Here is a 72089-nt window from a genome sequence, read left to right on the forward strand (position 1 = left end):
GAACCTTGTTCTGGTGCTGGATGATGAAAGATTTTCTTGTGTTCTAGGCGTAAATGGCGGTCTGGAAATCTAGATTTTCCTACATACGCTATTCTGGCGGTACTCTCGTCCTCTACCTCTTCTGTAGGAGAGTCATTCTCTTTCTCGCTTACTGGTGCTGTTTTACGTTGTTCGTGTAACCTTATTATTTCCTTACGAATTTTCTTGTACATACTCTCTATACTACTGATAGTTCTGTGCTTACCCTCGGCTATATTATCACTCCACCTTGTTAGTGTTCTCATTTCGGCCGGATCTTTGGTCGGATAATCTTGTTCCCTTATTAAACAATTAATCAGAAACTTTAATATCATGAGCTGGATCTCAGCTTTCCTTTGAGACATGGCTTCGCCAATACTTTCTGGATCATCCCCTGTACGGATGAAACAATATATTCTGTCTAGATCTTCTTTCATATCCGGTAGGGTGTCCAAATACCCGGTCACCCGTCTTACACGTATGGAGTATATAACCGTACTATCATCGCCTGTGACTGGATCATAGCGGCATTCAGTAAGAGCTCGTCGGATGTCTGCAACGGACTTATATTTGGGCGTACGCTGTAACGCACGTTCATGTAACTCGACTAACGTTACACGTTGGTGTGGTGGCGGGGTACCAGGAGGACCTCCTCCTGCGGCCCCTAAACTAGAATCGTCGACTGATACTCTTCGTGCTGGTAGAGTGGCTGATGTGGCGGGAAGTTGTACTATGGGCTGGACCGGGGGTACCGTAGCAGGTACTGCAAAAGGTGCCACGGTGTCTGGAGGAGCAGGAATTGCATTATTTACAGGAACTGGCGGAACAGGATTTGCATATTCCGGGACTGTGTCGTCCAAATAGGACGAAATAAAAATATCTGCTGCGGTCGGTTTGTGACGTAACTTGATCGGAACTAAGGGTGGCGGAAAATTACTGGATGCCTCCGGGGTTGCTTCTGGCAAGCCCTCAGCAAGAAGAGGATACATACCCTTAATGAGGGCATTCCTCTGTCTGTCTGACTGTTCGGTTTTAACTCGTTCACCTATCTCGATTAATTCCCTTTCTTGGGCTCGGTCTAAGGATTCTCTACTTAATTCTGACTTTCTGATTTCTTTTTCGGTTCTTCTATGAGATTCTTTGCGCCATAACTCGATGGCGTCTTTCTGTGACTGTCTGGCTTTCTTTTTCCATAATGCTTCTTCTACTCGCATGATGCACTCGGCATCCCACGTACCTGATACGGGCCATCTATACTTTTCTTCTAACTCTTTGGTGTACTCTACCCATAAATCTAGATACAATATGGCACTTATGCCATGCTTCTGATACATAAAATGACCTGGACTGTCCCTAGGTGGGACAGGAACTGCTGCTTCTAACAGACCTTTTCTGGTTTTTAACTGACGTAGTTTGGAAAACAAAGGCATAACTGAACTGTAATCTAGACACAATACAATACACAATGAACACGATAATTACACCACTTTCATACCACGACATTAAAATACATGAAGAACATTTAAAATAACAGTTCGAACAGAATACTACCTGGAATACTGAAAACAGAATACATGAATTTTTCCGAGAACAGAACTGACTAGAACAGAGACTAGATGCACTGCTGAAACAGTACGAAACTTACCGGTCTCATAAAGAGACACGTCAGGACCCGCATCCACCGGAGTGGACACTTCGTGTTGGGTCTGTGTACCACCAAACCCACGGACCAGAGTCAATTAGATTGACCCTGTCTAGATACTACCCCAGCAACGGTACTCACCGGGCAGCAAGAACGGAAGGCCTCGGACTGGACTGGACTGCTTCGACACCGGACGGACACGGACTTCGGACTTCTGTTACGGGTGGGCCTCCGGATACCTCGGACCTTGGACTCTCGGCTTGGGCTCTGGTCGGGACTCGCCGCGTTCCTCCACCGCCTCGTCTGGATGCTGGACCGCAACCTCCGTCTCCTCCGTGGGCCTGAGGGATACTTGAAGCAGAAATATCTGCACGTGCACGGTATGGTTCCGTCACGGCTGCAGAGGATCAGGGGGCATACGTGGCTTCACCGCCCCGTGGGGAAAGGGCAAGTCCCTATTCGGGCGCCATTATGTGGTATATAAATAAATAATACCGGATCTATTTTTGACTGGATTTAGTAATAACAGATAGCTCAATAAATAAGAGTCAAGATTCGAGGTAGTAGGAGTTTGCAGGTTTAATACAGCATAAAGGACAGGAACAGGACAACCTGCACAGGAATAGGATGGCAGCGCTGCCGGGGGCAGGATCGGAATCGGGGGCCACATTTAATAACAGTGCACAAGTATATATACTAAAACAAATGCATTACAATACATACAATAGGCGGAGCAGTGGGTGTGGTCAATAGCAGTCGCGAAAGATAAGGGTGAAAGTAGGTGTAACAGGAGGCGTATACATAGACATGTGATGTAAACGTAACAGAATATGTCATAAATGGGGCGGAAACATGGAGGGGGCTACCTGAGGAGCCGGGACCTCTAACCTAGTGGTGCGCGCAAACTGACAATGACGTGTTACTAGGAGAAGCTGGGGGCTATGACTTCTGCGCTAGGAGCAGAGACTGAAGTCTGGAGAGTCAGGGCGACATGTACCTAAACACTATCTAGTATCTGATGTTTAGAGAACATGTTGATAGAATCCAGAAGTTATCGGGGTAAAGGCTAACAGACTCTAAGACTGGTGCATGCATTATTCTACATGTAGTGCGTATTGAAGAATATTAAATGACCATTAGTACAGTATTTCTCTTACATGGAGACGTAAAGACTAGACCATCACGGAAACTATTGATGCGATTCAGTAGCTAAGGAATGCAGAGAAGGAGGGCTGGACTGATAACTAGAATCATAACATACTTTTGGCAGACTAGCAGGCAGAGCCAGGCTGGGCCGGGCACTGTGAGACAGGAAGTAAGTGAAGGGTCAGGAATACAGGTGGGGGCTGTATCGCTCCTCAGCGAGGGCTCAGGAGACAGGAGCTGAATCTGGTGTCCGGGCCCTTTTGAGGCCTAGAAACGGGGACTTTTCAATGAAATAACGTAACTTTACATAGGCCTAATACTCGTAGCTTTCACGAGAACTGGAAACTGGCATACTAGAGATGGACACAACTGTAATTGCGTCTTTAATCAAACATGGGGAATACATATGCATATTAATCATGCACACATAACATAAGATGGGGGACACGTAGGGACACAGAACATGGCAAAATTTACTTTTCCACACCTGTTTGAATTTGTTTGGTCACGATGCCGTGATAGCCCCGGACAGAGCTATCGACATCAAGGACCTGCTTTTAAAGCTATTTTGATAACTGTAGATTTTTAAGTACTGTTTTGTGGATACTTATTGTTTTTGGTCTTGTATATTAAAATATTGGCTATTTTTCTAAACTGGTGTGGAGTCCTTTTGTAGTGCTTACACTGTATTACTGTCAGTTATGTGGGAATGCTTTACACACTGCCTCTAAGATAAGCCTGACTGCTCGTGCCAAGCTACCAAGGGGGTGAGCAGATGTTATTTTAGGAGTGTAACTCCCTTATCCTGACTAGGAAGTAGGGTCCCTACTTGGACAAAGGTACAAGCCCTTGTCAACTAGAGACTCCCATTTCTAACCAATGAAGGTTACAAAGTGTAGGTGTCATATTTCATAAATACGATTAAAAACTTAATACAGCGGTTGGGGTTGTCAGTACTAATAAGACTTTAGTGCTAACCTGAACAAACTTTTCTTTTTTAAAGTAACAGTAGAATAGCAAGAGATTGATGAAAAAAAAAATAATTTCTTAACCTATGACACGCAGTTTTGCATGTGGCTCCTTGGTGCCAGTTGATAGCTCAAAGAACTATACTACAAGGGTTGTAACGTAGGAACTGCAAGTAACAAAATAATCTCTTTCAAAATAGCAGTAACACACAGAGCTAACTACATAGAATACAAATATGTTCGCTGCATGTTACAAGTTGTGCTTTGCAGCAGGCACATTAACCATCTATGATAAGACAAAACTGTGGCTAGAGAAAACACAAATCTCTCCAGCATGTACATTACTTTTTAATAATTCCTGAAAATATGCTGGGTACACAAATATCTCTGCAGCAGTTACCTTAACCCCATAAGAATTTTCTAAATACATCCAGTTTGAGTCCAGTTAAGTAAATCTGAACAGGTTTTATGTCACATTTGTCCTTGTTGCTAATTTCTTTATGGCAGAGTTAAAAAAAATGTATAAGTTAATAGAGAAAACTTTTCATGACTGCCTCTCCTAACCCTACCCTTTCTGCTTCCACACCCTGACCCCCAACTTTGGCGATATGGAGGAGTAATTTTGTTAGGTCTCACCTGAGACGGCGCATGTGCTGTTTTACAAGACATTTTGTCAACTCATTTCTATTTCATCACAGCACAGTTCTGACCTCTGCTTGGACAGCAAGATCCAGGTGAGGGTCTGTGCATACCAAGGATTCGCCCATAGCAAAGGTCTGCTGGGTGTGCTTTGCACAAGTAATAGACCATGTTTGTGAATAACTTTAAGTCAGATGCACAGCCTAGGCAGATGTCTTAGAAACGCACTTATTTTATTGATTTTTATTATTAGCTGTTTCTGTGTAGCTTGCGAGCCAGTATAGCACTTTACATAGTGACCCACACACAGAGTTACAAGGCTCACGTGTGGACACCTTCATGGCTCAGGTGAATTTTCATATTGTATAGGTGTATGAGGGCAATAGGAAGTGGACTTGGTCCATGAGAGGCAGGAAGATTGATGTGTGATGAGATTTTAAGTTGTTCCTGAGGTGCTGGAGAAGGAGTTAGTCTGAGGTACCGGGACAGCTCCTCGCACACACTTGGGCCATATGAGAACCTCTGTATCCTTAATCATCTATCAGATACTTTGGATCTACTGTCTTGCAAGGATGAGTCAGATGATAGTCATGGGGAGAGGATGTGGCCTAATGTCTAAGGTGGTCGACCAAGAAGGTGGGGATCCGTGTTTGAGACTTGGCAGGGACGCGCAACATTCTGTGATTCTGGGCAAATCACTTAATCTCCCAGTGCCTACCAAAAATGAATGAGACAATCTGTAACGCAACTGGTGCTCATGTAAAGCACTTGGATACCTTCTTGTCAAGTTTGCGCTACATAACACTCCCCCCAAAAAAAGTCAACTGCAAGAGATGTGTATGTTGCTTAGTAGTGCACTCACAAGGTAAATTGCCTCAGATCACAACACCACCGGCTGTAGTGGAAACAAGCATTTGCAATGCATTAAGTCTTGCATTTAAGCAAGTTTGAGCTATTGGCATTGTAAATGATATTGCTTTTTATTTGTGTTGATTTTAAAAACATAAATAAAAGGCATTGGGCCCGATTCACAGAATGAACTTAAGACTAAATCCTAAACTTACTACTATTTGGTATTCACAGAATGCACTTACTACTTTCGGGATTCACAGAGGGAACTTACTACTTTCGGGATTCTCAGAATAAACTTACTACTTTCGGTATTCACAGAATAGATTTAAGACTACTAACTCTAAGTCCGAAATCGGGGAGTAAATTCCGGCCCGGAGGCGGAGCTTACGGCCCGGAGGCGGAGCTTACGGCCCGGAGGTGGAGCTTACGGCCCGGAGGCGGAGCTTCCGGCTCGGAGGTGGGGATTTTTGCCATGCTGAAATCTCCAACTCTGGGCCGCAAGCTCCGCCTCCGGGCCGCAAGCTCCGCCTCCGGGCCGTAAGCTCCGCCTCCGGGCCGTAAGCTCCGCCTCCGGGCCGGAATTTACTCCCCGATTTCGGACTTAGAGTTAGTAGTCTTAAATCTATTCTGTGAATACCGAAAGTAGTAAGTTTATTCTGTGAATCCCGAAAGTAGTAAGTTCACTCTGTGAATCCCGAAAGTAGTAAGTGCATTCTGTGAATACCAAATAGTAGTAAGTTTAGGATTTAGTCTTAAGTTCATTCTGTGAATCGGGCCCATTGTCATTTACAATGCCAATAGTTTAAACTCTCGCAAATGCGAGATCTATTGCATTGCAAATGCTTGTTGCTGATTCTGGCCGTTCGGTGTTATATTTAGCAAAAAGCCCTGCAGGTAGATTGTCGGTAACAAACAATGTGTAGCTGTCCAAGCTTAACTTACTCCAGGGGAGAGCACCCCACTGACCCTGGCTCAGCTCCGTAGTCCTCGTCGCCACAAATGTAGTAAGGAATGTCCACACGTGGAGTTATTTCAGGAACTTTATTCGGTATCAATCATAACAAGATGCTCCCAGCTTGACAGGACCAAAAACCCTCAACATTCTAAGGCTGTCTCCAGAGACAGCCACGGGTCGCACCAAGTGGGCATGAGAGGGGAGGGGGGAAAGGAGGAGAGTGGAATATACCAAGTGCCAAGTTGCAACACAATGGCACACACAACTCCAACTCGGAGCTACGCAGCTTAGTCTCCTTGGCCACAAAGTCACCTCGCTTGCATCCCACGTAGTTAACACATAAGATTTCAAAGCTACTAGCCGCAGCAGAGAATTTTCACCAGAATGAACTCTAGGGTTGGAATTGCTTAATATACCATTAAAAGTACCTTGTGAAACAAGCAGCACCTTATGCTGGGTGGTGCCAAATCTATTGGTTACCATAGCACTGCATTGCAAAGTACTTGCAGTTTTCTCAGGCACTTTTGATATGTAAAATAGTCCCTAATGTTGTACAGTGCATCCTCTCCATAAATTGCTGAATTATACATTACGTAAACACTACCCTGTTCGAAGCAAACTCCCGCTTTGTGTATAATGTAATAATTATAAATACTAGGTCACACAGACAGCTGCACTTTAAGGTAGACGTGAAAAGGACACAGCAAGATCAAAAAAATGTAAAAGAAGAAAAACCACGTGACAAGAAGAACAAAAAAAGTACAAATGTTAAAAGCATGCAACATGGTACATGAAGAAAGATCCCAGGGGAGAAACATATGAGTGTAAGATGAACCCAGCAAGGTATTGTAGCAAAGAGTTTAAAGGAGGGCTTTGTTACAAAAAAACATAGCACATGTGACAAGAGGCCAAGTGTTAAATTCCAATAATGAAGCATAAATTCAGGATAGATGAAAGACGTTTAAATCTTCTGGAGCACAGTACTTCTTACAGTCAGGACCACAATCAGAATGATCTCAATACAGTTCCAAGTGATGTCATACACAACTGTAAGGCATGTGCCATAATTAAAGATATACAAAATGCATAAAAAGGGAAACACATTTAAAAGGGAAATACAAAGAATGAAGAATATAACACATCTCATCCCTTACAAAAACTATTCAATCATAGAACACTTGGAGACACGTCTCACATTCCAAACTTGACCATTTTGGGTGACCACACTATTTTTGTTGAACTTGACTATTCTCAAAGGTCTACTAAATCTTGCATCATCCTTGAGCAAAATTCCAGGCTTTCCAATTCTGACATAATCCCCAACACGAAAATCAGGTGTTTTAACTTTCATACGAGAGTCATAATAGATTTTGCTTCTAGCTTGTTTATCCTCCACAGTACGAGCAATATCATCCTTACTCAGTAGTGAATACCTTTTCTTAACAACCTTCTTAAACTACGAGGACACAGTTTAGAAACAGGATCTCTACCTTTAAGTAAACGGAAAGGCGAGAAATCAGTGGTGGCATGGGGGGTTATCCGATACAACCACAACTTCTCTCTTAATTTGTCTTTCCATTCAGCACCAAAATTACGCGCCCAAAGTATATCCCGCTTAAGAACTCTATTAAACCTTTCTACTTGGCCATTTCCCTGAGGCTCATACAAAGATGTAGTTATGTGACGAATATTTTGTGACTTCAGGAATTCTTGCATCTCACAGGACTTCAATTGCACCCCATTGTCGGAAATAATCACTTCAGGATTACCCTCCCTAGCAAAAACTTCCTTCAAAAACAAAATAACACTACTGGTTGTGACCCTCGGAACTAGTTTGACTTCCGGCCACTTTGAATGGTAATCTACCATTACAATGGCAAACCTACAGTCCTGTGGCAAAAATTTAAAAGGCCCTGCAATATCTATACCAACTTTCTGCCACGCAAACTCAGGCCACTTAACAGGAACAAGAGGAGCAGGACTGCATTTGAGAGATTTCTCGCTACTAACACACTCCGGGCACTTCCTAACCAACCTGTCAACAAACCTGTCTAATCCTGGCCACCAGAAAAATGTCCTAATAAGTCTTTTCATTGAGGACATTCCGACATGGCTCTCATGACTCAAATTCAAAATGGTCTCCCGTAAAGAAACAGGCGGAATGCACTTCCCCTGTCTGTAAATGAAATCACCCTCTATAAAAATCTCATCAGAGACTTTCCAAAATGGGAACACCTCCTCTGGAATTTCACTCTTAGAACGCCATCCTGCACGACAATACTCCATAATCATCTGTAAAATTCAGTCTTCTACCATACTCTTTCTCCACAATTCCTCTGAAATAATTCCAAATTTACCAGGCAAAACATCAGAAAAACTACCTACAATTTCAACTTTATCCAAATCTTCACTACTCTCACAAGGAAGACGCCATAAACAATCTGCTGTAACATTGACTTTTCCAGGAACATATTCTACCGTAAACGTGTATTCTTGTCAACGTGACATTAACCTGGCAATTCTTGCTGTGGCATTTAGACCACCCCCAGGAGACAAAATGGAAACCAAAGGATTATGATCAGTCTTGATAATAAATCTTGCTCCCCAAATGTAATTTCTAAAGTGTTCCACACCCCACACACACGCCAACAACTCTTTTTCAATCACTGCATAACGTCTCTCTGTTGAATTTAACGCACGTGAGGCAAACGCTACATTCCACTCCTCTTTTCCAGAGAACTGTGAGAGAACACAGCCTAGACCATAAAGACTAGCATCAACAGTAAGAACACATGTCTTTCCAACACAAAACGCTTTAAGAGACGGCGCTGCAACCATCTCAGCCTTAATCTTTTCAAACGCTTTTTGTTGACTATCTCCCCACTCAAATACAACATTCTTCCTTAATATCTCCCTCAAAGGCTCCATTTTTTACGCAAAATCCTTAATAAACTTACTGTAATATTCACAAAGCCCAGAAAACGAAAGAAGTTTCTCTTTAGAGTCAGGCGCTGGTGCTTTGAGAATGGCATCAACCAATGATTTTTTTGGAACCACTCCATTTTTAGAAAGGGTATGTCCTAAATATTCAACAGACTCTTTGATAAATTTACATTTGTTTCTTTTCAAAGTGAGACCATAGTCCTTGAGAATCCTACAGATACTCTCTAAATGTTTTGAATGACTTGCTACATCAGATGAAAAGATTAAAGTATCGTCTTGAAAACACTTCACACATGACTCCATTCGTCTAAAAAGGTGACACATTGATCTTTGAACAACTGACTCTGCAGAGGCAAGACCAAATGGCATTCTTTTAAATTGAAACAACCCCTGCGGCGTTATAAAGGCAGTCAGATGGCGAGATTCCTTGGCCAATTCTATTTGATGATAGGCCAATCTTAAGTCTAAAGTGGAGAAAATCGTGCCCCACCCAGTGTACTCACAACCTCATTAATGTTAGGCAAGGGATGGCAATCAATAAGAATGTTGGCATTTAGAGCACGAAGATCCACACACAGCCTCAGGGAATTATCCAATTTGCGTGCCAAAACAATTGGTGAAACCCACTCTGACGATTCCACTTCTTCAATCACCCCCTCACTCAACATTCCATCCAACAATTTTCGTAACTCTTCTCTCACATTAATGGGTACATTCCTAAGTTTTTGTTTGACAGGAGAAACCCCTGTTTTAAGTTTGATCTCGTGGCAAAAACCCTTAAGCTTACCTGAAATGTCAGTGACAACTTCAGGAAACAAATCCTCAACTAAAACAGGATTAGTATTCACCCCTCCACAGAAGTCCATGTCCTCCACTAACATTACAGGTTCTTTACATTGTGGATTAAGCTTGATTCCCAGTTTCCACTGATCTCTCCAACCCAACACGTTGATACCTTTCCTGGCAACATAGATTTTTATGTGTGCCAATCTCCTTTTAAACTCCAATTCTGATGCAACAAAACCAACAAAATCAATAGCAGATTCATTAAAACACTGGGCAACAATATCTGGACTAGATAAATCATTAAGAGACAAGATATCTCTAAACTTTTCCTGAAAATATTCTAAGGTTATAATGGTCCATGGTGAACCTGAGTCAGCCATAAGAACTAAAACTTCACCTAAAAATTTGACACAACATTTGGGAGAAGAAAGGTACTCCTCAACAGAACACACACCTTGAATAGAAACAACCATTCCTCTTGCCACACACAAATCCTCATCAAAAGAATTTAAATCCCTCACAACCGAAACATCCCTACTTCTAGGCCCTACATTCCTTTGAGGTTTAATAACTCTCTTGCGATCATCCTTACATGCCTTGGCAAAGTGCCCAATTCTACCACATTTAACACACTCTCTCCCAATAGCAGGACAAAACTTGAATGAAGCTACATTATTCGTACTTCCACACCTTAAACAGACAATATTTCTTGTATCCTTCAAATATTGTGGAGCAGATTTTTTTTATACTAAACACTTCATCCATACTTTTACTATTGTCCCCCTTGGCACTGACATCATCAATAGTTTTCCTCCATTTCTTCGATTGTTCAAAGGTTTTCGCTGTGGAAATGGTGTCATTAAGATTCGGATTTCCTAAAATCCATAACTGTTCTTGCATTTTTTTATTCTTCACATTAACAATAATTTGGTCTCTTATCATCTCATCTGCTAAGTTCCCAAAATTGCATGAAATCACAAGACTCCTGAGAGCAGTCAGAAAATCGTCAAACGTTTCTGATTCTCTCAGAGCTCTTGTGTAAAATTTGTACCTGTTAAGGGCAATACTAGTCGAGGGTTTGAAACGAGTTTCAATACGCATGAGTGCTTCATCAAATGTTCCCAAATCACCACTAGCAATAGGAAGAGTTCTGAAAATAGCTTGACCTTCCAAGCCAAGACAATGTAAGAAAATACTTTTTTTCTTTCATTACTGTTAGACCTGGCATCATTGGCATGAGTCTCTCCTCCATTTTTTCTGTTTGCCTCCTCTGTTTACGATGTTTTTGCTGGTATATGCTTTGGGCACTGTGCCACTGCTGATCAGTGCCACAGTGCAAGTGCTCCCTATGTGAAATTGCTGTATTGATTTACTTCCATGTTTGGCTTATTTGGTTTACTATCAGTCCCTAGTAGCGTGCACCAGGAGTGCCAGGGCTTGTAAATACAAATGCTGCTAGTGGGCTTGCAGCACATGTTGTGCCACCCACAAGAGCGGCCTAGCAAAAGAATGTCTGAAGGTCTACCATTGCTAGACCACGTGCAGTCTGACTGTCACGAGGACTGCGCAAGTACACCTACTTGCCAGTTACTAAACCTTCCCTTAACTTCATGTTAGTCACCCCTATGGTAGGCCCACGGGCAGGGTGCATTGTAAGCATAAGGTAGGACAAGCCTGACAAGGTTGGCATGTCCTAATAGTGAATTACAGCCATAGTCGTTTTTCACTATTGTAAGGTAACCTGCTCTCCATCAGTTAGAATGGGCTGCCAGGATTAATAATGCTATAATCCTAGCGGGCTCGGGGAGCATGGTGCAATGTCGAGTTTGGTATCCCTGAACTCAGGGTTTAATAACGCATCCGTTTGTGTGGATGGTTTTTGGACTCTGTGTTTGAAAATAGCACTTTTAGAAAGTAGCTATTTTCTTGTCTAACTGTCTACTGGTCTCTGCTGGTTCTGATGTGCGTGTGACAGGAGCTGGGTTGCTCCAGAGAGTCTGAATGAGTCAGTGTGGGATGAGTGGGGCATTTGCATTGAGAGTAGGGGAAGAGTAGCTCTTGATAGCCGGCCCTGCCTGATACAATGCTGGCTCCGCCCCCCTGCCAGGCGACTGATGACTCTGTGCTTGCCTGGGACTTTCCTGGCCCGCCTCCTGCCGGGCAGCTGATGGCCCTGCCCCTGCCAGTGACAATGCTGGCTCCGCTCCTGCTGAGCGGCTGAGGACTCTGCCCTGGCCAGTGAATAGGCCAGGTGCTTCGGCCTGGCAACACCCACAACAAACCCAAGATGGGGGGAAATTCCCCTGCCTGGACAAAGGGATCAAAGCCAAAAAGGGGTATAAGAGAAGGACCCCTGAACCAAGAATTCAGATCACTTCTGACAAGGAAACCTGAACCAAGGACAAGAAGCCTGCTGATCTAAGGACTGCCTACCCCTTCTACCAGAGTGCTGTTTGTTGGGGGAATCCTGCATTGCTTCTTTATTTTTGCCAAGGAACCAGGAGAGAGGGACTGTGTGTGTACTCTCACTCTTTGCTGAGAAAATCTCCAAGGGCTGGAAGAGTGCCAGTCTCCTGTTGAAGTCACAGGGCTAAAGGACTTCATCTGCTTAAAGTGCTATTTGCTGGAATTTGTGAATCCAGCACCTCTGAAAGAATCCAGCAATCTCGACGCCGACGGACGCCGCCGAATCCAGCTCGACATCGTGAGTAACGGCTCCAGTGTCCCGCTTCCTCGACGCCGGCCGCCGGGCCCGATCGACGCCAGCAGCAACGCCAGTGAGTAGTGAGTTCGGCTCCAGCTCCAAGTGACCTCGTGTCTGCACCGCCGCTGATCGCATCGACTCCGAGCCCTCTCGACGCCGTGAGCGCTGCTCACTCTTGCAACATCGACATCGACGACGTCGTATCCTGCTTCATCCCGTGAGCGCTGCTCCCGCCTGACTTCGGTCGACGCCGCTGCAGATCGCCCCGACTCCGAGGCCCGATCGACGCCGAAGACGCGACGCCGGACATCTCGACGCCGCTGATCATCGAGTGCTTCACTTTTCCAAGGTACTGTGTTGTTGGGGTCTGTGCGACTCCGGGCTCGACGTAGCGCTCCTCGCGGTCGACGCCGAAACTTTGGATTAACTTTGCCTCGACGTCGTGTGACTCCCGTGTGGGTCACATTGTTGCCAAGAACTGTGTTTTAGAGAAGAAGAGTTGCTTTTGATACTAAAGACTTTGTGCTAAGAAGAAACCGTGCTTGAACTATTATTTTTCCTTCCAAGAGTATTTATTAAGATTGTGGTATATTTTTGTCGTTATTTGGTCTTGTGCTAAGCCTTATATAAAAATACTTATTTTTATAATACTACTGTGTCGTGTCCATTTGTAGTGTATTCACTTTATTACTGTATGTGGTCATAAATGCTTAACGCACTGCCTCTGAGATAAGCCTGTCTGCTTTGCCAAGCTACCAAGGGGGTGAGCAGGGGTTATCTAAGTGTGTGATCTCCTTGCCCTGACTAGAAAAGGTGTGTCCCTATTTGTCAGAAGTGTATACCTCTGCCAACTAGAGACAGCCGCTTCTAACATTGGTGGGTCAGCGGTGGGATTTTGAACTTTGCATTTATGACCCATGTGCAGTGATTAGTGTGCGCTACATAGTGAAAGCAGACCATAGCGCAGCCACAATCTGTTTTGGTTGGATATTCTATTTTTGTTCTCCAATTTCCTGAAGCTTGATTTTTGAAACTGCCAGTTTTGACCATGAGTGACGCCGGAGTCACTGCCCCTGCTGTTGTTGTGGAGGAATTTGATAGAAGTAAGATGAACGACTATCCGCTAAAGAAGCTGAAAGCCTTTTGCAAACAGTTGAAAGTTCCTACCACAGGCATTTCAAGGAGACCAGATTATCTCAAAGCATTGGAGGCCTGGTTAGAGGCCAGAGGTCCCTCTGATCCGGTGGTGGTACCGACAGAGTAAGGGGAGGAGGAAGTGCCCGTGACTGGGCCTGTATCCCCTCCTGGCAGCAGTGTTTCCTCCAAAGGTCTTTCCCCTGAAGAAAGAGAAGAAAGGGCGAAGGAGCGAGCTTACAACATGGAAATGGCAAAACTTAAGATAAATGGGCAGTTGGAATTAGAGAATGCAAGAGGCAGGAGAGAAGCTGATTTGGAGATCAAAAGATTAGAGTTTGAAAGAGAGAAGTTAGCTGTTGAGCGTGATACCAAGTTGAGGGAGTTGGAGCTCCAAGCTAAAAAGTTAGAATTGAATCCCTCTGGTGGCAGCATCCCATCTGTGCCTGCAGAAAGTAGGTTTTATTTTCCCAAAGATGTGATCAAAGATTTTCAGAAGAATGAGGATATTGGTCAATGGTTTAAAGCATATGAGTTAGCATTGTTGGCCCACCGGGTCCCTGAGAAGGATTGGGGAGCGGGGTTGTGGGGTCGCTTTGTGAATGAGGGAAGAGATACCCTGTTAGACATGCCTGTTGAGGATAGGACGTCGTATGCTCATATGAAAGATGCTTTAATGTTAAGGTATGGCCTAACCCCAGAAAAGTACAGACAGGCCTTTAGAGAATGTAAGAAGTTGCCTGGTACTACGTGGGTGGAGTATGTGTCATATTTTTGCAGAGCCATGGATGGTTGGGTAAAGGGCAGCAAAGTGGAAAGTTATGATGCTCTTTATGATTTGTTTGCTTGGGAGCACTTGTCTAATAACTGTTTTCCAGAGCTGCGCCAGCACCTTATTGATAGCAAGATATCTAACCCTAGAAAACTTGCTGAAGAGGGGGACCGCTGGGTCAGTACCAGGGTCCACAAGGGTCCAGTGGGAGACTCAGCCAAAGGTGGGCAGGGTCCCCAGCAGAAGAGTGGGGGGGACAAGGGTAAACAGAAGGAGTTCCAGAAAGGGCCCCAAAGTAATCCCCAAGGGAACCAAGGGAAGGGTTCCCAGCCTCCCCCAGATAAGAAATCAGAGGCCCCGACAGGTAAACCTGTTCGTAGGGGCCCCATGACTTGCTTCGCTTGTAAGCAGGTGGGACACCGTTTTTATGATCCTCAGTGTCCCTTGAAGAACTCTACTGCACTACCACGTGCAGCACCCCGTCAGTTGGCGAGTGTAGCCCTGGGAGGGGAGGAGATGGTTGCCCATGGTGGGGAGGGTCCCGCAGAGATGTCCCTGGTCTCTCTAGGAGACATGGAATTGGTCCCTCCACCCCCTCTGCCTAGTAACACTAAGAAATATAGGCAGTGGGTGACCATTAATGGCCATAGAGTGGAAGCTCTCAGAGACACCGGAGCGAGTGTGACAGCTGTCAAGTGTCACTTGGTGTCCAGAGAGCAGGTTGTTCCCCACGCATTCTACCCTGTGATAGCTGCTGACAACTCCCAGAGAGAGTGTGAGGTAGCTCAAGTTTCCTTTGAATGGGGGGGAGTTGCAGGTACTCTTCAGGTTGCTGTGAGGCCCGCCATGCCTGTTGATTGTCTCCTGGGCAATGATTTAGAAGACTCCCCTTGGGCTAAGGTGGAGAGGGAGACACATTTGAAAATGTTGGGTGTGCCAGAGTGGGTGTGTGCAACCACTCGATCCATGACAGCAAGTAAGGGTGTTGATGGGGTTCTGGAGCCTGAAAGTATGGCCCAGGACCCAGCTTTGTAGAGAAGAGGCAGGGGGCGCGGGAAACCGTCCCCCGTAGTTCCCGTGGTCCAGGAGGAGGCAGACCTTGAGGGGTATGCCCTGGAACCCACAGGTGAACAAGTTGCTGAACTGGGAGACCTGCCCGAGCTGACCCACTGGCAGCAGGATGGTGGTCCCTCCAGGGAAGAATTCTGTGCAGAACAGAAAGTGTGCCCTTCTCTTGTGGGTATGAGGCAGCAGGCCTCAGCCCAAACCTCAGGTGATCAGTCAGGGTCACATTTTGTTTACTGGGAGAACGACCTCCTGTATAGCGAGCCTAAGGCTGCTGAGCCTGGGTCAGCCCGTGTGCTGGTGGTACCCCAGCGCTTCAGAGCCTTCCTACTGGGTTTGGCTCATGACGTTTCGTTAGCTGGACATCTGGGGCAGGACAAGACCTATGACAGGCTTGTCACCCATTTCTATTGGCCTCAGATGCGAAGGGATGTAGACATCCAGTGCAAGACCTGTCAAACTTGCCAGGCAAGTGGGAAAAGCGGGCGGAAGCAGAAGGCTCCCCTCCAACCTTTTCCCGTGGTCAGTACCCCCTTTGACCGGGTGGGGATTGACATTGTTGGGCCCCTGGACCCCAAGACAGCCCTGGGCAACAGGTTCATCCTGGTCTTGGTGGACCATGCCACACGGTACCCGGAAGCCATCCCTCTCAGAACAGTGACTGCCCCCGTGGTGGGACGGGCACTGATGGGTGTTTTCTCCCGAATGGGGTTCCCCAGAGAGGTGGTGTCAGACCGGGGCACCAACTTCATTTCCAACTATATGAAGTCTCTGTGGAAGGAGTGTGGGGTAACTTATAAGTTCACCACTCCTTACCACCCTCAAGGTAATGGGTTGGTTGAAAGATTCAACCGTACCCTTAAAGGCATGATTATGGGTCTTGAAGAACCAATGAGGCGTAAATGGGACGTCCTCTTGCCATGCCTGTTGTTTGCTTACCGTGAGGTGCCACAGAAGTCTCTAGGGTTCAGCCCCTTTGAGCTTTTGTATGGTCACCCGGTAAGAGGACCTTTGAGTCTGGTCAAAGAAGGCTGGGAGCAATCTCCCAGGAAACCTCCCCAGGATGTATACAGTTACATGCTGGCCTTTAGGAACCAGACTAGGCGCTTCAGAGATCTTGCTCAGGCAAATCTGGAGGCCAGCCAGGAGGAGATGAAGCGGTGGTACGACCAGAAGGCCACTCTGGTAGAGCTTCAGCCTGGACAGAAAGTTTGGGTCATGTCCCCTGTGGAACCTTGTGCGCTCAAGGACAGGTGGACTGGACCATTTGAGGTTGTGGAGAAAAAGAGCGATGTCACCTACATGGTGGACTTGAAGTCTCCCAGGAACCCCTTGCGGGTCCTGCATGTCAACCGTTTGAAGCCCCACTTAGAAAGGTCCGAAGTGGGCATGCTCCTAGCTACAGATGCTGGAATGGAGGAGGAGAGTGAGCCTCTTCCTGACCTCCTGTATGCAAAAGAGCAAGATGGGTCAGTGGATGGTGTTGTCCTCTCTGACACACTGACCCCTGAACAGCAGCAGGATTGTCGCCAATTGTTGGGACAATTCCCTGATCTGTTCTCCTTGATTCCTGGTGTCACTCAGTGGTGTGTCCATGATGTGGACTCCGGGGACAGCACTCCTGTCAAGCACAAGGCTTACAGAGTGACTGACAAGGTCAGAGCATACATCAAGGAGGAGGTCTCCAAGATGTTTGCCTTAGGGGTGGTTGAGTCCTCTAGCAGTCCTTGGGCCAGCCCAGTGGTCTTGGTCCCAAAGGCTGCAGCGCCTGGTGCTTCACCGGAACTTCGGTTCTGTGTGGATTACCGAGGACTCAATTCAGTCACCAAGACTGACGCGCACCCCATCCCCAGAGCTGATGAGCTCATAGATCGGTTAGGGGCTGCCCGGTACCTTAGTACGTTTGATCTAACGTCTGGGTACTGGCAGATCGCCTTGACTGATGGGGCAAAAGAGAGGTCAGCATTCTCCACACCCGATGGGCACTACCAGTTCCGGGTTATGCCCTTCGGGATGAAGAATGCCCCTGCCACCTTCCAGAGGTTGGTCAACCAGGTCTTGGCTGGACTGGAGGATTTCAGTGCCGCCTACCTGGACGACATCGCAGTGTTCAGCGCCAGCTGGGAGGAACACTTGCGCCACCTCCAGGAAGTGTTGTTGGCCCTGCGCAGAGCAGGCCTCACAATCAAAGCCAGTAAGTGCCAGATTGGGCAGGGTTCAGTGGTGTACTTGGGGCACCAAGTAGGGAGCGGCAAGGTGGCCCCCCTGCAACCCAAGATTGATACCATCCTGGCATGGGCACCGCCCAAAACCCAGACCCAGGTGAGAGCCTTCTTGGGTCTCACGGGTTATTACAGGAGGTTCGTCAAGGATTATGGTAACATTGTGCACCCCTTGACTTCGCTGACTTCCAGGAAGCAGCCACGACTTGTGAACTGGACTGACGCCTGTCAGACGGCCTTTGACACCCTGAAAACTGCAATGTGCACAGCACCCATACTCCAGGCACCCGACTTTTCTAAAGAATTTGTTGTCCAGACGGACGCTTCAGAGCATGGCGTGGGGGCTGTTCTAGCTCAGGTGAATGAAGAGGGCCGAGACTTACCTGTAGCCTTCATCAGCAGGAGGTTACTTCCCAGGGAACAGAGATGGAGTGCGATAGAAAGAGAAGCATTTGCTGTGGTCTGGGCGCTGAAGAAGCTAAGACCCTACCTGTTTGGGACTCACTTCCGGGTTCAGACAGACCACAGGCCCCTCAGATGGTTGATGCAGATGAGGGGTGAGAATCCAAACCTGTTGAGGTGGTCCATTTCCCTACAGGGGATGGACTTCACGGTGGAACACCGCCCTGGCACAGATCACGCCAATGCTGATGGTCTGTCCAGATTTTTCCGCCTTAGTGATGAGGACTCCCTAGGGTAAGGGTAGTTCTCCCCACATTTCAGCTGGAGGGGACACGTGTTAGACCTGGCATCATTGGCATGAGTCTCTCCTCCATTTTTTCTGTTTGCCTCCTCTGTTTACGATGTTTTTGCTGGTATATGCTTTGGGCACTGTGCCACTGCTGATCAGTGCCACAGTGCAAGTGCTCCCTATGTGAAATTGCTGTATTGATTTACTTCCATGTTTGGCTTATTTGGTTTACTATCAGTCCCTAGTAGCGTGCACCAGGAGTGCCAGGGCTTGTAAATACAAATGCTGCTAGTGGGCTTGCAGCACATGTTGTGCCACCCACAAGAGCGGCCTAGCAAAAGAATGTCTGAAGGTCTACCATTGCTAGACCACGTGCAGTCTGACTGTCACGAGGACTGCGCAAGTACACCTACTTGCCAGTTACTAAACCTTCCCTTAACTTCATGTTAGTCACCCCTATGGTAGGCCCACGGGCAGGGTGCATTGTAAGCATAAGGTAGGACAAGCCTGACAAGGTTGGCATGTCCTAATAGTGAATTACAGCCATAGTCGTTTTTCACTATTGTAAGGTAACCTGCTCTCCATCAGTTAGAATGGGCTGCCAGGATTAATAATGCTATAATCCTAGCGGGCTCGGGGAGCATGGTGCAATGTCGAGTTTGGTATCCCTGAACTCAGGGTTTAATAACGCATCCGTTTGTGTGGATGGTTTTTGGACTCTGTGTTTGAAAATAGCACTTTTAGAAAGTAGCTATTTTCTTGTCTAACTGTCTACTGGTCTCTGCTGGTTCTGATGTGCGTGTGACAGGAGCTGGGTTGCTCCAGAGAGTCTGAATGAGTCAGTGTGGGATGAGTGGGGCATTTGCATTGAGAGTAGGGGAAGAGTAGCTCTTGATAGCCGGCCCTGCCTGATACAATGCTGGCTCCGCCCCCCTGCCAGGCGACTGATGACTCTGTGCTTGCCTGGGACTTTCCTGGCCCGCCTCCTGCCGGGCAGCTGATGGCCCTGCCCCTGCCAGTGACAATGCTGGCTCCGCTCCTGCTGAGCGGCTGAGGACTCTGCCCTGGCCAGTGAATAGGCCAGGTGCTTCGGCCTGGCAACACCCACAACAAACCCAAGATGGGGGGAAATTCCCCTGCCTGGACAAAGGGATCAAAGCCAAAAAGGGGTATAAGAGAAGGACCCCTGAACCAAGAATTCAGATCACTTCTGACAAGGAAACCTGAACCAAGGACAAGAAGCCTGCTGATCTAAGGACTGCCTACCCCTTCTACCAGAGTGCTGTTTGTTGGGGGAATCCTGCATTGCTTCTTTATTTTTGCCAAGGAACCAGGAGAGAGGGACTGTGTGTGTACTCTCACTCTTTGCTGAGAAAATCTCCAAGGGCTGGAAGAGTGCCAGTCTCCTGTTGAAGTCACAGGGCTAAAGGACTTCATCTGCTTAAAGTGCTATTTGCTGGAATTTGTGAATCCAGCACCTCTGAAAGAATCCAGCAATCTCGACGCCGACGGACGCCGCCGAATCCAGCTCGACATCGTGAGTAACGGCTCCAGTGTCCCGCTTCCTCGACGCCGGCCGCCGGGCCCGATCGACGCCAGCAGCAACGCCAGTGAGTAGTGAGTTCGGCTCCAGCTCCAAGTGACCTCGTGTCTGCACCGCCGCTGATCGCATCGACTCCGAGCCCTCTCGACGCCGTGAGCGCTGCTCACTCTTGCAACATCGACATCGACGACGTCGTATCCTGCTTCATCCCGTGAGCGCTGCTCCCGCCTGACTTCGGTCGACGCCGCTGCAGATCGCCCCGACTCCGAGGCCCGATCGACGCCGAAGACGCGACGCCGGACATCTCGACGCCGCTGATCATCGAGTGCTTCACTTTTCCAAGGTACTGTGTTGTTGGGGTCTGTGCGACTCCGGGCTCGACGTAGCGCTCCTCGCGGTCGACGCCGAACCTTTGGATTAACTTTGCCTCGACGTCGTGTGACTCCCGTGTGGGTCACATTGTTGCCAAGAACTGTGTTTTAGAGAAGAAGAGTTGCTTTTGATACTAAAGACTTTGTGCTAAGAAGAAACCGTGCTTGAACTATTATTTTTCCTTCCAAGAGTATTTATTAAGATTGTGGTATATTTTTGTCGTTATTTGGTCTTGTGCTAAGCCTTATATAAAAATACTTATTTTTATAATACTACTGTGTCGTGTCCATTTGTAGTGTATTCACTTTATTACTGTATGTGGTCATAAATGCTTAACGCACTGCCTCTGAGATAAGCCTGACTGCTTTGCCAAGCTACCAAGGGGGTGAGCAGGGGTTATCTAAGTGTGTGATCTCCTTGCCCTGACTAGAAAAGGTGTGTCCCTATTTGTCAGAAGTGTATACCTCTGCCAACTAGAGACAGCTGCTTCTAACAATTACCCATTCTTTCCCCATCAATTGCTTTTAAATAGGTGAGAAATTCTTCTGTCCACCTAGACGAAGGAATTGGAGGATCTCCTTTAGTTTGCAAAAACTTAGTAGGTGGATCGAATTGCATTATAAAGAGAACAATAGTTGTACAAGTAAATCTATAAGTTAGGAAAATCTTGTAACATATGAAAATAACAATGTAATAGTCTTGGGTATATAAGAAGAGAATTTAGCACAAAAAAAAATGATGTTTAAAACAATGTTGAAAACACCTTGCAACTCACAGCAGAGCGTCTTTTTGAAAATAAGCAGTTTGGCAAACTCATCGCAGAATAGAACAGTTAACTTCTTTATGCAAATAAACAGGTTGCCATACTCATCGTAGAATAGAATAGTTAAGCATCTTGTCGTGTATATCAGCAAAGAGAAATGTTGTTGTGCCCAACGGCGTATTGAAATGTAGAATCCTCCAAGAAATAATAAAATAAAATCAATACACTGCCATGCACATCGGCGTTGTGATGTTGTTATGATGATTCAATGCACTCCCCAGCGCATCGGTGTTGTCAAGGAGATTCAAAATGGCCGCCGATATGGATGACGCTGACGTTATACGTGTTAACGTTACACGTTGCGTGATGTTCCTTGTTGTCAACGAGAAAGTCAGAAGAACCTTGGTGTCAAGAGCAACACGTGCGTGACAAATAGCGCGACTTTCGAAAGAAATTCAGGTAATCTGAAAGCTTCATAGGCGAATATCCTAAAACGCTCAAAATTGCATATTTAGTGTTGGGAAAACTCCAGAAATTCCCAAAAAGGACGTAGATACTCCTGTGATTTCGAGTAGATATAAACCAGCTTTTAATTCCAAAGGAATCCAAAGGAAAAAAAAACGAGTTCAAAATAAAATAAATCCCAAAGTATTTGTACCGCTCCTGTGCTCCCAATAGTAGCAGGTACTAGGTTCCCTCGTCGCCAATGTTAAATTCCAATAATGAAGCATAAATTCAGGATAGATGGAAGAAGTTTTACTCTTCTGGAGCACAGTACTTCTTACAGTCAGGACCACAATCAGAATGATCTCAATACATTTCCAAGTGATGTCATACACAACTGTAAGGCATGTGCCATAATTAAAGATATGCAAAATGCATACAAAGGGAAACACATTTAAAAGGGAAATACAAAGAATGAAGAATATAACACATCTCATCCCTTACAAAAACTATTCAATCATAGAACACTTGGAGACACGTCTCACATTCCAAACTTGACCATTTTGGGTGACCACACTATTTTTGTTGAACTTGACTATTCTCAAAGGAATAAACACATTTAAAAAGGAAATACAAAGAATGAAGAATATAACACCAAGATGTGAGAAGGGCACAGGGCTTGATAAAGGCAAAAATAGTTTCATGCAATAAGAAAAAATGACTTGTACCACATGTAGAGAGCACAGGCAAGAAAATGAAAACATGAGTCAAGAAGGTGTGGCACAGGTCTTGGAAGGGGGCATAGTTGGAAGGCAGAAACGGATGCAGGGCAAGAAGACATGACACTGAGAATGAATGCTGGACATGAAGTAGTAAAACGTATGCGGGACAAAAAGGGCATGGGGCAAGAAAAGGGCATGGGGCAGGGATACAACGATGTAAAAAGAAGAAAGGGTGTGGATCAAGTAGAATATGAAATGGCGTGAACATTGAGTGAATTGAAGTAGCATGGGGCAAAAGGAAATGTCCTGAACAAGAAGGAAGGAAATGCACTAAACTGAAATATGAGGGGGTGATAGAATTTCAATAAGGACAAGAAAAAAAACTGAGTATGGCAAGAAAAGCTGTGGGACACGGAGCAAACAGATATTGGACACGAAAATGTAAAAGTGAGAGAAATGGCTGAATTATGGCTCTACGGGGCAACCCCCAATGAGTACCAGAGGTGTGGAATTGAGCTAGTGGAAGCATGTTAAGCAGTGAGTGGCTGCTTGACTTCAAGGTTTGAGAGTATAGTAGTTTTTGTAACAGCTCCATAAACCCCTAGCTGTGACAGTGCTGCCCTTTATAAAGGCTGACTGGAAAAAAAAATCCAATAGACTAAAAAATGCTACAAAATCTACATATGATCCGTGAAACAGTTGAGTTTGTTATGTTGACTTTACTGCACTGAGGAATGACAGCTAAACCTCTGACTTGTCCTGAGAAAACCCACCGGCACATCTGCACTTTAAATAAAACATATGTGCAGGGGGAATGTAAGTATGAGTGACATCAGCAATTACTCATGAAAAAGGCAATCGGACTGCGTTACCAGAGGCCTCATTGATTCTCTTAAGCTGCAGGTCGCTGTCTCAGCGATAGCTGTCGGTTGGACAGATGCCATTTTCATCACTCAACACTTCCCGGAACTGGAAGACTGACAGAGATGGCAATTAGACAGCCTCCGATGCCAGCACGTATCACTCCCTAGAGACAAGTGTTGGCTAGCAGCCCCCCGACCGCTCAGCCAGGGTTGCGCTGTCACAGCTCCCTCAGATCCAGGTGTGGCTATGACGTGCCAAGCTTAGAAAAATTGCAAGTCAATCATCCACTCATTCACACCTTCCTGCGACCCACAGCTACCAAGACTTTGGGGTGGCTATGCAACCTTGATCATGGAATTACCACTATGATGTAGTCATTCATTCATCTCCACGCCGATTTAAGTGCGCAGAACAGTACTGACAAAGACTGTTTTAAAAAATACCTCAAACAAACACCCCAACAATATCTGGGCATGGCCGTGCAGATGAGGCCCACAAATTACCAAAGTAATAAACTTCATCAAACATTACCCACACTTCTGTCCTGTTGCATTTGGAGAGCGATAGAGAGAACACATTACACAAATAACAAGACGCGTTTCAAAAACATCCTGGACCAATGATTCACTTTTTGAATGTTTAGGGGAAACGTCTGAGCACAAAGGCTGCTGTTGAATGGCGCATCAATGAACCCTCAGCACTATGGGGGCTTTGTGCAGCTCGGTGGAGAGAAAACAAACTAAGCCAGCTTTTCAGCTTCTGTTCAGTAGTGTGGGGGATGGGGGTGCAAATAATCAAGAGCTCTTCTTGAAAGAGTTCCAGACGTTCAAAAAGCGCCTTCCTAATTCATACGCACTTACACTGACTTCTAGTGCGAAAGTGTTAGGAAATTCATGGCGGCTGCTGGACACATGCGTATGATAGCCGTCTGTATTGTGCATGTGTTCTGGACAGGTAAGGCAAAACAGAGTGCAATTCACCCAGCCAATCCCAGGACAAAACAAGCATTTAAAATGCAATAGGACTCGTATTTACATGAGACCTATTGCATTTAAAATGGAAGTGCGGGCATCGAAGAAGGCACGAACGGTAGGGGGGTGGTGGTGGCATGAGAAGTCATGGACTTCGGAAGGGAACAGGGGGAAGCACGGGAACAAAACAGTTTTTAAATTGAAGGGGCCGATAGCCATGGATGGACAAACATGACGACATGGCCGTCAGGAGGCAGGACTAACTTGCCAAAAACCAATCAGAATGCAGCATTCCGGATAATCAAAAAGATAGGCAGAAAGTGGGGGGAGCTTCCCCCGCTACACTGTATACAGCATCTCTCGACGAGACAGGGCATGCGCTAACTAGGTGACACCTAAAAAGGGACACAAGGGAGTTTCACATCCTGGGAAGCTGGTGTTTTTAAATCTCAGGCAACAGACATAAGTACCACACCAGTATATAGTGAATTAGATGGTGTGGCACTGTTAGAAGCTGGAGTCCCAGTCTTGCACTACTGTCACCAAGTGTGCGACCCGGGGCTCCCCACTGAACATTAGGCCAAGTAAGGACACCGTTTGAGATAGAACTGCTCAGCTCCTTAGAAGCTTGGAACGAGCAGTCAGGCCTATCCCCAAGGTACAAGTGTTCTATGTGTGCAACCATGACCACAGCAACCCCTGGTGACATCACAAATGGACTCCAGACAAGTTTGACAAAAACGAGTATACATTTTATACAAAAATATATATGATCAGACCACACGATACATAAGTCAACATAGAATAAAGGGCAATATTAATTCAGGCTGGCTGGTAGGTTCAAATCCCAACCACCGCTTTCAAAATGCTATGCTGGTCACAATGCTAGAATCACACATGTTGCAATAGACAAACAATAGTGCACTGTGTAATGATACAATCCTGTGCTGGGCAAAGGAGAAATAATACAATGCGTAACAATACACCCCGGCACCTGCAATGGGAGAAATAATGCAATGTGCACCGCTACATTCATGTACTGCGCAATGAAGGAATAATGCAATGCGTCACACCCCAATTAAGAAGTATTGCAATGCGGACCGCTAAAATCATGTGCTTTGCAATTAAGGAATAATGCAATGCGTAACTACAATCATGTACTTTGTAATGAAGAAATAATGTAATTCACGCTGATACACTACTGTACTTGGCAAGGGAGAAATAATGCAATGCGTAGCGCTACAATCGTGTACTTTGTTAGACAATAATAATGCCAGGCGTCCTAAGACAGTCTGGCAGTTTGTTAGCAGCAATTTTGGCAATGTGAATTACGACCATCAGCCTCTTCGATAACATTTGCCCCCCCCCACGGTTCATAGATGAGACAGAGTAGAGCTTCTTACTCTGTCCCCTGTACTGCCACTCCTTTCATCAGTATAGGCCCCACTCTGAGCCGAAGTAAAGGCTCGCGTCGTCAGAAGGACTGAGAGGCAGAGAGAGTGTCCCTCCGAGCCTGCACCCCGCCCAGGTAGTAATCCATGTTACCTGGGGGCGCAACCCCACTCTCCTCTCCTCCTTCAGCGAACTGGGCTTTCCATCCAGAACTCTCTCAACGGGCCTCAGCAGCTCGGCCTGGCAGCTCAGCTCCTCCAGGAGACTGTTAGGAAGGTCTCAGGCACCGCAGGGCATGTGTACCCCACGCCCCCTGGGATTATTTTTACTCCGGGTGCAAGTTCACCTCTGCACCCTCCGGGTCTCTTCTGTCGCCAAGCCACACACACAACGCCGATGGGACTCCACGTTGACTCCAACTGCACACTCACCAGGCACTCCTTCCTGCAGTCTCAGTTGGCACCAAGATGCACACACCACCTTGCAGAGACTCACTTTCTTCCGGTGCACACAATGATTAGCCGATCACCTCCACCGTCCCAGGTTGCACCAAAGCAAGCCCACAGTTTTACTGAGACTTACTCCAACTACGGTGCCCCGATATCCAGGCTCTCTTCACCAACGCCTTCAGCCGCACCACGACACCCTCACTGTGTCCGAGTTTCACTTCTCCTCCCATACACTCAATGACCAGGTGCTCCTCACCAATGCCTTCAATGCACCTCGACACGCACACTGGGTGTCCCAGACTCGCTCCACTTCCAATGCACATGATGGTCAGGCGCTCCTCACCAACACATTCTGTGCATCGTGACACGCACCCTGCGCGTCTGAGACTCACTCCACCTCTGGTGCACACGCCGACCAGGCGCTCCTCACCTGTGCCTGCGGTGCACCATGACATGTACCCTGCGCGTCTGAGTCTCACTTCAGCTTCGGTTGGCATGCTGACCAGGCGCTCTTCACTAAAACCTGAGGTGCACCACGATACGCACCCAGAGTGTCCGAGACACACTTCGCCTGCGATGCCCAAGTTGGCCAGGCGCTCTTCCCCTGTGCTTACTTTGCACCATGACAAGCACCAAGTGCATCTGAGTCTCAATCCTCCTTCTTGTGTCCAAGATCACAGGGCACACCTAACGAGGGTCTCAAACTGCCACAACACACACCCACCGCATTGCTTGAAACTTCTCCGGAAAGCACAGTCTCCGTCAAGAAGGGTGAACCAGTGCCTCCAGGCACAGTCCCAACATCCTCTTCCTTGGTTAGAACAGCAAACTGCAGACCAGCCCCAGATCACGAAGCAAGGGTTGGTCTTTCCCCAGCAGTCTCTTCAGTTGTTCCTTCTTTAACAGAGGTTTCTCATTACCACAAAAAGGGTTCAAGCCTTTTCAGTCTCAATCCATTTCTGTTTCATTCCCGCGTTCATGGGTTTCAGTTCTCCAACTCTCATAGTTATACCTCTTAATGTCTTTGAAGTTTGTTGTGCTCAGGGGTCCCTGACGCCTCCCTAAATCAATTATGGGTGTCTTCCAGTGCCACCTTTCTCCCTTTGATACTGGGGGTCTGGATTCTTAATCACTCAGCAGGAGATGGGTTAATTTGTTTATAGTACCAGCCCAGGCCTTTTAACTCCCGGACTTCTCCCCCCCCCCCTCACTCTCCAGATACAGGGCAGCCTGGTGACATCTCAACCCCTCCCTGGGTAAAGACCTCTCTGAGCTCCTCTCACCTCTCAGATACAGACAAGTCAATCCAGATTCAGCAAAGACACACAGAAATGCTTAAAGCACAAAACTTAGCCACGTTCTTAACGAGTGGTTTCTAAACACACAGTGACAAAACCACTTTCATGGAAAGATGTGTTATGACACTGTGAGTTCATACATACTAACCTCCACCTCTCCATTTTAAACTTTTAGGAAACTAGGCTTACAAACCCAACACCCAGCCTCCCCATTCTGTCCTATGGGCAGGATGGCCTTTAAGCAATGAAAAAACGAAATTGAGTTTTTTTCACTGTCAATACATAACATGCACCTTAGTATATGTTGTGCCTTTTACTTACACTGCACCCTGACCAGAGGTTACTCAGGGCCTACCACAGGGGTGCCTAATGTGTATGAAAAAGGGAAAGTAAGGCCTGATAAGTGGTTGCACTTGTCTGGACAACATGCTAACTTAGCAAACTTCACACAGGCCCTACACTGCAGGTCTGAGTTCCCTTCTCCGCACACCTTTGCATGACTAGCCCAGGGACACACAGTGCACATCACTAGGGACTTTACTAGTAAGGCAAACATACTAATCATGGCCAACCAATTACCATTACACTTTACATAGGAAACACTTGCACTTTGACACAGATCAGCAGTGGCAAATTACCCAAAGCATCTAAATTGGCTACTCTATATCATGAAAACGATCTAGGGGGAAAGCAAAAAGTTGAGGGAACTTTATCCAAAAAGGCCAAGTCCTACAGGCACTAACCAGTTCTCTTCACTGAGAGGTCGAAAGAGCCACATGCTGGCTCAGTTGAGATCTATAGACTACCAAAGGCCAAATAGGCCTTTTTAGGTGAATGCATGCCAACAGCGTTTATGTATACTTATGTTTGCTTTTCTGTATTTACATGGGTTAACGTGTCAACCGTCATACTTGATTGCTTTTCCAAATGCTTGTTTTTTCTTTTTTTGGTTTGGTAATTAACCATCATGGAGAGTTTCCACTTAAAGTTAGTTCAATTTTCAGAGCTTCTTGTACACATATGAGGAAAATGGAAAACGGGAGAGGGGAGGCAGGTAGGATGCAGTACATGAGTGCTGTGCAGAAGGGAACAGATTGGCCTTTAGAGAACGTCTGAAATGTTAGTCCAAAAATGTTGATTACTGTCCAAAAAAGGGACTCTTCCAGTGCTTTTGAATGGCCCCAAGACACTAATGTACATGCTGTCGGACTCAGTTTGAATCTTCGAGCGATCGAAGTTATTATCCATGTGCAGCCCCTAATGAAGTGTTCAGAGTCCTCTTGGCAGACGTGGGAGTACATACCATGTGCAGCAAAGGCAACGTTTCAAAATACAATTAAACACTTGAAACCAATTGTGAGCCCTCAGGCAAGTTCAAAATGACATACATATTTAGTAAATGCCCTCATACCACAGTGTGTCTTGTCCATGGCCCAGTTTTCCCTTCGCTGACTTATGGAGGATGGCAAAGCAATTACTACACGTTTATGCCATAGTCTGAATTCCATGAGATGGAGTAGAAAAGTCATGATTTATGTTGTTCAGAAATATAAAATTGGAACTTTGTAACTGCCCACGATGTCAGAAAACACAACCACAAGACGACTAACAAGCTTACCAGTGGCCAGGGAAAATAGAATATTTACATATAAACAAACCTTATGTTTCCTGGGTTTCGAAAAATGCTTCATAAACTTACATTTTTCGTGGCCTAGTCTGATGTAAATAATGTAAAATATGGATTATCAGTTAATGTATTCTTAACATACTTTACAAACAAAATAAACCACACATACATAATATCAAGCTGAATGTGCTTGGAGCCAGTTCTGTACAACCATGGGTTTCTTTCACAGAATGTTTGCATAGGCAGTTTAGATTGTATCGCAGGTGGGAATATTGTTCATTTTAAACTAAATGTGTTAATTCACACTGCTAGCTGCAGTGAGAATTAAGATGCCAGAAAAGGTCTCTCGTCGGAAAAACATAACATTTATCATGAAAGAGAACTCATTTGCCAAGTTTGCTTCCAGTATTCACTGTACACACTTAGTTTTTTCCATTATTAAACATAGTAGGAATTTCAGGTGTCGTGAATATTTTTTAAATATTCCCTTGAAATGCATACATAATCGTTGCATTTCAAGCATTTGTTTTTTGAATAATCAAATGTGTATTGCGTTAATTTGAATTTCGTATTGTTGTTTGAAGAGGTTCCCAGGTTTAATCTTTAATCTAATGTTTCTTCATTTATCAAATCTAGGCACTGTACTGTATTTCAAAGATATTTAGTAATATCATTGTGAAAGTTTATTTTTACAATATAATTTCATTATTGATTTCAGTAAAGTAAATCGGTATTTGAATAAATTAGTTATTTGCTTAAAATGGAAAAAGCACGTCTGGGTGGCAGGGGGATTTGTTCTCATTAATTGCCTATAATTAACCGTGTGTCTGTTACCTAATAAGCGCTAGAGTGTATAACAATGATTACTGAAGTACTACCTCCTATAAAGTTCAATCGCAAATGGTCCCTGGAATAGCAATTGACATGCAAATTACAGAGCTCAACTAGAGTCAGTGCTCAACTGAAGTTCAAAAATATTTGACATTAATTACGTTTTGAGCAATTAGGCCGGGTTCAGGTAGTTCTGTTGGGCAAACCTTTGGTTGATGAAGTTAAAAGTCTTTCAAGAGCATCTGCTTTTTTAGCGTTTTCATATTCTGAGGGAAGCTTTTGGGGGGGGCGGGGAGTAGGCAAGTGACTTCTGTTGTTCTTGAAATGTTTTCATTTTTCATTTTATAACTTTATTTCGGTCGTGGACCATAAAAGTGCAGATAAAATACATACAAGCACGATAACAAAATCCGTAAATAAGTAACAGTTACAAAATTATTAAACCACAAGTTTGTCCCAAGTTATCAGATTGTTATCAGAAAAGGGGAGTAAAAGAAATAGGAATACTAAAGGGGGATTACTCCAATTAGGTCCTTGTCAAAAAGGTAATCCTTCTGCGCCACATACCGAGTAAGAAGCGGGAGACAGCAAACACAATGGGGGGGGAGGTATCATATGTTAAAATTCTGCAAGCCTGAGCACATTGTCTAAGTCCCAGGTTTCTACACAGAGGGGCCAACCAGCATTTCCGTATTTTGCTATACGCCGAGCAGAAGAACAAGACGTGAACGATATCTTCTGTGGTATTGTTACATGCTGGGCAACTTCCCTCATTTGATATAGCCCATTTGGAAGTCAGCCCCCTGATGGGCAAACAGTCATGCCTTAGTTGAATATATAATTTTCTCGCAAGAGGAGGCTGTATTAGATCTAAAAAGTCCTCCTTCTTGGGCACAGCTTTTACTTGCAGGAATTCGATTGTTAGTCTGCCCTGGGATGGCGAGCTGAGTAGCGTGTTGAGGCTGTAGTTTCTCAAGATAGCCAACAGTTCTGACCTCTGGAGCCTAGGACAGCTCACCTCCGGGGACTCCCACAATTTTGGCAAGCCAATTTCATAAAGCAAGGCCTTAATGTGGGATAGCCAGGGTATATTTTTGTTCTTGAGCTGCCCCCAGACCATAGAAAATTCCAATCTGTAATCAATGAGTTCCAGTACAGTCCAGAGCCTTCTCCAATAGAGCAGGGGTCGTGCGGCAATCAAATCTTTTATGGACTCGAGGCCCATATCTAACCGCAATGGTGTGAGAGGGGTGCTTTGGGGTAAGCCTACCAGATTTCTCATGAAAGCTTGTTCCGCCGAAATGTTTTCGATACAAAAGTCAGTGGGTAGATTTTCTTTAAGAAATCCGAAAAGATTTTTACCACAGCTCAATGATATGTAACCTGAAAAAGAGAAGTGAAGTACTATTTTTAAATGAATCGTTTATCAACATTCTGCTTAAATGCCGATTGGGTCAGGGTATTTTTCGTTCATCAAAAATTGACATAGATTTGAATGTCTGTTTCAGGAGTTTGCTCCATTATTAATCGAGTTGTGTCAGACACTTCTTTGAAAACATACTAAAGATGGTGCTCTACATTTCAATTCACTTGAAATCATTGAGCCTGATTCACATAGGTAAACTTACGGCAAAGTCTGGCTGCCAACTGACATGCTTCCTTGGAGTGACGCTCCATTGGCCCTCGGGGAGACATTCCCCCTGATGCTTATACATAGCCATTACCCCAGGGGGCTCCCACCTGCGGTGTTGCGAGGACTATGATCTGTGACATTAAGGGTTGCAGAGTTCCTCTCCTGAAAGCCTGCGGCAGCCAAAGATAGAGCACGGCCTACTACAAATCCCAAAGCAGACCCCTTGATTGACTTGAAATAGCTGATTGTTTCTGAAGACTGCTGCCACCCGCTGGTGCCTGGGCAGACCGTGGTGGCCTGGGGGCATGTTACCTTGCTTCCCCCTCTCATACGGCCTATACTGCAATAGGGAAACACAGTGATAGCGCTGAATGTGCCGTCAACATGTCATGAATCCTTATTACCTACCCTGAATCGGGGAACTCTTGTTTCTCGCAGCTCCACCATGCTTGTAGCCTGACTGCATCCGTCTTCATTTCACTCACTGGTGGAGGAAGCCAGCTGATGTGGGCCTCTCCCTTCATGCCCCGGGAATGTGAGTGTTGCGGATGGTGAGGACTGAGTTGGGTGCCTCCCGTGCACACCTTCATCTTCCCAGATTCAACTGGATTGGAGTGCCTGGTCTCACGCCCTCTACTGGGGGCACTCTGTTTCACAGCGCTCATCACCCGCCTCCTCAGACACTCATAAGGTCCCCACCCTCAGTTATGCTGGACCCCTGTGGGACCTTCATTGGCCTACTAGGTGCTCTATGGATTGCCACCAAGTTCCTGGCTGTATGACCTGCATCTTCGATGCCCCAAGGAGGACTACCCCTATTTTTCTGCCTTTACTTAACATACAAAAGTAAAAAAAATGGTGGCTGGAATGCTAAACTTAGCCACTGGTAATTACTTGGGCCGCATCCCAGTCCATCATTATTTTGTAAACCATGCCACCTCAGTTTGGGATAGAGCGAGGTAACCCCTGAAGCCATACCCGCATACTGCTGTTGGCTGGAGACCTGTACTGTTGAGACAGACTGATGATAACCGATGAGAACATAACTGAAGGAATTTGTACATTCAGTTTATGTGTGCACTTTACACTCTCATTTTATTTTCCTTTTTTTAGCTGCATGATATGAATGCAGTGTGAGACGCCAGGTTCTACAATTGTGGCTGACTCTCCCCCCACTGTTGAGAGTGCTCCCTCCCACCTCTTACCTATTTCCATTGTCTACTCGCAGTAACCTCGTCAGGTCACCCCATATGGCCAATTAACTTCTCTTCCCCACCCTCTTGTCCCCAAACTCACACACTTTCTGAATCCCTTCTGCAGGGTGATCTTTTAACTTAAACGCCCCTCCCAGATCTGCGTCCAAACCTCTTTTGGACCAACTTCATTGGCTGTTGGTCCGACAAAGAATTAAGTTTAAGACATGCTGCCTAATCCATAAGAGCCTAAACGGATTGGGTCCTGCATACTTAAAAAACAAAGTCATCCCTTACTCTCCTGTGCGTTCCCTTAGATCCAGCAACCAGGGTCTACTCTATGTGCCCCGTGCAAAGAGGGCCAGACATGGAGGCAAAGCTCTATCTGTTGCTGGGCCTTCCTTATGGAATAGTCTCCCATTAGCACTCAGACAATGTCCAGAACATCTGGTGTTTAGGAAGCGGCTTAAAACTTTTCTGTTTCAATATTAATTCTTTTAAGTTCCCCCCTGACTGTGCTTGTGGCGCTCCTAGGGCGCAGAGATACTCCTTCGGGAGTCGATTCGAGCGCGATATAAACCCGCAAATAGAAATAGAAATAGAAGAGGCAGAGGTTTAGACTGACTGGTGAAAGATTTACATTGCCTGTTCCTAGGGCTCAGAGATACTCCTTCGGGAGTCGATTCGAGCGCGATATAAACCCGCAAATAGAAATAGAAATAGAAGAGGCAGAGGTTTAGACTGACTGGTGAAAGATTTACATTGCCTGTCACAGCCTTAATTTGTCAAACACCCAGAAGCCTGAGGCTAGTCTGTCATTATAGCCTAACCTCTACCCCTCCTTCTCTAAGGGGACCACTGCAACCAGCCGTTCATTTTGGGGTCAGGCTACTTCCCCCTTTCCCATCTCCTGCATTTCCCCAAATCTCCTGCTCATCATCCACCAATATTTGTAACACATAACTCACTCCAGTGATGACAGCCCAAGCTTTGCAGAATGTCTCTCTCCTGTTTAACCTCTAAAAGGGTAGATATAGCCCTCCTCCAGGATACACAGCTGACCTTACAGGAGGAGCTGCCTGAGTGCCGCAGCTCCTGACACCATGGGGTGGCCATACTGGTGCAGAAGTCACTCCCTTGTCAGGTCCTACACTTCTTGATTGCTGATTATAGCCACTTTGTGGTTTCCAAATTTAAGATTGGTTATGGTCCTAGAGGTGGGATCAATTCACCCCCCAATTGGACCAAAGAGCTTTTCTTTATCAGCCTCAAACCACACACTGACTGAACTGAGTACCACTCAAACACTTTTGGCAGGTGACTGGAACTTAGCCCCTTATGTGATCCTGGGTCAGACAGGTCCACTTCTCCTGTCCCACCTTGTTCATCTCTGGCTGACAAAAAAAGGTGTCCCTCTATGAGCCCACATTGAACAACAAATCATGAACTCCGTCCCATTTCTCCACATACTGGTGTACTATTGGCATTAAAATAATCCAATGCTTGTACCAGATATCCAGTATTAGATGACATGGCCTGCCCTGCAAAAAAACCCGATTGATCCATGTGAATTACTTCTTGGGCCAATGGGGTGATAGGCTGTGCCCAGATCTTCATCAGAATCTTATAGTCTGCATTTAAAAGACTGATGGGTCGATATGAATTCACGTTGTTAGGTTCCTTACCCTTTTTCGTAAAACTAACTATGATCACCATCTTGAACTCTGCAGGAACAACACCAACTGTCTTAACATAATTAAAGAGTTTCTTAAGAAAAGGAGTCAACTCATTTACAAAGGTTTTAAATATTTTGATCTACTCACAAACTTTTGCACCCACCATAGATTTTATAACTTCCGGAATTTCTGATATTGTGATTTCATTTTGCAGTTGTAGTACTGAGTTTGTAGCTAATCTGGGAAGTTCTACTCCTGCAAAATATTCCTGAATTGCTTCAGGACTTATGGTATATTTTGTAGTGTAGAGTTGATAATAATGTTCAAAGAAGACCCGATCAACCTCTATTCTATCCGATACTACTGTATTCGTTTTGGGATTAATAATCTCTAATACGCAGGCTGATTCCTGGCTTGCTTTTGTTGCCCAGGCTAACATTTTTCCAACCATTTGGCTTTCTTCATAGACCTTTTGTAGATACGTTTGGGAACTATTGATTTCCTCAAGAATAAAAAAATCTCTCAAGGACTTCTTTGCTTCCTCCCACTGGTCCTGTGTTGGAGAATTATGAAGCCTGGAAGCGGTCTGAAGAGATAACTGAAGTTCTGCAATTTTTTCCAGACATTTTTTCCTCTTTCCTGCAGATACAGCTATCATTTGACCTCGAGCTGCTGCTTTAAAACCACCTCAAATGGAAAATATTTTGGCTGACCCTTCATTCGTGTTAAAGTAATCCAGAATCCAGACCCTGAAACTCTCCAGCCATAGAGGGTCTTGAAGGAGGAGGCGGTCCATCTGCCACCTGGACCTCCTCCTCACTCCATTCCCTAATTCTAAATCAAATTTAACAAATGAGTGATCAGTAAAAGCATTAGAACCAATTTTTGCAGCAACATGGACCAATGATCGAGAAGTAAAAAACTAATCAATTCGCAAGGCGGTATGAAATTAACAAGAGTAGCAAGTATACTCCAAAGCAGTCTGATTAACCCTACCCCAAGCATTGATCATATATAAATCCGAAGTCAGACCATCAAAAGCCTTCTTTGCCTGAGGTTTTAGCTGTTTTTTGTTCTTATTAGAGGTATCGATTTTTAAGTTTTGTATGTAATAAAAATCACCACCTAAAACAATTTGGCCAGGCTCACCTATAAGTACATTATGAATTGTTGGTATTGCTGAATAATCATCAGTAATTGGCCCGTAGTAATTGATAATGATAACATTTAGAATATTGCCATTAATTTTAACTTTAATCCAAATCCCTCTACCTTGAGAGTCTTGTTTTTCTTGTATAAATTCCCAGCCGATATCTCTAGAGAAATAAATTGCAACCCCTCTCACGGCAATCCGAGCTAATGCAAAAAAGGCTTTTGAAAACCAACCCGGAATAAAGAGTTTTGGTTAAATATTTTTTAAATTGGTTTCTTGCATAAAAATAACTTGGGATTTTAATGTAGTCAACCACCTAATCAAACCGCCATATTTTTGCCTATTTAGAATGCCATAAATGTTTAGCGATATAATAAGAGAACTATTATTTGGAATCATACTCCTGATGTTGGAAAATCTTGACATTGCTTTTCCATTTTCTGTGATTTTTCTATCCTGACTGCTCCTGCTCTTTTTGTATTTATTCGCCCCTTCCCCCTTCCCCACTCCCCAGAGACTCCACCCGAAAGCCTCGCCCACCTCCTAGAAATCTGAGCTCCCCCGCTGTCCACATTTAACCCCCTAGTGACTCCTGGTGCCCTGGTTCTGCACCATAGGTGACCTGCCACCCCCTTAATCAGAACAACTACCCAAAAAGAGAGAAATCATCAAGTTACTTCCCAGCAGAAATAACCTCAAGCAGCTCCTGGGCCTCTTCAATTCGCGTAAGCATATGGAACTTCCCCTGTACAAGAACTTTTAGTTTTGATTGTTGCGCTATAGCGGCTTGCGCCCCTTCAGCCATACAGAGATATAGACGTTTTACAAACTCTTTACACCTTTTTGCAGCCATTACTGACATATCAGAGAAAATTCTACATTTTGTTCCATCATTAATATCAAATTGTCTCATCTGGATTGCTTTTGACAACACTTTTTCCATAATGCGATAGTCTGCAAAGTTAACTAAAATAGTATGTCGGAACTTAATGTTTGGTCGAGAATGGGCTGGTATACGGTGAGCCCTAGTCAATGTTAAATCACCAGAGAACTTGGGAATCACTGTTTGTTTAAGAAATGACTCAACCCATTGAAGTGTATTTACACATTCTGACCTCTCGGGGACCCCAAAGATGCGTAGATTTTATCTTCAAGAATTCTTCTATCCCGTGTCGCTACATTTACTTGCTTAATTGAACCATTAATATGATCTTCTAATTCAGAACTCCTCGATTTGGCTTCTAGAATTCATGTAGGAAAGCTCGCTACTGCCTCTTCTATCTTTCCCAATCGGAGGTGCAGCACCGCTGTTTCACTTTCTTGCGATCTCTTCATATCGCGAATTTCCTCCAGTTTGAAATTTAACATTGATTTAATGTCAATCTGATATGAGCTAGCCTCCTCATTTTGAAGTCCAAGCTCGGGTCCTTCTGACCTTGACCGAGACCCACAGTAATCTCTTTGCACAGATGACTCTGCTATCTTAGTAGGGGTCAGCTCTTGGAATTGTGCCTGGGATGATACGAATAGCATTTATTGAACCTGAGGAATGCTGTCTAGGTGATGCTGTGTACCCTTCTCGGCAATGGGAGAGTGTGGGAGTGGAGTAGCTACTGCCAGATTAATAGTTTGAAGGAGAGCAGGAAATGCTTCTTCTATCAATGTCTCACATCCTGAGCTGGGACTCCTGGAAGAGGAGGTGAAGACTGAAAAAGTAAGACAGACCTTAACGATGGAGGCGGAGTTGTATCCTCTAAGGGCGGAAATATACACTGCCCTGAAACCTCTTGGCTTAATTTTGAGGATGCCTGAGCACTGAAAGGAACAAGAATCTTCTTAGCAAACAGAGGAAAATCCCTGGGATTCTTGAAATCTTTTTTTCGAACTTGGAGGGCCCCCGATGATTTATCCTGATCTTTATCCTTGTCTATCAATTCTGCACCCTCGTTCATACTCTCGTTCATACCTGTCTCATTCAGTAGAGAACCATCGGTCTCTGAACATTCAGAGCTGAGGTACGTCTCAACTTGATTTGTTTTATTAGAAGCTTTAGCAGGTATCTAATTGGATTTGATTTGTATTAAACGTTTTTTAGTTTTGGCTGCATGCGCGGCAGCCGCTGCAGCAAGTTTTAGCTGTTTCCTCATCTTGCTTGTTGCCTCTGTTTTTTCTTTTCCTTCCCCCTGCAGCTGTAGCACAGAAGTCTCTGACTTCAACTGGGCTCCCAAATGAATTGGAAACTGTTTTTGCTAAGTTCCGGTTAGAGCCTTTTTAAACGATCAGACACTAACCATTAACCAGCTATTAAGCACTTTTGTAATGAAGAGAAAAAAAAACCCTGCCGCTTGTATACCGGTCTGTTATTTGTAAAACCGTTTTTTTTTTCTCTTTAAAGCAGACCTACACCACGGCTTCACCTCCCACACCTCCTTCTTTAATCTACTTTTTTTTAGCTCTTCCGCCTAATCCCGATTACTTGGAGTCTCCCGCCTTTGCAACGCTTGCAGAGCAGCCTCTTGCTGACAGGTTCCAAACTCCGCGACTCAACTCGGCTCTTGCCTCAACAACTCTCCGCCGCCTGCATTTAACCGTTGCGCCGCTGGTAATTTTCAGCGCATAAGCTGCCAGTTGCTTCACGCTATTAATTTCCTCGATATCGTCACATTTTCCTCACTTTAAAGCAGCATGCTGGGCTCAGAGCTTCTCCTCTTCTCACAGCTCAACTCTCCAGCAGGCCGAGCAAGGAAGGGGTGGGGTGGGGCTGCAGTCACCTGAGGCTAGGAAGAGGCGGGGATCTCCCCAGCCATGCCTCTCCGGCCCACATGTAACACGACACAGGTTTCTAAAGTGAACAGCCTGTATCATGATGGTTGATGCTGAAAAAGCTTTTGATTTAGCTAATTGAGATGCTTTATTTTTCAGGCTTGAAAGATTTAATTTTCCGGCCCATTATTTCTATGCTAAAAAATATTTATAGGGGATCTCAGGCGCAGTTAGTAATACATGGCAACCAAATAGGCTCTGTGGATCATAACAGGGGTACTAGGCAAGGTTGCCCTTTATCACTTTTATTATTTACTTGTTTTATAGAACCTTTAGCAATTAAAATAAGGGGTAATAGGAATATACAAGCACCGATCCCTGGAATGGCTAAATTGAAGTTATTTACTGAAGATGCTATTCTCTATTTATCCCCTGAAAGGCAAAATATTGATCGGATTTTGACCGAACTTAGCCAATTTGAATTAATTGGAGGATACAAAATGAATCCCACCAAAACAGAGATTACAATATTAAATATTGGACCTGAATTCTTGCCCCATAATCTTCATTATAAGGCTTGTAAAAAAGATCCTATACGGTATCTTGGTATCTATGTAACAGGGCAATTTAATGAGTCAGCTAAACTAAACTATGAGGCCACTAGTATTAAAATACAGAAACTTTTGGAAAGAAGGGCAAGTCTGCTGTTAACCTTGATAGGGCGTGTGGCACTTATCATGATGTCTATATTACCCCTATTAATTTATATATTTTCCAACATCATCATCAAGGTCAATGCTACCTATTTCAAGGGACTCAATTCAATGATCAGATCTTTTATTTGGAACAAAAAGGTTTCTAGGGTCAAACTTTCGGTTTTACAATTTGATGTGGAATCAGGTGGTTTAGCTTTACTGCATATTCATACATATTATGACTCAGTCTTTTTGGATTTTGCAGCTTGTTTATCATCCAATACAAAGTGTAAAGATCATTTTTTTATTTACAAAAATGATTGCAGAAGCGGGAACTCAAATTCCCACTTTTCTTAAAAGTTCAAAACTCCCCAAAAAACTAGATACAAAACGCTCATTGATTTTATGGGAAGACTCAACCTATTCTTTAAATAGAGTTGGTTCTCGGGTCAATATGCCTTAAAGCTAAATGAGTGTAGAGATCTGGGCCTCAATATACATTCCTCCCATATTAAAATCTGGCAGGAGTTTGGATTGGGTACAGTTAACCAGTTTTTTATTCAGGACAGGATCATAACATGGGAAGAAGCTCAGACAAGGAGCCATGATCGTATTACGCCTTTATTTTTTGAATAGCTTCAAATTGTTCTTTTTTTAAACAAACACAAGTTAATATTGAATTGTTCTCCTTCCAAGGTAGCTACATTTCTTTTCTCTGTCAATATCAGAGGGGTAGGTAATTGGTATAGATTATTGCGATCGCAAAATAAATCCTTTTTGGTAGAAAGCCTTTTAGAGCAGGTTACTCTGGAAACTGCATTTTCTTTTTCTATCTTAGAATGGCAAAAGATATCAGTTGCTGATAATAAGGTTCTTAGAGCTGCCAACTTTAAGTGAATGGTGTTTCTCTCACACTGGATGGCGTATTATACTCCAAAGGCCCTTAACAAATGTTACCCCCCCGGTTGACAATAGATGTTTACCGCTGCCTCTCTCCAACTGTTGGGGGATGGAGGCATATATTTTTCTTATGTCCAAAACTCGAGACCTTCTGGGGTAAAAGTTTTGATTATTTTAACCAGACTATAAAGAGACCTTATCCCTCAATTGCGAAAGCAGCTCTGTTTGGTATAACAAGTAGGGAAGTCAGTCTAGTTAAATCTGAGGGCTACTTTCTTGCTATTTCCATGTTAGTGGCCCATTCCCTAATTTTACAAATATGGAGGGCGCTCAAACCATTTTTATGTGAAAAACAGTTTAATATGATGAAGCGTACTAAAACATTTGAAGACGTTTATGCTAAATGAACAGGAGCACTTCAATAGTTGGAAATATTTTTTTAAATCTATATTCTGAGAATAATTTACTAAAACTTAGTTGGAAAAATGTCTCTACAAATTGTACTTTGTGATATACAAAATGACAATGTATGCTCAAGCAAGTTATTTTTTCAAGCTGTATTTTCTTTATTTCTCTTTTTCCTTGACCTTGACTTTGTAAAGATGTTACTTTATTTCCTGATGTCCTGCTCAATAAAAATGTATACAAAAATAACAAAATGTCTCCACATACTGTATAACTTCAGCCCTACTGCCTTCCTGCATCCCAAACCTTACATACAGGTGATGTGGTCTCACACACACACCGACTCCCTCACAGAAAAATGAGGATCCACAGATGAGCACCTGTATGGCCTAATGGCAGAAAATATGTGGGTGATGGAACTATTTCATGGGTGCTCTGGAAACCAGCTGGCATCCTCACTACCGGCCACTTTTTGGCTCATAAATAGTTAGAGTCCTTTTTGGCTTTAGGAGGTGAAATCCACCTACCCAGATCCCAGCAGTGGAAGTATTGGCAACTGAAACATTGTCTCTCCCGCCTGCTAAGCTATCCTACGTGGGAGATTAGGGAATCTTCAGTATTGCAATATCTCACCCACTGGGAGCAGTTCAAGAGAGTAATCTCAGGTTGCTATAACCGAATAGTGCCTCATCTCCATTGCACATCTCTCTTACAACAATTGCACACCACTAGGCAACACCTACTTAATGTTAAATGCCCTGAAGATAATAGGTCAGAAGTGGTCCAGAACTTGGACTGGGGAGTTAGGGAATCTATGATGAAATGTACCCTTTTCAAGGTGCTCCAGAACAGTTGTATGACGGAACCCTGCATGCATTTACCCCACATGCCTTTACAACGTAGTCACTACCCCGGCTGCGACATTACCATGTGTTACTTTACCACCCACATTGTTACAATGACCTTCTTTAGGGTGTTAGACTTTGGAATAGTATAAATTACTATTCCAACTATAGTCTACGTAACAGTAGGGAAGGTATTGGACTTATAAATCCAAAACCAGTCCAACAAAGCCCCCCCTACAGGAAGTTGTTGTAACAACTTGTGGGTTAAAGTAACACATGGGAACGTTGCATTCGGGGAAGTGACTGAGTTGTAAAGGCAGGTTGTTGTTGAGACTAAGGGGTAAAGGATATTCCCCCCCAGAACTGGTACTGGTTGCCTCTGAGATTTAAAAATGCTGGGTTAGTACAATATATGACAATCTGGAGGTGCCCTCATGACCAGTGTGACATGCCTCACATACTTTTGCAAAGCCCTGATCTGTATTATTGCTGGTCCTCTGTACGATCATCACTTAGTGTGGCCCTAAAAATGCCTCTTTGACTAAGAGAACTGCTAGTCCTACTCCATGACTTGGCTGATCTCCAGTCCCTGATGACCCACATGAGACACCTCCTAGTCACTGAACTCAGTGCAGCAAAATTCTGCCCTCTGTGACACTAGAGGAAACAGCATAGATCGACACATGACGAATGGTTACCTAAGATCTACAAGACAGCCACATATGACAGACATATATGCAGGATACATGACAAGGTGGACACCTTCACTCACATCTGGGAACCCTTTGTGGCTAATACAGCTCCAAATCTGTAGTCACTTTGCCCTAATAATGCCAATTAACATTTATACATGGGAATGAAGATTGGAGTAATTTTACAACTAACAAGACTCCACACATAAAAAGATAAGACAGGCCGATCTTTTTATGTTTGGAGTCTCCATAGTAGTGAAATTGCTATTAGTAAAACAAAATTTGCAGTTTGTAAATATCAAAAGATAATAAACTTACTGTAAGGAATTGGGTTGTTGGTTGAGGGAGGTGTGAGCCCGTCTCAAGCAGCAGCCATAATCCCTGTCAAGTTGAACCACAAAAAGTCACTATATTAACCTGTCCTTAACTCTCTGGCACAAAAGCAATCAGGCTTAACTTAGAGGCATTGTGTAAAGTATTCATGCAGCACTCAAATAGTAATCAAGTAAAGACACAACAAAGAAAATCCCACACCAATTTAGAAAAATAGAGTACAGAAATCCAGTAGTAGGCCGGTTTAAAAGGATCAGGTAAAAATAGTGCTTAAAAGTACAAAGCGCCAACTGTGGTTATCTGATCGCGCTGGACTTGGTCTAAGGTACAAGTTCAGGCCAAATGCAATTGATCCCATGCCGAATACAGGGGCCAGGTTAGTCCCTCTCACAGTTGCACCTTTTGTCCCTGATGTGTGGAGTTGTGCAGCAGCAGTTCCTAGGAGCGATGTGAGGTTTGCGTTGAGTTACATTTTGCTGCGTCACTTCCAATCAAGAGCTGGCAGGGCTGTGTTGGGTTGCATTGCGTTGTGTTGGTTCTGATAGGGACCACAGCTGGTTTGGCAGAGCAACTTTATCCTCACTTCCAAGGGTCCAGGACTAGGGAGACACCACATGGGGGGTTTGGCCACATAGCAGGCAGAGTCCAGGTGAAGGGTTCAAGGGTTTTGGAGCTTGTTGTGTCCCTGTAGCTCAAAAAAGGAGGCCATTCAAGTATGCCTTGGAGTCACTCTGGTGGACCTGGGCTCAAGGTGCAGGTCCAGTCTTTCTTCCTCAGGTAGCAGGGCAGAGGAGCACTAGAACAGCAGAACAGCAGAGCAGTAGAGCAGTAATTGTGAGTTTGCCATTGGCCCAGAAGTGATCTGAAGAACAGGTCTGAGGATTTCCTTTTCATATCTGTTTCCACTTTGAAGTGAGACAAGCTTCTGGTGTTTTACCCCTACTGAGGTGTCTGAAATTTCCTGTCTCTTTGTCTTCATCCCAGTCTGTCTGGGTGCACAGTAGGCTAGACCTAGTGAAGTCCTGTGTATGTGACCTCAGCCAGTGCCTTTGAAGTGCAAGTGTTGCAAGTGACAGCTCCACTTCCCATCCTGCCAAAGATGACTCACCCTGCTAACAGCCAGACACTCTATTATGATGTGTCCTTGGAATAATACATGATGTGCAACTGCCAACTACACCTAGTCATGTAATCCAGGAACAGGATGCATCCAGCAATTCGTTAGGACAAGTGAATGCCAACTTTCTGAAAGTGGCATTTCAGAATTATGACTTAACATTCGACTTTATCATTAAAGAGGGTTTTAAATTACAATTCCCCTGACAACCAACATGACTATTCTACCTGCTCCTAATCAAAAGTTAGCTCTTATTTTAAATGAAATAAGGTAACCCAATGGGATCTGATGGCAGACATAGGCCTCATAGTAGCGAAAACACATTTGTGAGCTTTTCACAATTTGGACATGTACATATCCAACTTTTCAATTACAATGCACCCTGCCCTATTGGCTGTCTTAGGCCTATCTTTAGGGGTGATATATGAATTGAAAAAGGAGGTTTAGGCTTGGCAAAGAGATTCTAAATGGCAATTTAAAACTGCATACAGGTTACAAAACCATACGGTCACGTGGTCACTAGAGTCATTGTCGACATCTATAAGTTAGCATAAGACCATTAGTCATGATGCTGCTTTTGCGCATGTCACTGCCTGTCTTTATTTTTGCATGACTCTGTGTATGCCTTTCACATGAGAACTCTCTGCTGTGCTCGTTCTTTGCCTGTTCCTGGAGTTTCGTCTGAACATTGTAAGCAAGGTCGATAAACACTGCCTATTGTTATTCTGTTCTGGTCAGGACCTAGCACTAAGTCAAAACATACCAATGCATCTGTTTTTGTTGTAGAATCGTATTTTGATATTATGGAGATGCATGTTTATGTAACACACCCTTGGAGAGGGTCCTTTCCAGGGAGAAGAGCATCCAGCACCTGTGATGTAGAAATACGATCTATGGCCTGAGATATGGGGACTGCTGACAAAGCCCAGAGATCTTCTGTTATATAATAATACTTCTGCTTACGGTGAATAGGTTTTAATTGGACGCACTACACACTTCAGCACAGGGATTTACGGATTTTATGCATAGCCTTGACTTGTGCAGGAATTTTAAGAAATCTTTTAAAATGTCCTGTCGGCCAAGGAAGCATTCCCTAAGATCTATTTATGTGGGAGATCTAAATTTAGTAAGCACTGCTACCTTTCCATATCTGGGGATGGTCTTTGCTGTGAACGGCTCCTGGTCTGAACATATGGTGTTTTGTAAGAACAAGTTCTCAAAGGCCATCAATTCTATCCTCATCCTTCCACGCCTAAAACGAACGGGGGCAATCCCAGCGATATTAGAGATTTTTAAACTATAGTGCGTACCAATTGCGACTTATGGTACAGAGGTTTGGGGTATCACTAAAAACTCTAGTGTCCACTTAGAGGAAAATAGATTTTGCCAAAAGCTCTTGGGCGTACCAATTTCTACCCCCCAGTATATATGCCATAATGAATTAAAACTAGGCTTTAATGAAGATTTTATAAGGGCCCATCCTGCGCTGTTTTGGTTAGCCTTAATGAGAAATCCTGGAGCTTCCCTTACCAGGCACATAATAGCCTACTGTATTAGTTGTGATAAGGGGATGGATATCGCATGGCTTGCTAACAGAAGCATGGAAAGTGTCAATTTTGAGGGATTGTTTCTAAATATAATTGCAGCTGACACTGTAGACAAAAACGTCCTCAGATCAGCACTATATGCACTGAAAAATACAGAAAGAATTACAAGGCAATCAAGGAAACAAGCTGTCACTAATTATATACCCATTGTGCAATCTGAACATCGTCTACCTAGTTATATCACATTACCAATGTCAAACTGGGAGAGAGGTTTACTCTTTCGTCTAAGAGCTTGGACTATAAAATATCTGCTCTGTTTCCCTCTGGGGTATAACGCAAAACTTGACTCCCTGCCATGCCCATGCAACGGAAACAGTTGCCAAACACTCTTACATTTTTTATTCTTCTGTATATATTACGTAAAGTATGCCCAGATTTTGCTGATCATATTTTTTAGAAAATTGTCTCCAATTCAATTACACCAATGTTCTTAGCTGTGTACTTAACTTGGCTGATGATGAATTAATTTTGCGCATTGGAACTTTTCTGCAAATGGCCACAAGGCCCTTAAATCAATGTGTAACCCATGAAGCACATCTGCACTTTTTCCTAATATTATGTATTTGCTATCTCTGATTTTGGATATGGCAATTTTTTTTTCCTTGTATATGTACTACCTTTATTGATACATTGTTATCCGAATAAAGTCGTTTGGATTTGGATTTGGACTTCTGCTTACCAACGGGAGGGTGGTTAGGCCTTGTAGTCCTTTATCCACTTTCTTTATCAAATGACATCTCCCTTTATATTATATGGCCGTGCTCTAATGTTGACTGCATTGGTGTTGTGCACTTTGCTGCTGGTGGTGGCTCGTATACTGCATTTTAGAGGAACGTTAATTTAAAAAATATTTAAAACTATTTTCATGCCTCTGTCAGATCTTAATGTGGACAAGTACAAGAATGTGAGTGGAAAGGTGTGTCTTGTTACAGCGATTCCTGAGAGATCTGGGAGTGTTGTGTTCTGGGGTGTCTAATCATTGTTTTCTGAATTTATGAGTAGGAGAGCGAGTGAGAACACTATAGCTAGTCGTTCCTGGGTTCTTGGGCACTAATTTGGTGGGAAGGCTTAGCTCCCTATACACCGAGGTCCAATATTACTGCACTTAGTTCTGTGTATGTGCATAATCCCTGCAACAACACATGGGACTTTTTTTAAGGGAGTACTTAAGTGGATGGCACAATTAATGCTGCAGGCCCACTAGTAGCATTTAATTTACCAGCCATGGGTATATGGTATACCACTTTACTTGGGAGTACAAGTATATTAAATATGCCAGTCAAGTGTAAGCCAGTTTTACTATGTTTTAAGGAATGAGCACAAGCACTTTAGCACTCGTTAACAGTGGTAAAGTGCACATAATCCTAGGGCCAGGAAAAGGGAATACAGAAAAATGGGAGAAATGAATGCAAAAGGTTTGGAGAAGACCACATTAAAGCTGGGAGGTCTAACACACAAAAGTGTAAGATTACCTTTGTGAATGAGGTGCATTCTGTTTGCAATTGATTAGGGTTAGGTTTAGCGCTGGGCTTATAAATACACTGACTTGTACAATGGAAATCTATATGACAAAATCATATGTAACATATTTCATTGAGGATTGTTTGTTTAACATTTATCTTTGTGAAAAAATATTTGATGGGTGTTTGATTCGACCTTTAGCAGGGAGGTTGTTCAGTGTGGGAGGTAATACCACCTGCTTTAGGATTTTTTGCCATGAACAGGATTAATAGCAAATAACAAGATTATTGTGCATTTTAGTCACACTTAATTACACCACAGCTTCAGAGAAGCATTACACTATTTAAAGGTGGTGTGGTAAAGTCGTTGATTGTGTGGAACAACACCAGGCACTTTGTAGATCATCTGATAAAACCTCTTATCTAATGGTACTAAAGACTTCGAAGTTTGAGAAAAAAAAGGTACATTAGCAAGCAGCATGTCCCCACTGGCTACCGAGGAAGTGCATAGGAAGACGTAGAAAAGCATTACCATTTAGTGATGAATGGCTGCTGATGCATGAGTTGCAGAAGCACAAATGAGTAGGTAGTGCACACTAACAATTTATAGGAGCAATCCTACAGGGGAGAGGTTCCCAGACTATACATTATAACAGCAGTCCCACATGGACATTCTTCTTCAACACACAAGAATAGTTTAATGGCACATCTGCACAGAAGAGACGTTCATATCATTAGTTATTAGGTGCACCATTAGAAGTGACAGAAGCACAAAGAGAACATTTTCTCGCATCACTCCCAAATGATAGAATTACTCTCACCAACTTTAAGTGGCAACTCTCACTGTGGGAACTCATAAACGGTGTCAGTTTGTAGTGACTAAAGCTCTAGTGAGGAGTAACATCACAAATCTTCACCCTCACTGTGCAGCTCAAATTGAGATGATTGATGCACTGAGGCCGAGCAGAGTCCTTGAGTATCTTAGATTAGTTGGATGTGTTGAAAAACATCATTATCAAGTGATATCCTGGAATGCCATGTATTATTGCCTCAAGGAAGAGTTACAGGTAAAGCAAAAGATTTTAGGGCTTGCAAGAAGCTGAGGATTTGTATGCATGCTAAGGAGACTGTACTGAGAAAAAAAGGATTTCATTGCGTCTGTTTGATACTGTAATATGACATCTTCATGTGTCGACAGAGTGATAAAGTCCATGATGTAATTATTAGCAATGCCTAATATAAAACACACACGCACATGCGCACACAATTAGGAGACAGACCAGCTATCTACTGCTCTGATTTGACATAGTAGGTCTCAGGTGGGTGGAATGACAGAATTGTGTGCTCCTGCTATCGGCAAAACAATTGTTTCGAACAGCTTGGAACACAGGGAATGGTTGTCTGAAAGATTCTCCTCTTTCAATGACACACACCTTCCCGTACAATGAGCCATGGTTCTCTTTGTTATTCCTAAGACCCAGAAAACAGTAAATGTAAATGTATTAATAGTGACAAAAGAACGACAAGACACAGGTGGCAATCAAACTGTCTAGCAGGTGAGTTGGCATCGAGAGGCTGGAGCTGGGAGCAGGAAAGGCTGCAGGGGTAAGTGTTAGAAAGGCGTGGACCTTGCAAGTTGGTACTAGGACATGCAGCAAGAATGGAGCATTACAAAGGCCACAATGAAGGTGAATGTTTGTATGGACCTGCTTCCTATGTATAAAATAAACAAGCTGCACTGGTGTTGCATCACCTGTATCATCGAACACTACCATTGGTGGTTAAGGGAACTAGATTTGTGCAGCTGAAGTTGTACTGGGCACCCTGTGAAGAACTGTGGGTATGAAATATTCACTATGTGATTGTGACATCTCTCACAAGGTGAGAGGGGAAACCAATAACTGCCTGTAGGCAAGATAGCAATGTAGGAAAGTGTGACTAGATGGCAGCAAGATATCAGATCAGTGTGTTGCAAGTATGAAGGCAAAGATTCAAGAAACTGTTACAGTCCCCAGCATTCAAACTGAAGGGAGCAAAATTGTGGATCATCAGCACAGAATCTACAAGGAGAGATGCAGGGTCATGAGCAATGTGGGAGAAAAACCGACTTACAAGTGGCCAGAAAGTGTGCTCCAAAACAATGAAAGGGATTTATCCTGGGGGTGGCAATCACAATTCAGCCAGAACCCTACAACACTTGCAAGAACAAAGGAAGTGGCCATTGAGAAGCTGACACCAGCCACATACATGTTAGAGGACCCTTCCTCTGCAGTACACAACATAGACTAAAACCCAAAGAATGAGCCTCATTATTTCATGGGCAGCCATTTTTAGATTAGATGGTGTGCGAGAATAGCCACTTGAGGCAAACAATCAATCCTGGAAGCAGCACTATAACTTAAATAAAAAGTGAACCACGCATCCAAGTGCCATAAGCACAATTACACAAAAAATGTTTCCAAAAATAACAATAATGACTAAAAAGAAACCAATAAATGGCTCAAAATCATTCATCAGAACGACTCAACAATTTGCTAAAATCCCAGTCAACTCCATGGGCCCCAAATGAGTTGAATGGCTGTACGATGTTGATAATTTTATTGAAGTTTCAGTAGAAACAGACAAACAACAATACTCACAGTGAAGAACTTAGCAGGCGAGGCCATTTGTGAGTCATCAAAATACCATATGCCACGAGTGGAAGTGGGTAAAATTATGTTATTGGAAAATTCTAAAAGCATGGGAACTATGCACAATACAATTTCAACCTGGGAGCCTAAGAAAACGTGAGAATGAATATGTGACTTAATTGTTCACTTTTGTAGTCGGGTCCTAAACTGTGAATTCAACAACTTTTGAGAAGAGCTCTCATTCTCTTAAGGACAAGAGACTAATGTCAACCAGAATCCCTTCCATGCCACCCACTATGAAAAAGTGTCACTCTAGAAGAAATTGAAACAATGGAACAATTCAACTACGAAACTGATATAAAGGTAAACAAATTAGACTCACAAAAGGCATAGGAGAGGGAACAAGTGTTATGGTGGCGAAACCAAGCAAAAAAGAACACCCAAGCAAGTCACAAGAGGTCATCCAGTCAAAAATAGAAAGTCGGAAACAAGAAATGACAATACTAGAGATGTGGGCAAGAATACAGAAAAGACAAGAAATATGTGGCAATGGGCCAAGTATGTTGAAAATGTTGAAAAGACAATCCCATATAAAAACATGAGCACAAGAATGAGAAAATGCTTATGAAGTAAGAGGCAAGAATAGTAGATTGTCAAGATCTGAACAAGATGAGACCTATCATCATCATGGGATCATAAGGATCTTAAGACTGCCACAAAAGTGCATACTCATCCTGCTCATGGAAGATCGATGAAGATATGCCAATGGTTACAGATAAACAACCCACTATCTGGGGTGATCATGCATAAACCTCAAAATGGGATATCATGTGACACTGTTTGTGTTGGACAGCACTGTATCTCTGAACTGTATTACTTCCACCAATTTACTAACTTATGAAGCTCAATCCTAAACTGAGGAGAGTTGAAGTGAGAGCCTACACATGCAGTTCAATCAAATCTCTGAAATGCCTAAAAAAATTCAGCACAACACTGAAACATGAAGATCCTCATTCATGTAGTAAAAGGAGAAGCCCCTGCAGCCTATCTTCCTAAACTTCAAACTGTTGCACAGCTCAATATAGCTGTTATCTTGCATAAGATGGGTTGAGAATCACTGATAGTAAAACAGTACCCCAAATTGTTCACAGGTCTGCAAACATGAAAAGCATGGTAGGGCACCTACTTATAATGGAGGCCACAAGATCCACTGGTCAGCGCTCAAGAAAGATACCATTACATCTACAAAAGGGATTTGAAAATGTACTCCAATTGCTAGGATCCCGAAAGGCTTGTTGTCAGGAAAGCAACTGGGTGCACGACCTAATGTAAGCGCACTGAATATTGGTTGACTATTATCAGGTGGTGCAAATGGGCGAGTGGAAAGCCCTTGGAACCACTCAAAATTAAGTAGACTAAGCTACCAACTGTAGAAATTGCGGGGTTGCCCAATGCACTCATTAACAGTAAAACATATTTTAAATAACATGCGATAGTTTTGTACAGAAAACAAAGCAACAGAAAATTCTCGGAATCCCCAGAGGGAGAGTAGTCCATTGGAATCCTTTATTATGTCAAACAGCCAGCCGACACGTGTTTCATCGCTATTGCAAATCCTCAGGGCTATATTGGCTGTATCAAAACCAGAAGGTAACGCAGCTGGTAATAGTTCCGACCCAGCCGGGCCTGTGACTGTCAATGTAGAGAACACAGAGAACTGATCTCCAAACCAGTGTGAGGATGCTGTAGAAAAAATCGTTGTATGTCAGATGAAGCGTCGTTAAATCGAGTGGTCTTCTGATTGGGTAGTGATGAACACTTATTGCATATAGTGGCATTCTAAAAGGGGCATTGTTGTCACAACACACCAGCCTGGAGTCGGGTACGACTTCAGTTGCTATCGAGAGGACGCCAGAATCTTAGTGTCTCCAAGAGCGGCATACAGCGTGCACTCTCCTCGGGCCGTGTTCCTATTGCTATCCGCTGCCAACATCATAGAAGAATCCAGCAGACCCACTGTCTGGGTCTTGCCACTAGTAGTAGTCCAGAAGAGTGCAACAGAAGGAAAGGTATTCCTGTATAGCAAAATGCAGATTCCAAACACTGCCTAGAGAGATAATGACAGTTAATGTCACACATAAGCAACATATTCAATCTTCTGTATTGTGCCATAAACATTGCCAAACTGAACAAGTGATAACATTAGCAATAACTGCACAGGGGCTAGAAGTACATCACCACTTTGATCACTCACCTTGTGTTGTTCCGGTTCAAATGGCTTATCCTCTGTGGCTAAGATATCACAGTAAGCCATCAGAAAATGTATTTAGCCAGTCATCAATGCTGTCAATTACTGATGAGATATCATTGATTTGGGGCAGCACTTTAACATCATGAAAACACCCAGCATCTAGTCTGTCAAGCACTGCTTCTGGGAAATCTGACTTTAAATACTGAAAATATGACTTCCAAAAAACACCTAGATGGCAGAGGCTGACAAAGAAATACTGTGCTTATTCCGAAATGTGAAAAATTAACTCTAAGTCACTGAAAACAAATTATTTATCTGGCACATGGAGGACATAGGTTGAGAGTCGAGATCAAGCAATCACTGTGAGATTGAAAACAACACATCCTCCTTCCTAATCTTGTCCGGTTCCTCATAAAATTTTGGCCGTCCTATTTTAATAAACATGCTTTTAACATACGCCAGCCATTTGATTTTAAGGGACTTATCTAACTTCACACAGTCCCGTAAAATCATATGATTCAGGGTTAAATCAGGGTTCAGCCAAGTTTTGAGCCAGCAGTGCAATGGAGCTGTATTCAAAATATCAGTAACATAGCCTAACCCTAACTCCTGGTGTAAAGCATACGATGGGGTAGATTGTGGAACAGATAGGAGACTTTGTAGGAATTTGTTTTCAGCTATCTGAATCCCTACCTGTTCTTTATAGCCCCTGATAGAGGATCCATAGGCCGCAATTGCCAAGCACTTGGCTTTATAAACCTTTACAGTAGCCTCTATCGGTCTAGCACCCAATCGCTTAGCAAACCCTAAAAGAGATGAGGAAGCTCGCATAAATGCGTTCTTTTTAACATTTTGTTGCAGAACCCAGGATGACCAATCATCAAATAGGACTCCCAGATAAGTGAAGGAGGACACAGGAGAGATTTCCACTCCATTACAATAAAATGTTTTCCCATCTCTGTGACTACTGTCATAGTATGTGACTTTCCGTTATTCACGATTAAATCCAATGAGTGCATAAAAGTCCCAAAGGTGTCTAAGAGCCACTGAAGGCCTACTGCAGTATGAGCTAAAAGTACTGCGTCATCCGTATATAGGAGAACAGGGATTAGGCAATCTCCCACACACGGAATATCCAGAGCCGCCTCCACAGGCACTTTATCCAGGTCATTAATGTAAAGGGTATACAGCAGGGGCGCAAGAATACATCACTGCCAGACTCCCCTACCAGAGTTAAAAGATCTAGTGCAGTCAACAGCTTGCGTTATCCTAACCAAGGTTGTGAGATCTTGATGAAGGTTGGCTAAAAAGTATACTAGACAAATGTTGTCACTCATCAAACTAGCTTCGCAAAATGAAGTTGCTGACTTTTATGCCCCTCTTGCAGTTTCCCAATACTGTTTTTCTGATTTCCACTGATGAAGTCATGGAGATCAAGGGCCTTCATAGACATGTTGGAGATAGCCATGTTGGATGCAATATTTGCAATATCGAGGATCCCTGTAGCCATTGAAACTGGAAATGGGCCCCACTCAACAGCAAATAATTCACTCAATGCACAGCACACCTGGGTTCTAAACATCAATGGGTCACATACTTTTGGTTTCAAGAATGGTTAAGAGAGACCTCCTGCAGCTTCAGTTTCAACTAAAACGTATGTCCTTTCAGCGGGCACTCAAAATTATGAATCCTCAAAGATAACACAACATTCCACACAACACCAGCAGGCAATGTTCTGGAACCCTAATGTTAGTAGGACTGATCCACACTAAAATACCAAGCGAGAAATCACCAATCTCTGCTATGACAATCATAAGTAGAACAGTACAAGAAAAGATCAACAAATCAAGAAGATGATTAAGTAGTATGTGGACAGAAGAAGACATGCACACCCATCCTACATCAAAGTAGGCGAATAGCTATTTGTGAAACAAAAGCAGACCAAAAAGATCGACACATGACATACCACGAAGCCAAGACAAGAAAGGGGTCAATTATAACAGGGAGGACCAACAGCTGCTGGGCTGACAAGGAACACCCCCACTTTGGGGCATTCTATGAACCCGCCCAACATGACTAAAACACAATTGACGTTACATCAAAAGTACCACTTACGTATATCAAAATCATTATATAGTCTCTGTTTTGCTGTAATTTTATTGTAATTCATTGACTTTCTTTTTTCCTTAGCCTAATTCTCTAGATTTTTGGGCACTTTATTGCAAAATGTATAAATAGTTTCCTGTGTTCATAATCTTTGTCATAGTGTTCAATGAGAGGACATTTTAGCTTTATTTTAAGCATGTTTGTATAGTGATCTTGTTTGCTTTTCTTTAGCACTGCTGCCAATGTAGACTTGTTTGATTTGACAAACAATCATCTAAACTTCCTATATAATATTACAGTTGAGCAATTATTTGAGAGGAAACTCCTTACTATTAACAACGGAGAAATGTGTCTTTCTCTGCTGTACTAAAAAGGGATTTTGATTGCCTGTCACAATACACTGCAACATTTGTCCCCAGCTCTGCTTATGTATTTACCTTTAGACACTTATACCAAGAAATCAGGGGGGCATATTACCAACGTTAAGCGATATTTATTGCTAACAATGCTTAGCAACAAATTTTTTAACGCTAAGCATCGTCAGAAATTATCGCGGATAAACCTTCCTATTATCAAGGTTTATCGCAAATGCGATAAAAAACGGCCGCAATGCATGAATATCGCTGAAAAGTCAGCGATATTCATGCATTACCGAGCTAATGCTCTTAGCCATGTTATCCACCTCCCATTGGATAACATGGCTAAGAACTGCTCAGGGCAGGTGTTAGTTTTTGGAGATATTCGCGCTTAGCGCGAATATCTCCAAAAGTTGGTAATAGGAGATAGCGATGTTAGCGACTGTTTCCAGTCGCTAACATCTTGGCACGCCCATTATGCATGTCATTAGTGATAAATATCACTGACATGCAAAGTGGGGCCCAAGATGGTCGCTATCTCCTACTAGCTGTCGCTAACTGGTGTTAGCGACAGCTAGGTAATAGGGAGATAATTTTATCTCCGCTTTCTTGGCTTTTAAAGCCAAAAAAGCGGAGATAAACCCCCTTGATAATATGCCCCAGGTTCCCAGTTTCCACACCTGATGCACTGGGGATATTTGCATCTATCTTTAAGGGGCAGCTGCCTGCTGATTGGGGTAACATGTTTTTTGATGTAGTTATCCTATTTGTAAAGCGCAAACCTATCTGCAAAGAGACAGAACATTGTATAGGAGAAAATTATAAAACACAAGTAGCAGAGAGGACTGTGATACCTACAAATGTGAAGGGGCAAAAGTATATTGTCCTGGAGGATATGGGGTGGGGTGTGATTTATAGAAAGTTGGAACATGTCAAAGAAGCAGAAGTTAGTGAAGCGTTGATAAGACATGGATTTTCACCGTCTTCCAGTACTGGAGTAGTAAAGAGGTCTTCCTGTTTTGTAGTGGAATGATGTTCCATTCTCTGGGTGCTTGGTGTCTTATGTTTTCCTCCTAGAGTTCCTCAAGTCCAGTTCAAATTTGCTTTTGTTGGTTGTTGTCTGTGTTCCACCAGAGGATGGATATTGATTTCAAGGGATGGCACGATTTTGATGTTGTTAAGTTGGTAGATAGTCTTGAATGTGATGCTTGCAGTTGGATGCAAAAATAAAGTGAATGTAAGAATAATTTTGTCCTATTTTTGTAGGCCTGGATGCTGTTCATGTATTGAAGAAAAAAACTGAAGTTCTTGATGCTTATCAGGACTCTGAAGGGCTCCATTGACAGGCTGCAGATTACTGGTGAGAGCCTGGATGTATGAGAACTATCCTCTAGTCTGTGATGATTTTGGCTAAGAAAGATATGTTGGGTTACTGGGATTGGGATAGCTTCACATGTTTTATTTCTTCTATAAGTACAAACTTTAGACTATTTTTGACTTATTCCAACACAGAGCCGTCACTTTGGTTCGATGCACTCTAGTGGTTACAACACGGGTTTCCCTCACTCCATTTAACCTAGGCAATGCAGTGGCTAACTCTGCCGGTAACATCTTGTTACTTTTGCTCATTTTCATTGTGTGTTTTTATTTGTGGTGGGTTACTGGGATTGGGACACTTACTAAGTTTGAATAATTTCTTGTACATATATGGGGTTTTTGCATTTTTTGACCAATTCCACCACAGAAGTGTCATTTTGGTTTGACGCCCTCTAGTAGTTGGAATTCATGTTTTCCTCATTCCTTTCGAGCTGGGTCAGTGGGTGCACCACTGGCGTGCCAAAGGCAAGCCCATCTGCACCTGTCCATGCCCGGAATGCGCCCAACGCCAACCATGCTGTTAGTTAGTTCATCGAGCCTCTTTTGAGGAAGGTGTATTCTAGAGATTAGTTAATTGCAGTCCAAAAGTTACCGACCACGCCTCCATGTAGCTACAAATTCAATCTCTGTTATGTAAAGTAAAGTTGGTAGGATTATCTGCCCATCTTATGGTTTCTCTTTTAATTCCCTAAGACATTATCTTGAGTCAACAACCAACACTTGCTTGCTTGCATGTTTGTCCTGGGAAGGAACAGCAGGGCCCTTCCATCTCGTTTTTTTTAAACAATTGCTGTTTTCTTTCTAAACACTCTTTCGAAAATTGCAAATTACTTACAGAAGATAAGTGTGGTAGCCTATTCTTGAAAGAAACCTGGCTTACGGACTCCTCCTCCCCGGATATTGATCTATCCATTCCGTCTGGTTTCCAAATCCAGTCCATCAATAGAGTGTATCAACAGCATGGTGGGGTGGATATAGTGTAGAGAGAATCCTATTATTGCTCTATCGACAAACTCTCAAATATTGGTACTAATGGAGGTCTATCCTTTGTAATAACCCTTGTCCCATCTTTCACAGTCTTGGGGCTGCTAGTTTACAGACATCCCGTCTGCTTGACTGAGGCCCTCAACTCATTAATGGGTCTGATAGGTCAGCTCTCTATTCTTCACTCTAAATTCCTGCTGTTAAGTCAATTTCACTTGCATATAGATGATCCTAGTTTCCAGCAGCTAAACAATTTCTATTGACTTTAGAGGGATTTAAATCCAGGACAACATGTGATTGGTCCCACTTATAGAGCCAGCTATACTTTAGGCATTATTTCTTCTCACTCGTTGAACAGTCATACCGATTTAGCTCTTAAGCTAAATTGGTCAGACCACTTACTGGTAGCTTTTAAAATTATCATTAATCTCCCCGTGAAACATCAGTTGTCTTTTCAGAAAGTCTCCAGGTCTGAAAGTCAAATTGCTGAACTACTGCTTCCGACGCACTAAAATGTACCCTGTTCAAACTCTCGGGCGCAATGTGAATTGATCTAGATGAAGTGATTATTTGGCAGCATTCAGTCCTTGATCGCCTTGCTCGTTTAAAGCAGTATCTTAATGGAGATCAAAACACTCAGCTGCTTAGTTTTAAGCTGCCTTAAAAGAAGAAAGGTCACACTGGAAGCACCTCGAACATAGGTGGAAAAAAACATAAGATCCAGGCGTGAAATCTATATACAAGAAAGTACTAAATACATTCTGTAGATCTGTATTTATTTCATCTTCTGTTGCCTCAGCCGCTAATAGACCCTGCAAACTCTTTAGGGTGGTTGTGAACTCAATTTTGTCTCCCAGGCTTTACAAAATAACTTGACTCCATCGGCCAGCATGTGCAAGAAGCTTTCTGACTTCTGTTTTTTAATAAAACCATGTGATCAATGGTAAGTTTACCCCACAAGAGCAGTCCATCCCTAACTTGTATATGAGCCTTTTCCCTGGCCCTTGTTGACCAATTTTGAGCCTATTTCTCTCTGGAGGACTCTTCCATTTTACTGGTCAACTGCAAGTCTGGGTCGACTCATGACTCATGTCCTCTGGACATTCTTAAACTTGCTTGTCCTTTGGTCAATCCTATCCTCAAAAAATTGATGAATGCCTCTTTGGAGGCTGCTATGTTGCCACAAAACTGGAAACAGGTCCTACTATTACCATTACTGAAGAAAGCTAACGTGGACCATCAGGTGCATAACATCTTCAGACCAATTCCTCTTTTGCCTGCTGTAGCCAAAGTGTCAGAGAAGCTGGTCAATTGTCACCTCTCCCATTTCTTGGAGCAGAACCACCTGCTGCGTGGCACACAGTCCGGCTTTCTCACACTCTATAGCAATGAATCAGGCCTCTTGGAGGTAGATGAATTCATTAAGGACAATCTTGATCAAGCAAGAGGCAGCAGCTATGGTTGTCCTTCTGGATTTTTCAGCAGCGTTCAACATGGTCTCCCACTCAATTCTTCTGGAAACCTTATGGAGTGTGGGTGTCCATGGGCCGGTATGGGCCTGTCTCAAATCCTATCTGGAAGACAGATTTCAAATGGTTTTTGTGCACCTTCACATCTTCCACGAAACCACTTGACTGTGGGGTGTCTCAGTACTCTGTTCTGAGTCTGACTCTTTTTAATGTCGACTTGCCCCCCTGGCTAATCTGTTTGTAGCTTGCGGTGTGAGGATGATCTTGTATGTTGATGACACCCAGCTGATTGTTACTTTCCTTTAAGGGCTGCCTGAGGGCTGATGGCTAATCAATGAACATTAACTGCCTTAAACTGAATTCTGACAAAACAGATATACTCTTCTTTGGCATTCACAATCATCTAAATGTCTATAGCTGGTGGCTTTTAAAGTCGGGCATCCCCCCTGCTCCAAAGTCAGTAGTAAGAAATCTAGGTTTTAAATTTGACTCTAGCCTGTTGTTCGAACCACAGGTCAGATAATTCTCAGCTAACTGTTTCTTCATGTTGAACTCTTTCAGGAAGATGCTCCAGCTGATTCCTGAGGAGGATCGTAAGACCATTGTTCATGCTTTGGTAACTTCCAAACTATATTACTCTAATAGCCTGTACCTGGGTCTTCCATCTTACTTGCTACACTGCATGCAGTTAATTGAAAACATGGCAGCATGTTTAATTCTGAAGATACCAACCCATTTACCTTTATTGGCCTCCTTATGCAGTCTACAATGGCTGCCCATTGCCAACTTCATTAAAGTCAAGGATTCACCTATAGGGCCTTCGAGCAAAGAGGCCCTCTATATTTAAAAAGAAGATTGTCTGCGCACCATCAGAGTAGATCGTTGTGGTCCAACACAATAACATTTCTGTGCGCTGCCAGGGTTTGCCTGCCAAACTCTGTAATTCTTTGCCCAAGGCCCTACTTTTTACTCCTTCTGAACCAGTTTTCGTAAACTACTCAAATCTTTTCTTTTTGATGTGTAAACTTTTTGTTAGGGGGTTTGGCTAGACATTGTCTATTAAGCAATCGGGCAACTAGTGCCGGGATGCTTCTTCGGAAGCAGCTGTGCGCTTTCCAAAGTATGCAGTATTGCATTGTATTGTATTTGTATCTGGTCCAGAGCTAACATGGGCTACATGCTGTGTGATTCCAATTTTTATTGGAGGTCTTGGGCAGTGATGGAGCTTCGTTGGTGAGGAAGTGCAGTCTATGCGACATATTGCCTTCCAACGGTTTATACTTTGTTGGGCAAGGAGTTGGCTTCTTATCAAGCCTAGGGAGCAGCACCTGGTCTGTTAAAAAAAAAAAAAAAAAAATAGTTTATTAATTTAAATCATAGTCATACAGTACATGATTGGACGACATAGTACATGTTCTTAGCCATATGATCCTGCAAAACATTAATCATGGGTGCACCTTACACATCCTCTACAAGTCTCTCCTGTCTACACATCTCCATTTCAACAATGGGAGACACACAAAGATCTCCCCTGTATTTATTCCACTTTGACCACTTCATGTCCCATTTCATGGGGCGTCCCCGAGCCTTGTATACCTCTGTCTCTGCCAGCATACATCTATCCATTTCTGTGACCCACAGGGTGATACGAGGTGGGTTTAAACTGCCCCGTCCCTTAGCCAATTCTCTCTTTGCTAGCGTGTATCCCAGCGTAGTGAATTGTTGCTCGACTTCAGTCAGGTCCGAAGCCTCCCAGATATTTAATATTCCCAACTGTAGGGTCAGTACAATAGCTTTCCCCAGGGCTGTGCACATACGAGTCATGGCTCCCTCCCACAAGGGACGTACCATGGGACAGGACCACAATGTGTGATAGAATGCTGCCTTATTTTTCTAAGATCGCGGAGAAAGTGGCAAATAAGCAGCTAATGAAATTTGTGGAAGAAAGTAACCTCCTTCACCCTACGCAATTCGGGTTTCGGCCGCGTCACTCTACGGAGTCTGCCCTTCTTAGGGCTACCGAAACCCTCAGGCAAGGTGCTGATGAGGGACAAACCATGGCCTTAATCCTCCTGGACCTCAGCGCCGCGTTCGACACTGTAGCACATTCCATCTTGCTACAGTGTCTGAGCAAAGGCGGGGTGAGAGGGGCAGCATTGAAGTGGATTTATTCATTTCTTACAGGCCGGGGTTTCCAAGTGAGGCAGGGTGACCATTACTCTGAGCGCATCTCTCTGGATCAGGGGGTGCCGCAGGGCTCGTCCCTGAGCCCTACTCTTTTTAATCTTTATGTCGCCCCGATTGCTACCTTGGTAGAGAGCTATGGCCTCCAAATGGTATCATATGCCGACGACACGCAGTTGGTCATCTCCCTATCACGTACCCCCGGTCCCTCGGCGGACATCTTCAGAGCTTGCATGCAAGATCTCGCGGCCTGGATGTCCGCCAATTGCCTCAAACTCAACGGAGGCAAGACCGAGGTACTGGTAGTGGGGGGAGGCCAATCAGCGTGGACGTCGGCGTGGTGGCCACCGTGCTTGGGCCCACTACCTGCCCCTTGCCAGAAAGCAAAGAACCTGGGCATTTGGTTTGATTCTGACCTTGCCTTCGGTCCTCAGATCAATCAGGTGGTTGGATCATGTTTTGGGACCCTTAAAAGTCTCAGGAAGGTATTAAAATTCTTACCTATCAGAGCCCGCCAAACTCTGGTGCATGCACTAGTCACGTCAAAGATGGATTACGGCAATCTTCTCTACTTGGGAACCTTGGAAAAGAACCTGAGCCGTCTCCAGGTTCTCCAGAATGCCGCTGCTAGACTAGTGCTTAGACTATCTAGAAGAGCGGGCTCCGCAGCAGCCCTCCGGTCTCTGCACTGGCTCCCGATTCGCAGCAGGGTGGAATTCAAAGCCCTGTGCACGTGCCACCGGATCATCAACGGGAGAGCTCCGCTCCCTTTGAAAGGATTGCTGACACCCTATGAGCCATCTCGCTCTCTGAGATCTTCCGGTTCAGGACTCCTGTCAATTCCCAGGGTGTCCAGAGCCCGGATGGGTGGAAGATCTTTTAGGCTCCTTGCAGCATCCAGATGGAACAAGCTACCAATGGCACTGCGACTAGAACCCTCAGAAACACTGTTCAGAGCCAAGCTGAAGACTGCTCTATTTTCACAGTAATTTTCTGCATTTATCAGTCTGGTACACATTAGCTCATTAGCGCGGGGACACGCCGCTGTGCGTCACCAAGCGCTCTACAAAACCCCCTAAATAGAAATAGAAATAGAAATAGAATGTGGCTTTCTGGTCACAACCTCTTAGACAGCGATCATCGGGCCTAGACCCTATCCTAGATAGAACAGTCCCTGCCATGTATGATCGGTGGAGTAGTCTGAGCTGAATCAGTCTAAATCTCTGGGTGATTGCCGCAGTGCGTGGGGACATTAGCACCGACTGCCAGTCTTCATCTTCTATAGGTCCTATGTTGCTCTGCCACCGCTCCCTAAGCTTTGGGAAATCATCTGGAAGGTTATTACTCAGCTTCTTGTATATCAAAGATATTACCTTTGAGTCGAGCGGCCCATCAAGCAAGCGATCTTCAAGAGGTGATGACTCCGGTAAGTCTTTGGAAGTTGGGAACGCTGTCTGCAGCGCATGCCTGATTTACATGTATCTGTACATTTCTCCCTGTGTCAGCTGATACTGCTTCTGGAGCTCACTAAAGGTCAGTATTGCCCCATTTTACCAAATCCCTCACTGTAGACACCCAGATCAGATCCCATTTATCAAATCCGGGCTGGTAGCCCAGCATTCCCAGTTTTGGAGTAAACCACAGTGGTGTGGCTAGCGTGAGAGTGCCTGCCCAACCCAACCGAGAAGTAACTATACGCCAGATTTCTAGTGTGTGTTATGCATACAAGGCCACCAAGTATCCAGAACGGTCAGTTTGGTCGAGAGAGTACGCTGGGTCATCTGGGGGGTGATATATCCAGTGGTTGACGGTCACGAGTTAGGCCACCCAGTAGTATCGCTGTATATCAGGGAGGGCGATGTCCCCATTGTACCAGCTTGTTGTCAGTTTCTGCCTGGCAATCCTGGGGCCCTACCATCCCATAGCAGCGTGCAGACCTCTCCATTAACAGCTGTGAAGTACGAGTCCGGGACTCTGTGAGGACAGTTTTGTAGCACATATAGAAAGCGAGGAAGAGCCAGCATCTTGAAGAGTACCGCCCTCCCCACCAGTGTCAAGGGCAAGGTCCGCCAGTGCTTCACATCCGCTCGCAATCTGGCCAAAGGTGGGGCCAGTTTGGAACTATAAAAACAGGCTGGGTCCGAAGTGATAAAAATCCCCAAGTAGGGAAAACCTTCCTTGGCGACGTTATCGCACAGACTGTCGGGAGGCAAGGCACATCGCCTCTCAGCATAAGCAACACTGACTTGTGCCAATTAATTATATACCCCGAATATTAACCAAAATTCGTAAAGATGTCCAACACCACCCTGATCGACCTGTATGGGGATGCTAGATAGAGCAGAATGTCGTCTGCATATAGTAATATGAGGTCTTCAATTACGGTTGCCCAGCGCATTCCACACACCATCACGTCTCTACGCACCCAGGCCGCAAGTGGCTCCAGTACGAGGGCGAAGATTAGCGGGGATAGCAGGCATCCCTGCCTCATTCCTCTGCGCAACTCGAATGTTCTTGTTGTAAACCCATTTACTCTCACCTGTCCGAGCACTCCAGTATATAGAAACATCACACAGGCTACATATTTAGGCCCTAGCCCCGTCCTCAGTAGCACTTCAAATAGGTGTGGCCATTCTATGGAGTCAAACTCCAAAGAGGCGTCAAGGGATAGTACAGCCGGGTCTTCTTCAATGTATTGTCTACGTGCCATTACATTGTCTAGACGGCGCAGGTTGAGGGTCGTATTGCGCCCCGGCATGAAGCCGGATTGGTCTGGGTGGACCAATGAGGAGATAACCGTCGCCAATCTATCAGCCAGGACGTTTGCCAATACCTTAGTCTTTACATTGATTAACAAAATTGGCCTATAGGAGCTACAGCTCTCCGGTGGCTTTCTCTTTTTGTGAATGACTACAATGGTGGCCACCCGTTGATTCAGCGGTAGCATGCCCCCCTCTAGCCCCTCTTCATACATGGCTTTTAAATGTGGTATAGTCAGAGAGGCAGTTGCCGTCAAAAACTTCCACTGGGTGCCATTTGGCCCCATCGCCTTTCCTGATTTAGCTGACCCAGGGCCCTACCTATTTTTTCATTTGATAAGTCGTGCTCCAAAGTGTCTCTATCTGCCGAGAGGCTTGGCACATTGCTGTCCATAAGGAGCTGGTGAGAGTCCTCCGTTGTATAGTGTGTAGAGTGGGAGTACACCGTTTCATAGTAATCAGCAAATTTTTCCGCTATATCCCTGGAATGTATCACCGTTTCACCTTCCAGTGTTGTCAACTTATGCACCATTCTGGAGCCCTGCTCCCGCCTCTCCAGCCACGCCAGCATCTTGCCCGCTCTGTCCCCAAGCTCATAGATTCTATTTTGAATTACACGCTGCTTAGCCACCATCTGTTCCCGGGTTTTTATCTTATACTCATCTTGTTTTAGAAGAAGTCTAAGACTTATGTCAGGCGAGGGATCCTGTGAGTGTTCGCATTCTAGCTCAAGAAGATCAGATTCTTATTTGGTCAGGAGATCTTGTTTTTTTGTGATATAGCCCGTCTTTAATGACAGAGCTTGACCTTTGAGCACCACTTTGAATGCTTCCCAAATTGTTTGTGTGGAATCGACAGAGCCCACGTTTTCAGTAAAATAATTTTCTGTGTAAGTACGGAGTTCGACCTTTATATCTGGGATGTGTAGGAGCCATGGGTTTATGACTATAGTGGAGCAAGGTTGGCGAACCCAGAACGTATATTCCATCCAGATTGGGGAATGATCTGAGATCCCTCTTGGCAGGACCCTATATTGGGTGAAGTTGCCTATGTCGGACATATGTGGAAGGAAATAGTCAATGCGTGATAAGCTCCAGTGGGCGCCGGAAAAGAAAGTGAACAATTTGTGGGTGGGATGGAGTATGTGACCCACATCTGCCGGACCGAATGCTTGTACAAAGTCTGCCATGAGGTCATTAGATGTTTCTTTTGACTTTGGGGGTAGGCGAAATATAGTATCATCCAAGGTCATATTATAGTCCCCACCATGATCAGTGTGCCTTCCTGAAGTCCTTCAAAATGGTACCCAGGTCTTACAGTGCCGCCTTGCCGATAGCGGGCAGTAGATAAACGGATATTACATTAATACCCTTCCCGTCCCATTGAGCCTCAACTCCTGTGAACTGGCCCCTGTGTCAGCCCTTACTTTTTGAACAACTAGGGGCGTTGTTTTTTTCACTAATACAGCTGTGCCCCTTGAGCCCGTGGTGTAATCTGCGTGTACCAGGAGTTTGTATCCCCACCTAGTAAGGGCCTTGTACTTTTGACCTACGAAATGTGTTTCCTTCAACAGGACCACATCAGGCAAGTGCCTCTTCAGGTATTGTTGGACTATCCCCCTCTTTAGCTTGTCTCCCATCCCATTCACGTTCCAGGACATTATAGACAGGGACCGTTTACTATCCTGCCTCATATTTGTGTACTACTTCTCATTGCCATAATTTGAACATAACTGCATAAGAGAGAACATACATCTGCTTTCCCCACAATTTTTGTCTACCATTCAGCATGACTACATTACATGGTTGATATATTGCAACACGTCACAATTTGATGAGCTTTCGCATGTTTAAGTCGCTCACAAGGATCATTGACCCAATTACCATATCAATAAACCAATTAACCTTCAAACATCTCCCATTCCCTCCCCCCTCAACCTCCTCCCCCCTCCCTGCCCCTGCCCGTGGATTCAAAACTACCCACCCCCAAACTTGGCAGAGTGCTTCTCTCCCCCCTAAGATGCTGAGAGTACTCGGGGTAGAGTGATCCTCCATCCCGTCCATTCACATCACAATAACTGGAAATGTTGCCATCCACATTGAATCATTGGAGTCCCTCCCCATCATGAAACTGAAAGATCAACATATTATGATAATAACCTTAGGAACAGCCTGCCAGCCAGTTTCATAGCAATGGGTATAACCCCCCCTTCCCCCGGTCCCACTACTTGCATTTATTGCCACATGTGGGCTTGCCAGACTTATCGCCCATGTCCATCAGTCCTGTTCCTCAAGTCGACTGTTCTTTTCTGCTGAAAAATCACGATCCTCCTCCACTGGGTCTTCTCGACGCTGGCCTGGTTTGCCCAGTCACTCTCTCATCCTACCCCCCACTGTGGTCCAGCCGTCCAACCACTCCCAGACCGCCTCTGGAGAGTCAAAAAACCAGGACTTGCCATCATATTCTACTGTTAACCTTGCAAGAAAGAGCATCGCGTACTTGACCTCCCTGTCTCTCAATTCCTTTTTTACTGCCTGATAGCTGTGACGCTGAGCCTGAACCTTGGCTGTGAAGTGAGGAAAAAAGGCCACTTTGTAGTTGTCTATCTTCAGGGGGGATTGGAGTGCGCCGTCTGTAAAATAATGTCTCTATCCCTTTAGTTGAAAACCGGTGCAATAATGGGCCTTGAGGGTGCCCAGGTTTTGGCCTACCCCTTGGCACCCTGTGAGCTCTCTCGATAGAAAAATAGCTTGATAGAGTCTTGGGTTTTAGGTGTTTTGTGATAAGGTCTTCAGCATATAGGTCCACAGCTAGCCCCTCTGTTTTTTCTGGTACCTCCAAAATACAAATGTTATTGTGGAGGGCCCGGCCTTCGTAATCATCGAGTTGACGTGACATCCTCTCCTGCTTCTTCTGCATCTTAAGCATTTGGGATTGCAATTCTGATGTGTCCGCGGAAGAGGTGTGGCGCCGCGGAAGAGGTGTGGCGTAGCGGAAGAGGTGTGGCGCCGTGGAAGAGGTGTGGCGCCGCGGCCAGGGCGACTCACGCTGGAATCTGGGGATCAGGGTTCGATCCCCGGCTCCGGCGGTAGGTTAGCCCAGCACCATGTGACTCTGGGCAATAGCTTGCTTAATCTTCCGACGGCCCCCAGTGCCTAGAGACCCTAACGGGTGATTGTGCACTTTACAAATGTGGATTATCCGTCTGCAGGGCGCTAGTGACTATTTTGAGTTCCTTGACCCTATCGTCCATCTTGCAGAAATTGGCTCTAATAAGTGAGACCTCTATGTTACCTGAATCCACTGATGAATGCACCCCATTAATGTCCGCCATGATGTTGTGCAGGGTGGGATCCTGGTCCTGCGCGTGTGCCACCGCTCCACCATCCTTATCTGATTTCGGGGAGTCACCCTTTTCTCCGGACTTAGACCATTCAAATTTTGCTAGTTGTTTCTGGGGGTTGCCCCTGAGGCCCTTCCCTCCTGTCGCCATGCCTGTGTGCAACAAGTCATTGCCTGGGGTGAGGGCAGTCGCGGGGGTCAAAACAGAGTATACTCCTCCCAAAGCCATCTTCTTTGTTCTCCCCCGCCTAAAGCCGTCAGCAGTGGGGGCTGCCGCAACCGCCGCACTGCCCAGCAATGCAAGCAGGGTAGATGGTCCCGTAACCTGGTTCTAGCCCCCTCTTCTCAGTCCTATCAGTAGTCCCATACATAGAGTGTACACCCACTGCTTCCGCACATTCATTATTCAGGGGGTTGTCATGCGTTTCCTCTGTAGTTGTTAGAGGTCACCACTTTGCCCAGGGACCACACCATGCACTGCAAGAGCCACCCCAGGGATCCTCCGTCCGCACACGCACCTGCTTCTAAATTGTAGGGCTAGTGTTTCCAGTCGCAGGCTCCAGGGATCCAATTACTTGTGCCTCAGTGGGCACAGGGAGCAGGCCAACAAACGTTCACCCCTTAAAGTCACAGTCTCTCACTTATTCGTCACTGTGCACCTGGGGCGAGGAAAGGGGGACAATAAATTGAGGGGGGACTCGAGCAATGCCCCCCCCACTGTTACCAGCAAGCTTCACTCTGCCCCGGTGCTCCGTCGGCCACACCAGGGGCTGCGCAGCTATAATTAGCGCCCCTGTCAAATCCTCAGAGTCGGATCAGCATCTTCAGTTAGTCCCCAGGCCTGGGCCGCCACCGCAACGCCGCAGGCCAAGAGTCCATAACTGGACCCCCCCCACAGTGCTGCGGCTGGCGCCCCGGTCAGGTCGCAGCAGTCACTAGAGGCCCATTAATGCCACACTTGCCATCAGTGCCTCCTGGTGTGATCGCGGCGCCGTCTTCCAGCACAGGCCTCTGAGGCCTTGGCCACGCCTCCCTCTGAGCAGGCCCAGAAGCCAGGGACTCTCATAGTCTTTTGGGCACCGAAGCCTCGCACCAGACGGGTCCTCCCACATCCCCTACACACGCTACCTCACTGCGGCCATCGGCAGAAGGGGACCCTCTCACCACAGCTCCGCCGCACCGCAGAAGCGGCTTCTGCCGTCGCTCATGGACCGTCGACACGGTCCCAGTCACCGAGGGGCCTCCATTTGCATTCCGCCTAGGCAGTTAGTCAGGGCGAAAACTCCCTCCACTCGCCCCAAACGGAGATTGAGAAACACCCGGGGGGGGGTCCAAGGATGGAACCTCACAGCTTCAGGACAGAACATGCAGTGGATGGCACAGGATAGGGCAAAGTATGTTCCGGGAAGGTGGAAGCTCGTTCAGGCAGCGGCCATTTCAGTCGGCTGCTAGCCACACCCCCCACCTGGTCTGTTTTAAGGTAAGTTTTGGTGAGTCCTACTGGTGAATTTCACACATGTAATATTAGCTTTTAAGCTCTGTTTCTGAGAAGATGTGAATAGGCATTATCAACTGTAGGTGGGCCCTAACATCAGTGTCGGGTAATCTAGGGTCACATCAAGAGAAGCAATCTTAATACACCTCTTCAAGAAATGATGTCAGGTTTCAAAATACTGCATTGCAGGATATACAAAGAGACAAATGTTCCTAATTTTCTAGTTTCAGGTGACCAGAGAGATGTAAGATACCCACCATGCTAAAGCATGATTTTTTGCGCAAGCTGTATTCCTTTGTTTTTAAAAATTTCCTCAATATATTTTCACTCATGTATCCCTCTATGTGAGAGCCAATCTCATACAGGAACCAAAGGGTATAGTCTCCAAGATACAAAAAGTGACAAAGTTCATTAAGGAAATTTTCCGTTGGATCAACCACTATGTTCAGTCCAAACCACAATGCTAGCTGGCTGGCCTCACTTGATGTCCTCCATCCTGATTGAAGTTGTTCCCACTCGATCACCAGGATTTACTAAAGGCCTACAATAAGCTTATTCAAATTTCCTGAATGTTTGCCTGGATGCAGTGTTCAGTTTGATCATTTTGATTTCTTTGTATTACAAAAATATTTTTAGGTTAAAAGTTGACATACGAAATAGGGGGCCCAGTTTACAAAGGTAAACTTAGGCGTTTGGTGTAACCTTTGACCAAACGTCTAAGTTTACGACTTTGGGAATTCACAAAGGGTATTTACGAGTACTACCTTTATGTCTGCACTCAGGATGGATCTCATTTCATGCCTAATTATCAGTTTTATGATATGACTGGTGGGCTGAGTGCTTCCTAATAAGAGCCTAACCAGTCTATGGGAAATCAGCAGACGAGGTAGGCTGCCCTCAAGCATAAATATCTGACTGATAATTAATGGTGAATTAAGACTTACAAGGATAATCTGACCCTTAATTATCAGTTGGGAACAGTAATTCCTTATTGTCAAGGAAACATGAGGATTCTCCTCACAATCTATGTTAGCCTTACCCTACCAAAATTACCCATATTCCCAGTAGCAGTCACTGCAGAGTGGAAGCTTAACTGTGAAAAACACTGGCTACTTCAAATTAGGCCCCTAGACATTGTATGGTGTTTTCATACATGCATTCCACTGTCATAAATCCTGTATACCATTGGTTTCATAGGGAGGAGCTTTTTTGATTTTTGAGTACACATTTGATTCTCCTGTCCATTTTTAATTTACTTTTGCATTTTTCCTATAACATTGTTCACATTGCAGTTAAACTAAAGGACTTATTTATCAATATATCACAGAGCACAGCAAACCACCTTGCTGCACTGTATGACAGGGAAATGGCAGGAATGTGCCCTATTTAACATAATACAGCATATTTCTGCCTTTTCCCAGTGCTGACGCACAATTTGCTGCTTCGTACCAACGCAGGCAGACTTGCACGATAGTGCATGGGAGCTTGTTCTGCAAGCAAGATTGTTTTGTGCAGGAAGGGGCAACTTTCTACACAAAAACAATCCCCTGAGGCAAATTCCGCTTTTTATGTGTGCTGCAGACTGCAGTACACATTGAAAGAGGAATAAATGATGAGAAATAAACATGTTTCTCCTTGGTGCACCTTCCCTGGGGATGTACAGCAGTTTTGACACATTCCCAGGTCTACCACTTATGGTAAATCTGTGAATGCACTAAAATCCATGGTACGCCTCCCTGGGGCAGAGTAACGCAATACAGCAATTTGGGCTGCATTTCTCCCAATTTATCAAGCACTCATGGCAATGCAAGAAGGCTTTTTCTGGCTTACAAAATCACATGTAAGTGTTGCATTAGGTATGCACACCATTACGTGGTGGAAATGTGACACGACCCTTTAATAAACATGGCCCTAACTGTACATATTTAAGATAGTATTCCATTAAAACATTTTGTTTGGTTTGTTACAGACAAACTTAACTGATTTTATATGTAAGGTGACTTCCTGCACAGACATTACTGCACTCAATGAGCCAAACTGAAACTTGTTCCCCACTGCTGTATTCTCATTTTTGCCAGTTTGCAAGCGCAGTGACAACTCTTTTAAAAACTCTTGTCATTTCTGCTGTTGCATGCTGGTCATTATTCATGGCAGTGTAAACTTTCAGTCCCCTATTTTTCTTAACACGGTTAACCAACAATGACGGTTCGTTAAAATCCCAAATCAATCGTTTATATGACAGCTGAGAGAATTGTCTGAAATGCAGCAATGAAGAATTGATACATTCTCAGGATTTCTTTTTGGGCCATGTGTTTTTAACCACTTGTGAAAAAGTGTGGAGGTGTGACACAGATCAGGATTCAATTATCTTCTGTATTTATTCAATTCACAGCAATGCAAATCTCTAATGGAAATTGGAATATGGGCCGAGGTATCTCAGCATTCTCTAATGATTTTGTTACTTTAGAAGGGTCGCATGCATTTGTGTTTCTTAATTGGTTGCATGCAGATGCCATTCTCTTTAAAAAGGACATGTCAACAATAAAAGAGTTCTATTTTAGTACCCAGTGTCTCTGCAAAGTTTTGTAGTGTAATGCTTGTTTGTGATTTTCCTTCATAAAAGGGCTCTTCACATATCCCAGAAAGTATAAGTTCAGAAGGATCTTCCTTTTCATAGGTCTGCGCTGGCCATGCGGGCTTGTCAAGAAAGACAACGAGGAATGAGGAAGGTGATCAGGAGGTCCATGTGTCTGCCAACCTGTGTCCCTTTGAATCAGCTCTTCCACTTATGCCTGTTAGCTCCATTTGTCTTTCAAGAGCGAGAAGGAAGAATTAGGAAGGTGATTAGAAATTTCTTGTGTCCCATTGTGGTTCAGATTCTGTGGCTTAAATATGGGGTCTGAAACTCTTCCTCAGACCCACCCACACCTCGGAGACATATGATGATTGGTTGGTGGGTTCAGCACTTGGTTGCCTATGATTTGTCACAACACTCCGTTCAAAATGGAAGCCCAGTCTCATTTCTTGGAGAAAAAAAATGTTCCCCTGGCAGGCAAATTGCTTCCTTGCTCCAGATATGTTCTTGAAACTCAATTCTAGGTCCTACTTGAAACCGCAGGAAAGAGAGACCCCTGTCCTTGCCTCCCTGAGACAGCAAGAGGAAAATTGAAATTCTGAAGTATTAGCAGTGTAGTCTCTTTTGTGTCTGCAGAGGAGAGGGTTTGTTAGTGACCTCCAAACCATCCACAAATCAAGAAAGGGATACCCCACTGTCGGCAGCAGTCACTGCACCAAAAGGGACAAACCACTGTGCCAGGTAGTCATGGATCTTTGCTCATGTATCCCAAAGATGAGGTTATTTGGGGTATGACAACAGAGTCTAATACTGTTCACTTTAAATATTGTCATCCGTTTTTGCTAACACAATAATGTGACTTCTACCTACATCTGTCCATTTTGTCTGTTAGAGATACTACAACTATTGTATTGGACAACAGTTGAGTGAATGAGGGAATTATATGAATTCTGCCAATAACCATTTGTAGTGTGCTTGGTTAGAATATTTATTATGCTGTATCTTGTCAGTAGGGTGTGGAGATTCTGTGTTCTTAATGGAACCTCCATCTCCGGTTGTGGGTCAGTTGTTACTGGTCCCCTGCCTGTGCAGTCAGCAGATGGCCATGGGCCTCTGCACTTTGATCTTTGAAATAAATGACTTGATTCACTACCTTTGACTTCAAGGCATCGTTATTTAGCCCATCTCAAAACTACATTATGATAGCAGGAGTGGGGTAGCAACTCAATTGTCAGAGCAAAGTTCTTGAAAATGAGAAGACCCATTGATGGATGTTCTCCTTCATTGGAGGTCTGGGAAACAGAGAAACGAAAAGTCATTGTGGACTTTGCCAATTGAGAGATCTGATTCAGAGATGCGTGGTGCTTGCTTATGTAATCACGCTGTGCTGTAGTGAACATTTTGGGGCCTGTGTGTAGTAAATAAATCCAGGAAATACAAAAAACTTGAAGATTTATTGGAGAGGAACACAGTATCACATCTGCTTCCAATAGAAACTCCCAACTCCTGTGTCTGGAATATAGAACGTTACCATTCCATAGCAACAGGAGTTTCAAGAGTAAACTACAGATGGAAGCAATTTAAAGTAATAGCATTACAATATTAATTTAACATATGCAACACATCTCATCCCTGTAAAATTAAGACAAAACAATAACAATATTCTCTAAATCTAACACGAGGATTCATGACCCTTTTACCAGTTTTTAACTCTTGAACCCACAGAACTGGTATCAACTAAATTTGTAAAACAAGGATCACATCCTGATCTCTGTCTAGGCCACACAGGATGTGACACTCTTTCAGGAGAAATTAAATCCTTCTCAGAAACATCTTGACATTTGACAACACGTCTGACATTCCACACCTTCCCATCATTGGTGACAACACTATTAAGATTAACTTTAACCACTTTGCGTATTGGTCCATATTTTGATGAACCCTTGACAAGAAAACCTCGCTTGCATATTTTAGCATAGTCACCAACTTTAAAAGAAGGAGCTCTGACATAGTCTTTCATGTTATCTTGATGACGTTTGACTCTCAAAGATGTACTATAGCTGTCAAAAGACACAGAACTATGTATCTTTTCCTTAATCCACCAAGGACACAACTTAGAAACTGGTTCTCTTCCCCTCAACAGGCGAAATGGACTAAGTTCAGTTACCGAGTGTGGAGTAATTCTATACATCCACAATCTCTCTCGCAGAGCACATTTCCACTCACTTCCACTCTTCCTTGCATATTCAACACAATCCTTCAACATACAATTACAT

Source organism: Lissotriton helveticus, chromosome 8 (genome assembly GCF_964261635.1).
Source record: "Lissotriton helveticus chromosome 8, aLisHel1.1, whole genome shotgun sequence".
In the NCBI taxonomy this organism is placed as follows: domain Eukaryota; kingdom Metazoa; phylum Chordata; class Amphibia; order Caudata; family Salamandridae; genus Lissotriton; species Lissotriton helveticus.